Source organism: Emydura macquarii, unplaced genomic scaffold (genome assembly GCF_026122565.2).
Source record: "Emydura macquarii macquarii isolate MOO-44397 ecotype Brisbane River unplaced genomic scaffold, CSIRO-AGI_Emac_v2 contig_2429, whole genome shotgun sequence".
NCBI classification, from domain to species: Eukaryota; Metazoa; Chordata; order Testudines; family Chelidae; genus Emydura; species Emydura macquarii.
In genome coordinates, this window is record NW_027132566.1 from 349628 (window position 1) to 420379 (window position 70752).

The 70752-nt window shown below is 50.9% G+C and overlaps 1 long non-coding RNA gene across 1 annotated transcript; it reads right to left on the reverse strand.

Annotated features, from left to right (window-relative positions):
• Positions 1–18912: 18912 nt before the first annotated feature.
• On the reverse strand, positions 18913–27307 carry LOC137162556 (uncharacterized). Its single transcript, XR_010922395.1, has 2 exons — positions 26745–27307; positions 18913–21000 (listed from the first exon to the last, which is right to left on the reverse strand). It is a non-coding gene; the product is annotated as an uncharacterized lncRNA (long non-coding RNA).
• Positions 27308–70752: the final 43445 nt, after the last annotated feature.

Consider the following 70752-nt stretch of genomic DNA (forward strand, 5'->3'; position numbering starts at 1 on the left):
AAATCAATCATGGTATAAGTGTTAGAGACTTCCTTATCTGTTACTATGGTGATAAGATGACATAAATGTTAATGAGTAAAAGGGAAATAATGAGTTAGCCTATGAAAAATGGGGCATCCCAACAGTAGTGAGGTGTGAATGTTCAAATAAGGAAAAGGAGTTAAAACTTCATAGATATGTATGAACCTCAGTGGGTGTCAACATAACACATTATAAAAGCTGTATCCCAGCCTGCATGCCTTGTGGGGGGAGACACTGTGATGACAACCACTGGTGGTGCTGAATATGATGAGGATGATGAGAAACACTTCAGGGTTTTCCACAATGCACACCGTGACTAATGAAAATACTGTGTGTGTTGTGTTGGTCTCACTGTTTCTCCTTTACCATACTGGAGTGTGTGGATTGTTGTTTGGTTTGCTACTAAAAGTAATCATAGTAGAAAGGGCACTATAGTCTGTTGTGCACCATGGGGTTCCCCCTTCTATTGACAACCTCTCTGTGGTAGTCAGTACTGGGCCTGAACTCTCACAGATTAAAAGTAGCTGTGAACATTCATCTTGAGGTGGGTAAATAGTTAAAGTAACCCACTATAGATAAGGCTACAGGGTCTTATGTAAAATGAGTTAGCAGCTCGAAACTGGGAGTTGCCACACCTAATTTCTATTTCTGGCTCTGCCATTGACTCTCTTTGTGACCTTGGACACCTCTGTTGGCTTCTCTGTGATGTCAGTAAATCTGTTTTAATACTTATTATGAGGCTTATTTGGTAATGCCTGAGAGCCCTTAACTTCTTAAACCTAAATTTATTTTAAGTGCAATTATCTTTTTATATGATATTTGTGTGTGTGTGTGTGTATAGCAATTAACTTCTAGCTTTACGGGCAACCAGTTATTGGAGCATAAGAATCTCACATTCAAGCAAATGCTATGTGAATGCTTCATAATGCTATGAAGGTTAATTTTGTTTGAAACGTTATAACTATAAATAAGTTCTTATGAAATATTAAGCTCAGGAGAAACAGGTAAATTACGAGAAACCAGAAAGCGCATGTGCTTCTACAATCTGAAAAATGGGAAAATACATTAAAACAAAAAACAACTATCAGGTTTATTTGTTTTTTCAGTGGGAGATACAATTACCTTAAAGAAAAAGAAAAGCTCAGTCCTCACATACAATACAAGATTTATTCACTGTGGTTGGGATTTTCCACTTATGTCGTTTTTACACTGTCAATTTTAACAGAGGAATGCAATAGCTCTAATATCATTTTAAAAAATAACTGTTAAGTTTTTTAAAAATATATTTTAAGTAATATACTTAGTATTTACACAATATATGCTATGAAGTGTGGTAAGAGTTTTACTGGTGCTCATTTGGGATCATCTTCACTCGCCTCGCTATTGCAATGTCATCATTAATTGTAATTAATGCAACTCTCAAACTCATGATAATAAAACTTTTACATCAATTAAATATTCTCTTTCTCTATCCAGAAAAGTGCTGAGCACCTCCATCTTCAACAAATTGCAAAATAATGCCTAAAATAATGATTCCTCAGTCATTAAATTACATTTTATTTACATTCCCCAGTTACAGCCTTATGTTAATTCTCCATTTCCCTTGTTACAGTTCCATTTCTGCTCTGAAAATCATATATCATATTATGCAACATCCAATGTTACCGTATACTATTTTTCATAGAATATTTACTTCTCAATTAGATTTATATTTTCCCAACTTCTACACCCATATGAAATGGTGTGTATCTGGAGTGAATCTGTTGTAACTCCACTGACTAAGAGCAGGATTTGGCCCATAATCATTAAACATTGCAGAAATATGTAGGTAACAAAAATAGCATGTCACCATTTGCCATTTTGGATATCACTCCAGTGGTTCTTGGGTAAGGCACTGAGGACTGTTCATTTTTTTGGTCCGTACTGTTAGCTGATAACTGAGTTACAGGATGTTGTTTTGTCTTGACTCTCTGGAGACATGTATAACCTTCCATGGTAGCAATTCATTTAGGATGGGTTGGATTAATAGATGAAACCATGGGCTAGATCCTTCAGTGGTATAAATCAGTGTAAATCCATTTAAATCTCTCTACTTTCAACCCTCACTGGCATTATTTTTTACCTACTAATGAGAGGAATTATAATTTATACAGTGAATGGAAGAATTATTGTAATATGGGTGCTTTATACACAGATATACAGACAAGATCCTCACTTTGAAGAGCTAATAGTCTAAAAGGGATAAAATCTATCCCTGCTGAGAGAGCCAACATAGAGTCTATGCACCACTTGTCTCATTTTATCCGTACAAATAAAATTTAGGTGCGACATAGGCCTTATGCTAGCCCTATTCAGAGGAGCAAATGTCACCTATGATGCCCAACATAATTGTTCTCCACCCCCTTTTTTCAGAGGTACTCCAAAGCCTGAGAACACATGCAGCTCACAATACAAAACCATAGAAGATTTAGTTGTTGAATTATGTAGCATGGACACTTATTCTTCTATGCAAAAAAACCAGCTTCACTTATTTAAAGAGAACATCCCAAAGGCTCACAGATTATGTTAGTAAGAAGTGGCTACTGATCAATCATATTTATGTGTGGTGAAGTGGGAGTAGTAGTTTCTTATGTAGGGTCTCACATCTTTCTCTTCCATGCAGTATGGTGTTGTTTCAGGGACAAGAAATCAAAAAGCCACCTGCTGCAGGCAGCTTTGTATAGAAGTAGGTTTAATTTTTCTTGAAAATCTTGATATGCGCTATTTTGAAAAGTTGAATGCTGTTAAGGATTCAGATCTATTCATTTGTTTCACAGGAATGCTGGCAAAAATCTAAGCCCAACTGATCCCTCTCAAAGCAATTTCTACACTGGGTTTCAGAGAAGGCCAGCCACACCTAAATGCATGGCAAGAAAACACTCTGATTCTACCTATTAAAGGTTCATTTGGCTTGAGAACATGTTTGTGTTTTGCAGATGATTACAAGTGGTAAGGAGGCTGAGTGCTTGCATAAAATATGTACAGTGTGAGCTTGATGAGCTACTGGATAAGCATAACAAAATGAAAGCAATCCAGGTTTCTGCTTACATTTTATCACAGGCCTTTAGATCAGCTAACATGTGAAGCAAGACAAACCAAACTACCTTGCACTGGTAATACTTAACTGCTTTATAGTGACACACTGCAACCCTAAAAGAAGTCTTATGCCAAAAGGCTAGGAACTCCCTGGTATTTAGCAATGAGTTTCAGCTGGCCTGATCAGCTCATTGTACTGCAACTCATTATTGTTATAATCTGTAACTAAAGACGTCATGTAACATGTCACTGGAAACTAATCACCATGACCATGAACATTCTTACTTGATGTATGTATGGTAAACCCACAATGGATTACACAAATGTGCTTAATTATCACTAAAATGTGTTTAAACCAGACATATCAGGGGGAGTTGATAAACAGGTTTTTTCCAGACAAAGAAACATTGTTCCACCTGCTTAAATGTGTCTCCCAGGTAAATTGAGCAAGATGTGCCCAAGGACAAAGAAAAGCACATCTGCATGCCAGGCAAACAAACCAACAGCAGAGCAAGGGGAGGAAAGGTGATCACTTACTTCAACAGGGACTGGAGACTGCATCTGCAGAAAGTTTTTCTACCTCTTGAAGTTGAGACAATGAACATTGAGAATATACATTTCTAAGGTAGACTAGACTATAAAGAGATGGGTAGAAAACCCCTAAATTATCATTTACCTGAGAAGACAAGGAAAACCAGTGCCTTGGATTTTGTGGGGATCCTGACTAAGAGCTGCTCAGCCATTGCTGAAAAAGGAAGACTGGTGAGGAAACTCCTTGAACAAGGACTGTAGCTTGTTAAATTAAGTTTTAGCTATTAGAAAGCATATTTTTACTTTTGTTTGTTTGTAATGCTTTCTATCTTTACCTTTTACTTAAATTCACTTAAAACCTGTCTCTTTTTGATTAAATAAATTTGTTTCAACTGTTATCTAGCCCAAACTAGTGCTTTGATTGAACTGAATTGATTATTAACTCCTGTCAACATAACAAGCTGTTTCTTGAAAAAAATGAATGTGGGCTGTGCCTTGCAGAGAGACATCTCTGAAGAACTTTGGGGCTGGAATTCACTGATTGTTACTTGCTAGGCCAGGTTTCAGCTTGGAGAGCCCTGAGGAGTTTGCTGGCAAGGGCAGAGAAACTGGTGTGTCAGGGAGTTGTCACACAGCTTAGTTGCAGCAAAGTGGTGATATCCCCAGCAGCTTGCCACACACAGGATTCAATACGTACTCATCTTCTGATATGAAGGATAACCTGAAGCCTATCAGATCACTTTAATAGTCTGGTTATCAGTTAAAATAATTAGGAATCAGTTCTTCTCAGTGCACAGGAGCATCTCAATGAAACCAATCCAGCAGGACTTTTTCATTTCATTTAACTTAATCAGAATCTTACCGGCCAAATGACTTTCATGTTTGTTTCACATACCTTCTGCTGGGTCATAACTTGGGAGGACTCTACATTTCTAAAACTAAAAGCATAAAGTGGTTCTGTTTCCTACACTGATTGCATCATTGTCCACTAGCTGGGCATTTTTTTTCTGCCTTCCATATTGCTTTCCACGTTATATATGCTGCATTATATGATGCTTGCATTCTTGATCAGTCTGTCTCCATCCTGCTTTCTGGGTTCCTTTATCTTCAACATTTGTAATTGTGCTGTACTCGTGGCAGTCATTGTTTAGACCTTTTCTCTGGACAGTTCAACTGCACTTCTATTTGGAGGCGTTGCTCCAGGGTTAGATCTGTTTCTCTGTGCTCTCTCCTCTAAGTCAGAATCACAAGTGATCCTGTTTCTAATTAGAGAATCTTTTATGTTGCCAGAGTTATATGTAGATGCTAGAGTTCTCAGCTCTGTAATGCAAGTATCTATTCCCTTCCCTCTTCCGCTTCTTGGTTTCAAGTTTAAAAAAAAAAACCTCAAAAACCCCCCAGTATTTCTCTACAGTCTCATTCTGGCTGAAATCACTACTCAAACACTTATCAGCTGTTCCAGTCATTATTGCTGGCAACAGGCCTCACTCACTTTTTGTCATTTCCCTCTCCCCCCAATAAAATAGTAAAAAAAGCTTTACCTTCCTTCCCCCATCCCCTTTGTTCCCCATGACTAGCTTTGTATACAGACTCAGTTCATCCTTTGATGCTTGCACAGGATGTTTTTTTTTGGAAATCCTGCTTTCCCAGTGGTCTGAGTCCCTCCATACTGCCTGTCTGCTTTGTTTCTAGGTGCTATTTTTTTTCCTGTTAATCACTTTCTTCCTTGCTGTGGTTCTCACTAGATTTACTGCTGTCACCATGTTTCAAATACCATGTTATTACCCAGCACATGAGAGGACTACATGTTTCTAAAATTTATACCAGCTCTTTATTATGAGAACTATTTACAGAGCCCTTGCGACAACAGCTAGAATTCCAGCTGTATGCAAACAGGTTGTCTTCCTGGTGCCCTCTCTAAACTTTTCCTTTCCGCAACCTGTGCTCCTTCCTCCAAGTTCCATACAGGTTGCTATAATGCTGAAGGTTGAAGACATTTTTCAGCCACTTGGTAGAGCAAGGGGCTGGGGTCTGGACTCCTGGGTTCTATTTCCAGTCCTAGGAGAAAGTGTGTAGGATGAGGAGTGAAAAGTACCAGACCATTATGGAATAAATTAATCTTTGTGCAGAGAGCCATTAGCAGGTCTATGCCCCACTTAAGCCCTCAAAACACAGCACATGTGGTGTAAATGTCTTGTGCTGGCTTAATGAACAGGGCTGAATTTCACCCTATGGGGCTAATGGGATCGACACAGGCTGCTGTAAAGGTCAAATGGAATTAATCATGCCAATATCAAAATCATTCTTGATTTGTGCATTTTCCAATATTCTGGGTTGGATTCTTTAGTCAGTCACACTGAATTTTGCACCATTTGTTTGACACAAAATGAATTTAAGCCTATCTGGTTTTCATTCCCCTCTAAGAGTTAGGAGGGGCATGCTGAACAGTTTGTTTATATGCACAGGGATATCCCTTGAAACCTCTGGGGAGATCTCGATTAAACTTTCATGAGGGTACTCTGCAATCCTCTGCCAAAGGTTTCTAGGTAAAGCTGCTGTGGTAGGACACTTTCCCATGCCACTCACTTATAATTTCAACAGGCACCATTGCAGTACACAGGCTAATAGCATATGGACCCATGTGGCTTTGGGACACAGCAGCAGCTATGCTGTCTCTGCCTTTTTTACCCTCAGGAGTGAGATATCAGCTAAAATCAGCACCGCTTGTGGAAAACAGTGCCAGTATTCAGTGTCATTGACCTATACTACTAGAATCATGCAACCGAGCAATTCCCTCACTTACGAAAGGGATAGCTGGTAAGAGAATATAACATAATTGCTACTATATTAATCCATGGTACAACCACATTTTGAATAGTGTGTGCAGTTCTGGTCACCCAATCTCCAAAAAGATACATTAGAATTGGAAAAGATATAGAGAAAGGTAACAAAAATGAGTAGAGGTATGGAACAGTTTCCATATGAGAATAAAAAGATTGGGACTTTTCATCTTGGAAAAGAGACAACTAAGGGGGAATGTGATAGAAGTATATTAAATCATGAATGGTGTGGATAAATTGAGTAAGGAAATGTTATTTACCCACCCCAGGGACAAAGCTGGTGAAAAGGGTAGTGAGAGTGAGGGACAGCATTCAAGACCAGCCTAATGGCTAATGTAAGCTGTGCATCCCCTCTGTGTGGGGAGCAATCCTAGCAGGGATTGGGTCTGTTGGGAGTACAAGAAATACTGTGCTTCCTGGGCTGTGTGGTTCTCCATGCCTCCCTTCTCAAGGCTGTGGGGTTAAAGTCACTGTCTTCATTGATTATGCTGAATTTTAGGCCCGGGTGAAAAGAAGGCACAAATCCGTTAAGTGACATCAGCCTGGACACCCTCCCCTGCCTCCAATACTAATGCACTTTCTACCATTATTCATAACTCCACAGACGTCACCATGTGTTCTATGGTCTCCTTTCATCCAGTGAATTACCCAGTAGCCAGTTACATTATAGCTTCTAGCAGCTACTTCATCCTAGATGAACTTTATTTAAATTGGTTCTCAATATGGACTGTGTTAGAGATTTAAAGGGCTGGCACCTACTACACTGCCTCTCCCAGAGAAATTCTGCCAGGTGTCATCCTGCAAATAAATGAGCACTGTGAATTGCACAAGGTAAAATGTTCAAAGTTGTGGCCATCTGCTAGCCTGGTGCGGAAATGTAATAGATAGTCATACAAAGAATTAGAAGTTTGAAGGCTGTAGAATTTGCAAGTGCATATTAGCAACTTGGAAAAATTCAGCGTAAGGGCACTGAACCTATTAGCTTTCTACTTCTCTTCTGCAAAAGAAGATAAGAGTAGTGCCCATGTACTTCTGCTCAGAGCTCTATACAATAATACCACACCTCCACCTATATACCTATCTTTGCTTTTTACAGGTATAATTTAGGTCTGGACTTACCCAAGGAATGATGCTCTTGTGGTTAAGACATCAGAGTCAAGAGACCTGGGTTGACTCCCACCTCCTGTCACAGACTTCCTGTGGGATGCTGGGCAAGTCACTTAGGCTCTGATTGTTTAAGACTTTGTTTAAATCTAAGTGAATTAACTTTTCCCACTGAACTCAATGGGACTGCACATTAGCTGAAAGTTAGGCCCATGGTTAAGCACCATGCTGAATCAGGGTCTCGATCTTTGTGTACCTCAATTCCTTATATGTGAAATGGGGATGATAATATCTTCTTACTACAATCTTTTGTATTGTCTGTTTAGATTGTAACTCTTTGTTCATTCTGTGTATGCACAGATTGTTTCACAATGGGGCTTCAGTCTCTGAGGCACTGAGATGTTACTGTAATGCAAATAATTAATAATAAGCACCAATAAATAGTTAAAAATGTGTAGTTTTCAGAGCTGTAACAAGAGAATCAAAACAAAAAACACTCAACAAAATATCTGTTAAAGTCTATTATTTTATTTTTCATACTTAGAGACTTAGTTACATAAAATGACTTATATAAGGAACTGATTATCAGTTTCCAAGAAACATATCACAGTGAGATCAAGTCAACAAAGAAGCAAAATACAGACAGGCACACAGCGTGGAACAGATTCTGATGGTAGTTGCACTGGTGTAAATGTTCAATAACTGCACTGACAGCGTTAGTGCACTGAACTGAGATAAAAATCAGATCTTGCATGTTTTATTGTTTTATTTTGTAAGCCAGGTCTGAGTGTCTCAGTGGCACTCTCCCTGCTCAGCAGCTGAAAGGGGGGCACTTTATTTGCATGGGCTTTGTATCTGCATGAGTACAATGAAGTATTTAGCATAACTTACCTAGGTGCTGAGCATAATAGGAAATGGTTAATAGGGCTGGTTTTGGGCTACAAACCACTTTTGTGTTAACTACTGGGGGAATTAAATGTTGTCCTTCAATTGTATGAACAGATGTCAGCAAAACTGTGCTTAGTGTGTTATGATAGGATCTGCACCCTAAACTAAACAGAGCTCCACAAGGGTGACAGACAGATGTTTCAGCCTGGAAACAGAGTTCATGAACTCAATGAGCCAGAGTACAGGGTGGGAGAGGTGGAGCAGTCTCCTATTGGGATTGCACTGGCCTTGGCAAAGGGCTGCCCCCAGGCATGGAGTGACTCTCTCTTCCTGTTGTTGAAAGGTAGAATTAATGACTCATCTTGGAGTCTTGTTTCTTGAAAGCAAGGACATTGCCTGTATGTCAGCAGAAGGTTTACCCATGAGCTGAAATCACTAAGAGCTGAAATCACTAAGAGCTGAACCAGTATAGGATCTGGGAAACCTTACCTGACAATTAACAGAGCTGAGCGAGCACCAGGCAACTCTGGTGGGGTTGGTGGCAGCCTGCTGTGGTCGACAGAGAGCCTGGCACAGTCGGTGCCCACCTGGTGCAGTCAGAGGCTGGCACAGTCGGTGCACACCCGGTGCAGTCAGCAGGAGCCAGGTGCGGTCGGTGCCAGCGGTCGGTGGGAAACAGGCCTGGTCGCTGCCAGCGGTCGGGGACTCAGCGAGGCCTGAAGACGGTAGGAGACAGCCGCAGAGGGGACCTGGTCAAGCCTGTGTCGGACAGGAGCGGCATAGGGGGTGGAGCCACACCCAAGAGGTGGACATTGCAACTACGACGGTCAATACAGGGGGAAGGAGGAAGGGAGAGGCGAAGGACATGCCCTGTACTCTGGGATGGGTTTGGCTCATTGAGTTCATGAACTGTTTGCACTGTTTTCCCAAACTGGTGCTGTGGTACCTCTCTTTTGCTATTAAAAGGTTTCTTTCTACACTCAGACTCTGTGCTTGCGAGAGGGGAAGTATTGCCCTTTGGGGGGGCGTCCAGGGAATATTGTGTAATTTTCCAGGTGACTGGGTGGGGCTCGAGCCAGTTTGGTGTTGTATCATTGACAGGGACCCCTAGATATAGAACCCGGACCTTGCTGCTGCCGACTCGGTCTGGCAGAAGGGTTACATTTTATTTAGTGTTTTATTGTTTTTAAACACTTTTTTTTTTTTATAAGATGATTTCTGTGCCATGTCTTAAAGATAAATAGAAATCCACCATTACAATACTATACATTTGTCTCTGTAGCCACTACTTGCTCGCTAGCTTTTTTCTCCTATTTTGACTGCAAGGTCCAATTTACGTCTCATGTGGCTGTGCAAACATTTGACAGAGCTGCTAATCTGAGTACATGTGAAATAAGCCATGCTTGGAAGATCAACCTGAATAAGTATGTTTCACTTGTTTAATTATAACAGTTAATTCAAAGTTCCAGAGGGGTAGCCGTGTTAGTCTGTATACAGCAAAAATGATGAGAGTTCTGTGGCACTCTCTTTTGAATTCAAAATGTATTAATTTTTCAGATGTCTCTTCTCCCACCTTTCTACCTCCCTGAATTTCTCCTTTCAGTGTGGTATTTGCATCAAGAGCTCCAGGGTAAAGGAGAGAAACAGCTGTAGGAAACCATTAGGATTTTCAGGAAATGTCAGACATTGAACCTGGGTATGTCCACCTCGACCAGCAATTCAAGGTCAGTATCATTCTTGAATGGGGAAAGAATATCCTTGAAGAAGTGACTTACCTCTTCTAGTGTAAGAGGATCTTAAATCTCATCTGAAGCATGATGTGTCTGCTTTAAAGTACAGTCTTGTGAGCTGTTTCATAGCATTGCAGAAGAGACTTTTCATCACAATGCACCTTGCTACCTGTTTGTTATTATTTACATATTTATTGTAACTTCAGCAAAATGTGTTCTCTTGTGAGTCTGTGCATCTCAGTATATGATGTATGATGACATACACACACACCTCACTTCCTGCACATATTTTGTGGTCACCAGTTTTTTTTTATTCCTCTCATCTAAGGGAAGGATCCCCGGGGCCACATTGAAAGCTTTGTTTTTGTTTGATAAAGCTACTGTGAGAATTGTCATCTAAGGTATCAAAAAGGATTTGGTGGTTCCTCTGGGATACATACAAGAGTTGGTGCCAATTCTACCTTCACTCACAGCTGTGCAACCCTCTGAAATTAATGGGATTTTACTGGTGTAACTAAGTTCAGAATTTGGGCCCTGCATTTTTTCCTTATAGGACTTCCTCTTTTTTCAGCTAAAGTCACTGTACGTATGTATACCTGCTTTTACACAAGGCTGTATCCATGTAAACAAATAATGAATGGTGCCCGTGGCACCACGGTAGTTAAGATTGCAGCACAGAAAAGGGGATTTCATAGCAATAGGTGATCTGAAATATACAGGGCAAAGTTCTGCTCACTGTCACACAGGTACAAGTCCTACTAAAAATGCAAAGGGTACTGCTGGTGTGTAATTAAAAGCAGAATCTGGTTCTGTACGCAATTCTGTACCTAGGTATTAAATCTTAGACACAAGATGTCAGTAGCAGATTGTAGCAGTTGTAAACTAATTTCCTTGCTTTTGTTCATTAGAATCTTAACTTTAATATAAACTTTTTTCCTTTTTGTTTTAAATATATGCTTCTTACTGTTTGATCTACTGTTGTTTTCTTAGTTTTTATGCTCTGTGCAGATATAGTTATATAGAGATATAAACATACATAGAAGGAATACAATGAAGGGCAAAAGCACTGAAAGCATGGGATACAGAAAGAAAAGTATGGCCATATTATCACAACAAACAAACCAATATGTGCTGAACCCTTGGTTCCATAGTCCTGGGCACAGTATTTCCACTGCAGGTGGGGTTTAAACCAGAAACAACTCTGAAATGAGTCACTTTTGGAAAACAGATACATAATGAAATTGCATGAACTCTAACTACACCTGCAACAATATTCTTAAATATTTTTAAAATGTTAAATTTACCAGACTGAATGGTACAAACAAGCAAAAGGGAGCTTCATGCAATTGGTTTATAACAAGCTTATTTAACAAATACTTACTTACTTTTGACCAGATTATACAGTAACCTTGATACTGATCAAGAAAATAGTAAAGCATCTTGCATGTATGAACTACTTTATTCTGACATCTTTTGTTTCTGTTATATGCAAAAGAGCAGAAAGTAATTATAGCCAACACCATGACAGAACACTATAGGTTTTTATACTTTAGCCATAACTCTCTTCCTGCAGTACTTACCCCCCTGTGATGTCAAAGATGTTGCTTCCAACAGAGCTGGATGCTGTTATATCCCCTAGACCTTTTCATGCCACAATAACACTGGTAATTAGGTCAAAGACAGAGGTACCCACAGCAAAGATAATCAATACCATGATTTCTTTACTAATGCCAATGGTCTCACCAACCTAAAAGGTAGTGGGAAAAGCTAATCAGCCAACAGAGAACCAGATTTTTATGGCAGATTTTTTAAAGGGATTTTTGGCGCCTAAAGATTCAGATAGACACCTAACTACCATTTTAAAATCTGTCCCTTTATCTGGTATTTAACAAGCTTAACTAGGTCAAGAGTTTAAAACAGGCTGAAATCACTATTTATCATTGTGGGCCACATATGCAGCTCTCTATGAGTTATGTGGGATGCATCCACGCAATATCTCTGCCAGCTGTGACTGCCCAGTCAGACATGTCCCTCAACACCTGCTCCCAGTCAGCAGGGGTGATCCCACTCACTAAGCCATAGGGAATCCTAACTCAGAAGCCACCCACAGGACAAATTTCCATCCCGCACCAGTGCAACAAATACAGGACTTACAGGGCAGCCTCCCGCTCTGGCTGTGAGCTCTGGGTCCAGACATGGCCAGCAGGCGATAGACAGCCTGGAGCATGCTCATCCCTCCCCTAAAGATGACACATAGGTGTAGCTAGTGGGGGGGGGGGGGGAGACATGGCCCTCCTCCCCCCATTTCTCTGGACGCCTCTGGTGCGGACACCCAGAAGTGAGGAGGCAGAGATCCCCCTGTGGTGGCACTTAGTTATCCCCTTCTTCCCTTTCCCATCCCTTTTCCTCTCCCCAATGTCCCTTGCCCTATCCCACTACTACATTTCCTTCCCTTTCCCTTCCCTATCCCATCCCACTTCTTTCCTCACTGCCTCCCACTCCCCCATCCTCCCCCTCCCACAGGCACTCACCATTGTATAGAAACAGGACCAGCACATGTAGTAGAGGATGACAACAGGCACTAGAATGCAGGAGGCAGCGTCCCAGAGCTGTCAGCCTCGGCCAGGGAGAGAGGAAGAGTGAGCCGGTGCAGCATGGGAAGGACAGAGTTAGAAAAAAACTGCATGTGTAAATGTTTGAGAAGGAATCTCTTGTGACTGGTCCCCAAATACCTGTGCATGTTTGTATTTTAGATGCAGAGATGCGAGACAGGAAAATTTTTCCTTCATTCTCTCTACTGCCAAATTTTAAGGACCATGTTAAGACAGAAACAAATATTGGTAAGTTAAATGAACAGAACTCTTCAGTGTGGCTTAATCCATATGAATTTGAGAATTCTAGTATGTCAGCATACAGTGCTAACAGCTCAGCTCACCCTTATTACACTGAACACTTAGTTGTGTGTGCAAAGAGTGAATAGCAATGAATTTCTTCCATCATATGCAGTCTCCTCATACAAGAGCTCTTGGATCAAAGTCAGGGCTTGCATCTTTAATATAACAGAATCTGTCAGAAAAGTCCCACGTGGAAGTGTCCTCTTCTGGTGAACGTGCTGTTCAATCATTTAATAGGACTATTCCAGAGGGGTAGCCGTGTTAGTCTGTATACAGCAAAAACAATGAGAGTTCTGTGGCACTTTAAAGACTGTCGTGGAAAAAAATCACACAGCCTCTCATTTAGGGTCAGATCAAGCAGAGCTTTATTCTGACAGACACACAGAGAGCTATGGCCATAGGGGAGCCCTGGACAGCACAGGGTTTCTGTGCTGCTGTCAGGAGTCTCTGAACAGGTTTGAATGCCTATGGCTTATATAGGATAGCTCTTCACATACTGATCGCATAGTGGAAATTTCCATTACAAAACAAGTCTTACGGCTACTTCCTTATCTATTACAAAAGTCTAATGGCTACCCCCTTATCTGTTACAAGCATAGCTAGGAGCGATTACAAGAGCAGATAGTTTTGAAAACAGCTTAAAGCACAATAAACAGTTTTTCAGTGGGTTTTTTCCATCTATAGTCATGCTAACTTACATTTCCATCATCCATTTCAGTGTAAGGCCTACCAGGCCTTGATTTTGTGCTTCCACAAGACTAACAAATTTAATTTTTGTAGGCATAAGCTTTCATTTCTAACTCACTGACCTGAAAGTCACTCTACTTCTACAAAAAAACTCCAAAAACAGACTTCAAAGAGAAACTGCTGAGTTAGAAATGATCTGCAAACTTGACACATTCAAACTGGGTTTAAACAGAGATTTGGAATGGCTCTCTCATTACAAGAGGTAAATTGCTTTGCTCACCCATTCTCATCTCCTACTCAATGACTATCATTAGCCCTCAAGTACCCAGCTTTCATCCACCTCCCCCATTGTTCTTTATGCACTTGTATATCTATGTTTCCTATTTACTGTATCATTCTACCTCTGCATCTGACGAAGTGAGCTGAGTCTCACGAAAGCTTATGCCTACAAAAATTAAATTTGTTAGTCTTTAAAATGCCACAGAACTCTCATTGTTTTAATAGGACTAATAATCTTCTAATTCCAGAAGTAATTTACCAAAATCTTCCACCTCCGTTAGCTCCAAATGAATACACTCAATGTTTTGCTCAGATCAAAAAAATAACGATCCACAGCTAATGTAAAATTGCCAGAAGTGTTGCAGACTAATCCTTCAAGTTTTAAAAGACAAGTATAGGTATCGCTTCAAACTCTGCATCAGAAGGTGCATATACAAATGAAGAAAGGTTTAAAGAAATATTTCAAGGGAATGAAAATACTGTTCATGAACTGGATTCTGCATCTAGATCAACAGTTAATGACTTTCAGACTGTATCTGGTAGCATATGTAATATAGGACCTCAGCACACAGGACCAAGTGCTAGCTCTCCTGATGCAAATGATAGTGTATCTCAACCTATTTTTCAGTAGACAGCTGCATGACAGATACATACAGGATGCAATACCATCAGAGACTCAAGCTGCATTTTGCAGATAGGAGTGGTTTCCACAAAAAAAAGCATCTACACCACTGGAATGGAACTGGGCACTGTATACCATGGTACTCTTGATTCTAGTCATCCTACATCTGAACAGAGATATAAACCTAGTATAGAAGGCATACACTGCAATAGGTATATTGAGTCAAATCCATTATTTTCTTATGCATTTCACATAGTGTGCTTATGGGCAGGAAGCATGGACTTCTCAATGTCTGGTGACACTTAGGTAACCAGAGCTCAAAAGCTTGTGTCTCTCATCAGCAGAATGGTCCAATAAAAGATATTACCTCACCCACCTTGTCTAATATCCCGGGACTGACACAGCTACAACACTGAATACTTAAGTATCCTGTCAGCCATACTACTTTTCAGAGAGATAATAGTTCTACTTCGAGTGATTACTCATATCCATTCCAATATGGGTGAGTGCGCGCCCTGTGCACTGGTTCCCGGAACTTTTTTCCCCTTAGCAAGCCACGTAGGGTCGGCTTAGGCGCCCCCTGGAGTGCCGCGCTCATGCCGCGGTACATAGGGCGCTGCCGACCCCGCGGGCCCTCAGTTCCTTCTTTCCACCTGTAACAGATCCTGGAATGTCTGCTTCTTGCTCTATGCAAGTAGCATCCCCTTTGTAGACCGCTGTAGTTAGTTAAGTGACTGTTCATTAGAGTTAAGTAGTATAGTTGTTGAACGTTTAGTGTTAGATAGATAAGTAGGTAGCCTCAGGGCTTAAGATTGGGCCATGCCTGGCTCAATCAGCTTTAAACCCTGCGCCATTGGCGGCAAGGTTTTTTCCGTGAGTGACCCTCACAATCGCTGCCTCCACTACCTCGGAGAGCAGCATAGAAAGGACAGATGTAAAATCTGTAAGGCCTTCAAACCGCGCACCCAAAAGGAGAGGGACGCACATTTGAGGGCCATACTCATGGAGTCTGCGCTTCGGCCGGACTCGCAACCGACGCATTCCCCTGCGGCACCGAGTGCCTCCTTGGTGCGGAGTGCTCCACTGGCACCGATGACGACCCACTCGGTGCCGAAAAAGAAGCAGGTCACAACACGCAAAGACTCCCCCGCACCACCCACCCGTCCTGGGGGGAGTCAGGAGATGCACCATTTGCCGTGGAGATTACTCCGGCACCTGCATCTCCCCGCAGGGAACCTCCCCCGACTCCTGCGTTCGTTGCGATACGCGCCCTCATGGGCATGCCTATGCCTCTGTCCCCCCTTGGCCGAGGGACCCGCGTCCTGGGTTAAACCCGCACTGGGTGGCCCCGGTGGGTGGCAGAGACAGGAGTTGAAGTCTCCCCCCAGACGGTCACGGAGGGTGGAGAGTGTGGGCTCCCCTCCAAACCCCGACACAGAGTTGTCGAGCTCCTCGACGCCGCGGCACCGAGGGTGGTCGAGAGGTTCACGCAAGAGGTGACGATGATACAGTTCCGCCTCATGTGGGGGTCGCAGTTCCAGCTCCAGTACCCCAGCACAGAGTCCAGCTCGGCACCGGTGCGGCTCCCCAGCATGCAGCCCGGTGCGGATCCCAGTTCCCGAATCCCAACACGCTTGGCACTGGTCTGGATCCCCGGCACCGGCGGGGAGTCCACCTCCAGAACAGGCAGGACGGCACCAGTCCTGATCCCCGGACTGTAGTCCAGCGAGGATCCCGGTGCCGAAGGACTCGGCCCCGACGGCGACAACGGCACCGCACCGCCACTCACTGTCTGGGGAGTCGGAGATGGCACCGAAGCAGCACCGCTGGCACCACTCCCAGTCCCCACGGGGTAAGTGCCGCTGCAAGACTTCGGTGCAGAGGCGGCGCTCATCTTCCAGCTCCTCACCCCCCACCGGCACCACAGGCGTCAGCACCGACGATCTTCCTTGTCATCACCTCAGGGTCGTCAACCAGGGCGGGCAAAGGCCATCGACGCAAGCACCGGTCCAGTGGCTCGCCATCGTGCAGCAGGCGAGAGAGGACGCAGGCTTCGGCAGGGCCGTGCTGATGAGAGTCAGCTCACCGCTGACTCCTACCCACCTCCAGGGTATGGCTATTTAATCACCTATATTGGAATGGATATGAGCAATCACTCGAAGTAGAAAACAGGGTTACTTATCAGTAACTGTTGTTCTTCAAGATGTGTTGCTCATATCCATTCCACATCCACCCTCTGTGCCCTCTGTCGGAGTCGGCAGAAAGAAGGGACTAAGGACCCGCGGGGTCAGTAGCGCCCTATGTACCGTGACATGAGCGCGGCACTCCAGGGGGCGCCTAAACCGACCCTACGGGGCTTGCTAAGGGGAAAAAAGTTTTGGGAGCCAATGCACGGGGCACGCACTCACCTATATTGGAATGGATATGAGCAACACATCTCGAAGAACAACAGTTACTGGTAAGTAACCCTGTTTTTAAATGATTCTGCAAATATGGATGAGCAGGGGGAAAAGGTGTTAAAGGTTTTAGCCATATGTTCATGGATTTGTCATTTTCCTTTCCTTAACATGTTTACCTCCACTACAATACAAATTTATTCAGCATGTCTGTTACAAATGGTTCCTATAAAGTGTGTGCTTTTAATTAATAGCTAGAAAAATCAGTCAGCATGCAAAATTAACTAAATCAATGTTGTTTATTTTACTCAAGAAAAAACACTGATGGCTTTGTGCCCACAGATTGAAAGAAGGTGTAAATTAACATGTAATCCTTTAAACTAGCCCATGTGATATGCTGGTATGTACAGCACCCTACATAACATGGTACATATAATCAGAACAGTGTCTGCTTTATGGAACCATTTTTTCTAACGGGTAACAATAGGTGTTACTTACTTCTTCATCTGACTTCTGTGGAAATCTAACTTAATTTCCTTTAAGTGTCTTTTTAATGCAAGTTTACCTAGAAAATTTGATTTTTAGTATACAAAATGATGCCTTAATGAGTAATTTTTACAAATTACTCTAGTCTACATGAACTGCAAATAAAATTTACAAGGGAATTCGGATTGTGAGGTTACCCTAAAACTCCAGCTCGATCTTTGTATACATTTTTTTTTAATCTAACGGTTAAGTTTTCTCCTTAACCTAAATTCTAGTCAGTGTTGCACAAGCAAAGCTATGATGCTTTGTCTTATTACTAAAATTCAGTTATGTAAGCTACAAACTAATATAGTAATCTGACAAAATGGGCTGTAGAAACAAAATTTTAAGTTCCAGAGGGGTAGTCGTGTTAGCCTGTATACAGCAAAAACAACAAGAGTCCTGTAGCACCTTAAAGACTAACAAAGTCCTGCGGGCATAAGCTTTCGTGGGCTACAACCCAATTTGTCAGATGCATGAAATGGAAACCACAGACAGGAGGTATATATATACATCCAAGGGTAAGAAACATAACAATGGAGAGGGCAAGTGCTAACAAAGTCAATTTGGTTAGGGTAGATGAGGCCTATTCACACCCGTTGATTAGAAGGTGGGAATGTGTGAAAAGTGACAATTACTTCTTGTAATGAGATCATTACAAGTCCCTATTCAGACCCAGTCTGACTGTATCGTGTTTAAAATATATTTTGACTTTATAATCTATGAGTCTAAAACCTTTCTTTTCAGGTCAGATTAATTTTGCAGCTGTATGCAAACTCTCAACCCTATTGCGTAGTAAACTCCATGTCTCTTTTCACCTCCTCTCTTGAAAATACATCACTGTGGCTCAGGTCAACTTGAGAAAATTTATGGGATCACTCAATCTGACTTACTGTTACAGAATTTTTTGTTCCCAGCTAACAGTCTCCCACTCAAACACTTCTAGACACTATTTTCAATGAATGGGTAAATAATCTACATCCCCTTTGAATAGGCTTTTAATTGAATCTGTGCCCTTTAGAGCAGCTCAAAATTCAGCTTCACTGCAATCTGTTAATGCTTTGAACCATTTGGTGGTCACTGAAATAACTAATGTAACATGTAATGAACACTACCAAATCAGGACTACGTAAAATGAGAAAGCTCATGGCTCTCTTAAGTGCTTAATTTTAAAATGAAATTGGTGGTGCTGATTACAGTTAAGTGTAAATGGCTGTTAGTTCTGAATTTGATGCTACATATGCATATTATGCTTGCACTATGGTCACAGGCTGAAATGTTTATGTACATTATGTGAATGACAGTGCTTCAACCAAATGGTGAAAATCAGGTGTATTTTAATAGTTACCCAACATATACAACGGAAGCTTTGGTTACTTTGACAATGTCTTAACATGAACTCAACCTAAAATTTGTCATTTTCAATATAACTGAAACATGATATATGCAGCAGACCAAATATCTCAAATCAGTCCTTTTACACTTTCAGTCACCCAATAGCATTTCAAACAATGAATGAATTCGGGAATTGGTATTATTATGTCTAAAGTAAATGCATTCATATCCAACCTGCTGAATATAAGTGGAATTGAACCTTCTGAAAAGACTTACATTCTGTATAGGGGATAAAACTGGGTGGGGAGAAGGAACTCGGTTTAAAAATACTTGGAGGTATGAAAGCATGGAGGATTCCTAATGTTAACCTTTTGTTTTGTTAAAAATAACTTAAAAATTAAACTTTTCTAATCCATACCAGATAGGCCTTACTTAATGTACACAACCACTTAGTTAAAAGAACATCTTTTAACAACTTAACAGTATTAGAACTTGTCAACCATGTACAATTTGTAAAGCTTTTCCAGAAATCTTATATTTGAAAATGTGGTATTTTAATTTATAAACAGCACAGCAACAACGGTGAATGGTGATACTGTTTAAGAGCAAACTTACAATATACTTAAATGTGCATAGCAACCTTCAGACATCTATACAAAAGAACAACATGAATGCTTATTACTAACACAAACAAGTGAATTTGGTTTCCAGAAAGCTAGTGAGCATAATTTGTAACCTTATTCAAGAGTAGCTGATTCATCTGGAGTTCTGAAATGCAACAGTCCTCATTGAAGTCACTTTGGTCTTGCCTTCCTTTGCTTGAAGCAGTCTTTCCAGGCAAAACATTTTGTATATGACCGGTTTACCACGTTGAATGTGCACTATTATATAATTTGATTAACTCAAACACCTTCAGTTTTTATATGTACTCTACAGGTCCTATATTTGTTAACTAATGTGTGATTGGACTTATTAATTTAGCTAGAGTGCCCATTTATATTTTTATAAATATCCTCTTCTAGTTATAGTTTTTATAACAATGTAGACATTTTGTAATATTTAAATGCATTTAACAGGTATTGTAATTTATATGAAAATAATTCTACAGGTGGTTTAGAACTGATAAAACAAAAATGCTGGAACAACTATCAACTAACTATTTTCAAATTAGATTTTGATCCAAGAACAGAGAAAGGAGAAAATTAGTGGTGCTGGAGTAGTTCTCAGCTATCTAACTTGAACAGTGATGCTCACCTTCAAAAACATATCAGCAAGAAATACCTTGAAAAAAAACGCTTGAATTACTTAACATTGCAGAGCATAAATAACAAAGTTCCCCAATCTGTCTTATGATCTTTCTTTATCCAACTGAATGATGTTTGAACCATCAGTTCTGCTCTTGGTGCAAAAGTGAAGTTTGCCTACTGCTAGTTGCATTCAGGATCTTGCAAAGTACAGTACCAAGCAACCTCCATTCTGCACACTAAGATTTTTACCACCTTGTTTTTGCTGAGAAACAAAATCCTGAACTCAGCTGTTGGCCAAATATTTTTTTTTTAAATCGTGACTTTAATGGTCAGATGTTTAAATATTTTTTTTAACAGGGTTCCAGAGTAAAGTTGTCATAACCAATAAACTAATCTCAGTAGAAACCAAGCAATATCTTCATATAAGACTATTTAAACCCATCTTTTCTACAGAATGTGCTATCCAACCAGTCTAAAGTTCCATCCATTTTTTCAATTGAACTTTATTCAAACACTAGACATTATGTAAAACAGACAAATGTAAAGGAACATAATCCATATTACTACCATAAAAACAGAACTACTATCCTCAAACTTGAATTAATTTAACTTAAGGCACAATTTATATTACTCCAGCAATGAACAGCCTATAGATGAACTAGACCCCCTCAAATCTGATCAATTCATGGATGTACTATGTGTATTACTGGGTCTCTGCTGCTTAACGGTTTTGAGAATTTCATTTCCAGTTGTTCTGCTGCATGCATAGTCTTCCTCTTCCAAAGTATGCGGTCATAAGGTTCATCATCATGAATAGGAAGTGCCACTATGAAAAACGGAAAAGACAGGTTTTGATACTGTCTCTCACAGTATTCTTATCAGCAAGTTAAAGAAGTATGGGTTGGATGAATGGACTATAAAATGGATAGAGAACTGGCTAGAGCAGAGGGCTCAACGAGTAGTGATCAATGGCTCCGTGTCTAGCTGGCAACCGGTCACAAGCGGAGTTCCCCAGGGGTCGGTCCTGGGGCCGGTTTTGTTCAACATCTTTATTAATGATCTGGAGGATGGGGTAGATTGCACCCTCAGCAAGTTTGCGGACGACACTAAGCTGGGGGGAGTGGTAGATACCCTGCAAGGTAGAGATAGGATACAGAGTGACCTAAACAAACTGGAGGATTGGGCCAAAAGAAATCTAATGAGGTTCAACAAAGATAAGCTCAGAGTCCTCCACTTAGGAAGGAAGAATCCCATGCACAGCTATAGACTGGGGACTGACGAGCTGGGCAGCAGCTCTGCAGAAAAGGACCTGGGGGTAACAGTGGATAAGAAGCTGGATATGAGTTAGCAGTGTGCCCTGGTTGTCAAGAAGGCTAATGGCATATTGGGCTGCATTAGGAGGGGCATTGCCAGCAGGTCACGGGAAGTGATTATTCCCCTCTATTCGGCATTGGTGAGGCCGCAATTAGAATATTGTGTCCAGTTTTGGGCCCCCCACTACAAAAAGGATGTGGACAAGTTGGAGAGAGTCCAGCGGAGGGCAACAAAAATGATTAGGGGGCTGGAGCACAGGACTTATGAGGAGAGGCTGAGGGAACTGGGCTTGTTTAGTCTGCAAAAGAGAAGAATGAGGGGGGATTTGATAGCAGCCTTTAACTACCTGAAAGGGGGTTCCAGGGAGGATGGGGCTCGGCTGTTCTCGGTGGTGGCAGATGACAGAACAAGGAGCAACGGTCTCAAATTGCAGTGGGGGAGGTCTAGGTTGGACATTAGGAAAAAGTTTTTTACTAGGAGGGTGGTGAAGCACTGGAATGGGTTACCTAGGGAGGTGGTGGAATCTCCATCCTTAGAGGTTTTTAAGCTGAGGCTTGACAAAGCCCTGGTTGGGATGATATAGCTGAGGTTAGTCCTGCTTTGAGCAGGGGGTTGGGCTAGATGATCTCCTGAGGTCCCTTCCAACTCTAATATTCTATGATTCTAGGTTACACTTTCAGTGGTATAAAGGTCAGCAGGAAGGGAAGAATGAGAAAATAGGCATGGTCTGATTTTTTCTTTTTAGTGTAGATCAACCTAACTACATTACTTAAGGCTGTGAAAAGTTTTGTACTCTGAGTGCCATTGGTAAGTCAACCTAATCCCCCTGTGATGGGGCTAGGGTTGGAAGAATTCTTCCCAACCTCGCTTACTGTCTGTGAGAGGTGGCTTAACTATGTAGAAGGGATTTTTCCATCAATGTAGGAAGCATCTTCTATAGCAGTGTTTCTCAACCTTTTAAGTAACAAGTACCCCCTAACTTCTGAAAATTTTAATAAGTACCCCAACACTCAATTTTCCACAGGATTTTATATTTACAGACTAATGTGACCCATATGTTGGAAGAAGGGCTGAATATATAAGGCCATGATAGGACAGATGTCCGATCTAGTGTGGGTAGGGTTACCACCTTTACATCAGGGGTGCACAACTCAAGTATGTACCTGGGCTAGAGGTGATGTTGGCCAAAGCTAGGAGGCTTTAAGCAGCATGCCAATGCTGGGGACTATAAAGCGCCACGCCAAATTCTTTGCCATAGATTTGAGAGGAGGGAGGGGTGAGAGAGAGACAGGGAAGGACGACGAGATAGAAAGACAGACAGGAAAAGAGGTTAATTGTTGAAATCTGGGACTGTCATAGTTGTCAATTTCACTGCTCAGCTAGAACAGTGAAATTGACAAGTTTTCTGGGCATTGGGCTTTGAGCCAGGTAGAGGGGGCTGCCACCTGGTCAAGTTGTAGGTTGCTGCCACCTGGCTGCCCGCTCAGGAGGTGGGCGACTGCCACTCAATCCGAGCTGGGACAGAGGAGGCTTCCACACCAGCTGTGACCCGGGGATGTGGACAAGCGGCTGCTGCCCATCTTCAAGCCAGGGCGCTGGAGGCTGTCCCTCAGCTCAGAGCGCGGGTGGCTTTCAGCCAGCTGGGAGCCCAGCTCACAAGATGCAGGAGGCTGCCACCAGGCTCCCACCTGGGAGCTGGGACCCAGCAGGAAGCGGAGGGCTGCTGCCCGCCTCCCAGCTGGGAGCTGTGACCGGGTGGGAAGTGGGCTGCTGCCGCCCATCTCCCCTTCACTCTGTTTCTCCCCAGGTACTCCCTGCCTGTGTCTCGCATACCCGCAGGGGTACACGTACCGCAGGTTGAGAAACTATATTCTATAGTATGACATTGCAGTGGTACAGCTGCAGTGCCATGTTGCTGTACCCCAGATAGCATCTAACTTATAAGTGTTTTTTCATCAGTATACAGAAAGGAACATCAGATTTAATTATGTTTATATCAGGGCAGTGCTGTTTGAGATATAAAACTAAATAAAAAAGTTTCTAATGTGTCTACTTAGAAAAAAGGCTTATTGTTAATACCAATACCTGTTAGCAGGCAGATCAGGATCTGTCAATAGCAACACTATTTGACAATTTAAACATCACTGATAACATAGCAAATTTTAAATATCAAGCAACCAAAGTGCTAAGTTTGTTTTTCATAGATTTTTTTCCCCTTCTTATCTCTGCTTGAAAGTTCAAGTTTCAGGGTTTTCCTTTAATAGTGTTTTGATTTCTTCCACATAGGAAGCTAAAAGAAATAGAACTATAAGAGGGGGGCAAAGTAAATGGGAAAACTGCCTGGACAGAACTTTCTTTAAATTCAAAAGTTTTTAGATCTAATTTTGGTATACAGATTGTTTGTCAGAACTTTGGTTTATTCACCATATTTTTAAATTATCCATCCTCCAGTCAGTGCTCTAGTTCCAGATTTCCACTTTGAGACATTCTACTGGGCTTAGTCACTTTGAATCTTACATGTGCCAAAGCTCTGCTAAACACAACAGTTCTCCCTGAAAAAAGAGAGAGTGCTTTTAAATCATTGTGATTTTCTTGTACTGTAGGACTGCCAGGGCAGATTAGACTCTTGGAATAAATTTTAATAGGACTGCTCTAACTGTACTACTTCCAACAGCTCCCTGAAGACCATTACACCAAGCACACTTCAGCCATACCTCATTCTGTCCTGCCACATTCTAGAAAAGTGGGAGGAACGCAGGGTAGCACAGAGCTAGGTATACGCCAATCAGATCAGAGGTACAGAGTTTGGTCCTGTGTGCGCAAACATTTTTTTTTGCAAAGGGGCAAGTGTTTTTCTGTGCTTGCAAGTTTAGATGCCCTTTAAAAAACGCCCTGCAAGATATATAAAATATTGCAATTCTCATTAATAGAGAAGCAAGATGTGACAGGACTTTCCTTTAGAGCAGAGTTTCTCAACTGGGGTTCCGCGGGAACACTGTTAGGGTTCTGCGAACAGCTGTTCTCCGTGCCACCAAGAGCAGCTGTTCTCTGTGCCGCGGAAAAAGGGAAGATGTCCCGGATTTTTCGGCGGAGGGTATCGAGTGTAAGTGTAATTTAATTGAGAAACGCTGACCTAGTTGTTTGTATATAATTTGCTTATTTCGACATTTTTTTTGGCCCCATATGTAAAAATACTGTTAAGAGTTTGGGGGGTTCCGCCATTATTTATCGAGTTCAAAAGGGTTCCGTGGCCAAATTTAATTGAGAAACACTGCTTTAGAGCTTTCCTTTTGTCAGCAATACTCAGCTTGAGTGCCCAGTGTTAAATAAGGCTTATTAGTCACTTCCCACCCACAGAGATGAAGAGACAGAACTGACACTTCTATTCTGGCTTTGTAACTTCTAATGCAAGACACTAGCCATGATCAGAGGCTCTGTACTCATTTTGGATCTCTGGGATTTATGAAATTGTACATGCTTCTTAAAATTTAAAACCAGAAATGGTATTCTAGCAAGACACAACCCATCAGGAAAACAACATTAGCAATGGAGAGCATTGCTCAGTGTGGATTTATTATAGGTCCATTACTGATAACTTCCCATTAGATAAAATCTACAGTGACCCTTTTAGGAGTACTCCCTGCATTGACAAAGACATAATTGTAAGTAGATGCTTCATCTTGTTGCAGGTGTGAACACACGTGTATATACACACACCCCAGAATTAAGACAAACTTAATCCAGATCCCTTAGGCCTATGCACATTTTTCACCACTGAATTCCTACCTCATTTAGTGCACAGGATGGAGGCTCACTTAATGAGCAACTATTTAATATTATGGTTCTATTGTTTAGTGTTCAGACTCATGCCTTATTTCCTGCACCTTAATCAAACCCTGCTCTAAAAACAGCATTATTAATTACCTTATGGGCTTTTCTTTGGAACTCATTGCTATAGCATCTGAGTGTTTCACACACATTACTTTGTTCATTTTCATAACACCCATGAGATGAGGAGGTATCATCCCCATTTTACAGATGGGAAATGGAAGCACAAAGAGATTAAGGTAAAAAATATCCACTCGTTTTCAGTACCCAGTTTGACATGCCTAGAACCTGATTTTTCAGGGTACACAGCGTTACATAGCCTAGCTCCCACTGACTTCAGTTCTGAGTGCTCAACACTTTTTCTAAGTCAGCCTGCAGGGATCTTAAATTAGGCACTTTGCCTAGTATCACAGGAACTCTTGGCAGAAGTAGGGATACAAATCAGTTCTCCAGGACAACATTCAAGTGCCTTAACTATGAGACCTTCCTACAATCTCTCCTATCTCATTCACTATATGCCTTCCAACTTCGACAACAACTGATGCAAGGGTTCTCCAGCCTCCTTCAGTACAAAGCCCTGATTCATCCCCAACATAGGTCCAGTCTCTGCACTGAATGAAGCAGGGGTCCAGAAGAAAAAGCATAGTATGTAATCAAAGACTAATACATCGCATATGCACAAAGCAGAGATCAGGATGAATTAAGATTGCACAGGCCTTCTAGCATTTCTTAACTTTTGAGTGCTTGATTTTGCAATCTCAATAATGCTCTTTTAATATAGGGTTTGCATTATTTCCTAGGTTTTATTTAAAATAGAGAAAAAACAAACAAAAAACCCCATGAATTCCACCAGGTGGCTGCACATTAACACTCACATGGGCCATCAGCAGGGCTAGAACATTTAGATCCACTGCACAGACCTCTGCCACTTGAGCTAGCAGAGTCACTGCTAGCAACTGTAGGCAGTCATCCTCTACGTTCACAAGCACCAGCCGTTGCCACTTTCACGGACACTGACAGCAGAGATATGGTGAGACTTGTGAGTCTCGAGCTGCACTGCACGCTTTGGAGGGGAGTGTGCTCTAGTAAGCACAGACCTTTCTGTCTCTTCCCCCCTTCCCAAACAGAATTTGTTTTTAACCCGGGCAAAGCGAGACACTGTCCCCCGGCCTCCTGCCCAGCAACGGCTGAACCGCCCTGACCCCACTTCCCATGTCAAGTCGGCCTGAGGCACGGAGCTCTTGAGCCCCAACGAGCAGCATCACACGCTACTGACAACGGCGCTGGGCAACCGCCCAGCTAGGCGGAGGCGGGGCCGGGGCCGGGGCCGGGCCCTGTTCCCCGCACCTACGTGAAGCCCTAAAACCACATCGCGGCTGGGGCAGCCCGGAGGAGTGAGGCTGGGGGGAGGGGCGGGGTCTGACTCACCCGCGGGCTCAGGGCAGCAGATAGACGAGCACGAGCAGTGCCAGGTCGAAGAGGACGAAGAGCCACACGTCGAGCCAGTAGGACTGTCCGGAGAGTGACACGGGGCGGCTGCAGTCGCCATTTGCTACGGCCCGCTCCGGCTCCGGGCCCCGCTGCTCCCGCCTCACCGCCTCCATCGCTCGACTCTCGACGTCAGGGACTGGACAGAGCAGCCCACACACCGGACCAGATCGCCCCCCGTAGCGAAGAGATGGAGTGTGGCCCTACTGCATACGCGCAACCGTCTGCTTCCTTGAAGGCGCGGCTCTTTGCACCAATGAGAGCAGCGCGCACCAGCTGGTGGGCCGGGATCGCCCCACCTCCACCCGGTCATGTGACAGCTACAGGGCTCTGCGCGTCCTGTGTTGTATCTGCTCAGTCAGGTTTCGGTTAGGAGCTACAGTCCCACAGCCGCTGAGTCCCTCCCTTGCAGGGGTGGGAGGGGCCGCTGCGCTGTGAGACGGCCAGGCTGGCAGGCAGGTGCAGCGGGCCTTGTCGCTTTGCCTTGAGCAGCCGCGTGTGTGGCTGCCTGTGCTTTGATCAGAGGCCGCTCCGGTGCGCTTGGGTTCGCCCCTGCCAAAACCCGGTGGCGGCGGCAGCGATGTACGCAAAAGGAAGAATGATGCAAATCTTGTAAGTCCGGAACCCCTATTGTCCTTCTTTCACGTGCTACACAAGCTTCCGAAATCAGATAGCTAAGTCATAAACCCACATGCTTCGGTTAGAAACTTGTCCTATGAGCCTCTTATTCCACAGTGGCTGGTTATGATGATTTTGCATGTTCCTCTGGGGCAATTGGTCCTGGCCACTTACTGCCTGACAGGAGAGAGGACTGGATGGATCACAGCTGTGATCGGATTCGTCAATTTCTATGTTTCTATCATTAATATTTTTAAAATAAATTACTGCCTGAAAGACATTCCTTCCACCAGCCCATCCATCCCAGCATCCAAAGATAGCAGCAATGATGCCCTGATGGAAGGTGGCTTTCAGGACAATGGTCTCTGGACCCCAGCCCATGCTTACACTAAAATGGAAACTGTATTAACTCAATATTTTAAACATAGTGTAGTTTTGATCTATTCTGGCCCAGGAAACTTATCAGCACCTTTCTGGGAAGAGCCATGTTTATAAACAGTTGTGGCTAAGAGTTTTCCTCTAGCCTCCATAGGACTTTAGAGAAACAAACTTTCATAATATTTCAACTGTTCTCAAGCAAATGTTTATGTAAACAGGTTCATGAAACTGGAGATGATTTACAAATGTCCTCATGTAGTTTAAACTCTGTGGGTCTTCTACTCCATAAAGAAACCATTATATAGCTACACTCCTCGAATAAAGCTACTGCTAAAACTATTTAATGGTTGTAATCCAACCTGTTCTACTATATGGGAATGAATTCAGGTTCAGTTTAAAAGTAGACACAAACCCTGGAGTAAACTGTCACTTTGCCACCACAGTCCACTCAGCTGGAGCTCATTAAGGCCCTGACACTGCAGTTCCTTACCCCTCCTCTCCTTGTTTTTCTTTAGAGACCCATGTGTTTCACTTTTTGCAGCGTACCATCACAGTCAGTTTTGATCTTATAGTTGGATTTGAACCAGGGATGAATTTTGTTTAGTTCTACATATATTCAGTGTCTAGTCTTGCACCTCTTTATTCATGTGATTAGTCCTATGTAAATTATCATTGCTATCTTCATGATGTATGCTAGCACCAAAAATATATTGTCTGATGGGTCTGTCCACCAGCTTGGGGACAAAACAGTTAGCCAAGCTCAACTTTGTGTTAGCCTTCTACACAGAGGCTCTTTTCTTCCTCTGCCTCACAAATGCAAGAAATATGAAAAAATAACAGTCTTGACCTGGACTGATACCACAGGGTCCTTCACACCTGAGCTACTCAAGTTTCACAATTCTCCTTCAACCTCAGGACAGACTAGTTTTCTGTTACTTCTCAGAGATATTTCCATTTCCTCTCTCTCAGGGGGAGGTGGGTGGGACTGGGTCCTCACTTAGATCTTCCAGCTGAGAATCAGAGCTAATCACTTTCTGCTGCTTCACTGGATCAACTGATTTCCAACACCTGCCTTCTTGACTTGTCCTTAGACCAGAGCTGGCTTGCTGCTCCCTGGTGCCTTAGGCTCTTAAAGGGGCAGACTGCCCTGCTACATATATATAGTGCAGGGGTGGCCAACCCCTGGCTTGTGAGCCACATGCGGCTCTTTGCTCATACAAATGCAGCTCACGAGCTGCATGCGACTCTTTGCTCTGCGCATGATATGGGGCGCCAAAGTGAAATTGACAAGCTGCCACCGAAATTGATGGATCAGCGTGAATTTTTGGGGAGGGTAAGAGAAATGTCTCTTTGCGGTATCTATAGTTTGTTTTTTTTGGCTACCCCTGATATAGTGGGTTGATGAAAGAAATTGATATATAATTTCTTTTAACATACATATGTATATCAGTATGTGAAAAGAAATTTAGCTAATCCTTAATGTAGAATTGTATGTCCTATTCTTTATGGCACATTCAACTTGAAAACTTGAATCAGACTACTGTACTATTTTAAAAAATGTTTCATGATAGCATCTACCAGTAGATGGTGCTCTTAGACTCTTTGGAAAATAATAGCTCTGGTAGATGAAGTTACAGAAACTGCCTAAAAAAATCACCTAATGAAATTTTTTAAAATTCCCAGGAGTAAGAAAGACCAGGAGAATTAAGAAAGAAATAGCCAGAATAGTTACTGTGTAATATCTGTTCCAAAAGCATTTAAATCACATAGGTTATTTAAATATACTTACTCAGGAAAGGATTCATGCAGGATCCTTGCAATTTGACCCTAGAAACTAGAAGCTGCAAGCAGTACAATACACAGCAGAGTTCTAGCTAGCCACTTGCTGCCAGCACAGTATCCATTCACCAGAACCCTAAGGCAATGATGTGAATCAAGGGAAGTGGGGCAGGGTTGGAATGATTAGGAGGCAAGCAAACTCAAGTGTGAGTAGCACACACGGGTGGCTACTATGGAGTGGTAAAGGTTTGTGGATCCAGGGCCAGTTTGATCTGAATTCACCTTTTACCTCTTTTTAGAGAGATGGATGAAGCAAATTCAATATTTTTACCAATGATCTAGGAAAAAATTATAAAATCATTACTGCTAAAGTTTGCACAGGACACAGATTGGTGAGGTGGTAAATAATATTGAAGACAGGTCACTAACACAGAGAAATCTTGATCTTTTGATAAACTTGGAACAACCCAGATAAGTGTGGTTTAATACACATGCAAGGTCATACAGTTAGGAGGAACAAAGCGTGTAGGTCATATTTATGAGATGGGTGATTTAGTCCTGCAAAGCAGTAACTGTCTTAGGGATCCTTGTAGATAACCAATTGAACATGAACTGTTGGTGTAATGCTGTGTCTAGAAAGACTAATGCAATCTTTAAATGTGTAAACAGGGGAATACAAGCAGAATTAGGGAATTCTTTTACTTACATTTACATTTGCATGAGCATTTGTATATCGCATTGGTTAGACCATTACTAGTATACTGTGTCCAGTTCAGGTGTCAACATTTTTAAGAAAGATGTAGAAAAATTGGAGAGGATTTAGAGAAGAGCTACAAGAATGCTTTGAGGTCTGAAAGCCTTGCCTAAAAATGAGAGTGCTTTCAATAAAGTCTTATTAAAAAAGAAAAAGTTAAGAGGGGGTATAAACACCTACACAAGGAGAAGATCAATATCTGCCATTAAGGGGCTTTTAATATACCAAGCATAAACATAACAAGATCCAATGGATGGAAGCTGAAATGAAAACAAAAATCAAATTGGAAGTAAGATGCAACTTTTTAACAATGAGGGGACTTAACCGTTGGAGCTGCTTATCAGAGACTATGGTAAATTCATCACCACTTGGAACCTTTACATTGATTTTGGATGTCTTTCTGAAAGAAATGCTTTAGCTGAACCACAAGTTACTGGGCTTGGTAGTGTTTGCTTACATAGTGGGGAAGAATAATTTCTCCACTGCAGGAATTACTAGGTTAAATATTGTTGCCTGTGTAATACAGTTTGCCAGACTAGATGATCATAGAGTTCTCTTCTGGCCTTAGAATCTATAAACATCATAAATAGTTGCCCTCTTTATCCGTATTCATGTTGTTTGACCACTTAGCCAGCCATCCCACACCTGTTGCTGCAGAAGTGCTGACAGACCTGCGCTAGAAGAGTTAAGCAATACAGATAGCTTTGCAGCCTGGCCAGTACAAGCCCCAATCCCAGGCAATCCCCTGGGCAATCACCGGGCAATCCACTTCCTCCAAGTCCTACTGGAGGAGATGACATGTTCCAGCTCTCCCCTCCACTGGCATCAGGTTGAAGCAAAGGTTGTCTTCAGTCAGTTCTAATTCCTTAGGGCTCTTGGAGGGTGAGGAAGACGTTTTCTAGTTTGTTTCACAGGGCTCCTTGGATATCTGATTCCTTGACAGCTCAGAGGAAGAAAATGTTGACTGGTGCCAGGACACAACCTTCTCCTATAAACTTCTCTAGGGATCAATTGGTGGACATGTGTCCCCTATCCTGATGCTTTAGGGAGCCAGTCTGGTATGGCTGCTCTCCCTCAGACAGTAGGTTTCAACATTTCCTGAATGGGGACAACCATCCTTTCATTCAGTTCTTCTGCAGCAGGACACAGAGCTAACCTCTAGTTCTTGCAGTGGGGACCATTGCACCTTATTTGCAACCTCACCCCTCTCTTCCAGAAGTAGTCAATCTGAGGTAAACAAAGGGAGTCCTATCTTCCATGGACATGGAGAATGATTGATCTCTTTTAACAGCCATTAACATATTTGAAGACTGTTATCAGGTCCCCCCTCAGTCTTCTTTTCTTAACACTAAACAAAATATGCCCAGTTTTTTTAACCTTTCCTTGTAGGTCAGAATTTTTAAACCTTTTATCATTTTTGTAGCTGTCCTCTGGCCTCTCTCCAGGTTGTACACATCTTTCTTTTAACTGGATGCACTACTCCAGCAGAGGCCTCACGGTGGTGTAGCATGCTCCTGGTGGAGTTCGGTGTCACAGTACGTGGCAGTACTCCTCGCGGACGGTGTAGCTTGCCCCCGGTGCTGTTGGGTGCCTCAGTGAGTGGCAGCGGTCCTCGTGGATAGTGTAGCTTGCGCCCGGCGAGGTTGGCTGTCACAGTAAGGGGCAGCGGTCTTCACGGATGGTGTCGCTTGCCCCAGGCGGCGGTGGGTGTCACAGTAAGTGGCAGCATTCCTCGCGGATGGTGTAGCTTGCCCCCAGCATTGTTCGATGTCACAGTACGTGGCAGCGCTCCTCGCGGACGGTGTAGCTTGCCCCCTGCGGAGTTCAGTGTCACAGTAATTGGCAGCTCTCCTCGTGGACGGTGTAGCTTGCCCCCGGTGGTGTTCGGTGTCACAGTAACTGGCAGCGGTCTTCACGGATGGTGTCGCTTGCCCCAGGCAGCGGTGGGTGTCACAGTAAGTGGCAGCGGTTCTCCTGAATGGTGTAGCTTGTCCCTGGTGATTTTCGGTGTCACAGTAAGTTGCAGGGGTCATCGTGGACGTTGTAGCTTGCCCCCGATGGCGTTAGGTGTCACAGTAAGTGGCAGCACTCCTCGCAGATGGTGTAGTTTGCCCTCGGCGGTGTTGGATGTTATAGTAAGTGGTCGCACTCCTTGTGAACGGTCTAGCTTGTTCCTGGCGGGGTTGGTGTCACAGTACGTTGCAACGGTTCTCTTGGACTGTGTAGCTTGCCCATGGTGGTGTTCTGTGTCAGAGTAAGTGGCAGCGGTCCTCGAGGATGGTGTAGCTGCTCTCCGGTGGGTTTCGGTGTCAGAATAATTGACAGAGGTCATCGCGGATGGTTTAGTATGCCTCCAGGGGCTTTGGGTGTCAGAGTAAGTGGCAGCGATCCACAAAGACAGTGTAACTTGCAACCGGCGGTGCTTGGTGTCAGAGTGAGTGGCAGCGATCTTCGAGGATGGTGTAGCTTGCACCCAGGGGTGCTTGGTTTCACAGTAAGAGGCAGCGATCCTCGCTGATGGAATTGTTTGCTCCTGGCAGTGTTCGGTGTCACAGTGAGTGGAAGCGGTTCTCGCGGACGGTGTAGCTTGCCCCCAGCTGTGTTCAATGTCAAAGAAGTGGCAGCTGTCTTTCCGGATGGTGTAGCTTGCCCCCAGGAGTTTTCGGTGTCACAGTACGTGGCAGCAGCGCTCGCAGACGGTGTAGCTTGCCTCCGGCGGTGTTGCATGTCACAGTAAGTGGTAGCGGTGTACCGTGCCCCGAGTGGCGTTTGCTGTCACAGGCATTGGCATCGGTCCACGCGCATGGTATAGCTTGCCTCCGGCGGTGTTTGGTGTCACCGTAAGTGGCAGCGGTCCTCACAGATGGTGTTGCTTGCCCTGGAGGTGTTGGGTGCTGCAGCGGTCCTCGCAGACTGTGTAGCTTGCCCCCGGCGGCGTTGGGTGTCACTGTAAGAGGCAGCAGTTCTCGTAGACGTTGTAGCTTGCCCCCGGTGTTGTTGGATGTCACAGTAAGTGGCAGAGGTCCTCTCGGACAGTGTAGGTTGCCCCCGGCGGTGTTGGGTGTCACGGTAAGTTGCAGCGGTCCTCGCGGACAGTGTAGCTTGCCCCTTGCAGTGTTTATTCGGTATCACAGTAAGTGGGAGTGGTCTTCGCGGATGATATAGCTTGCCCTCGGCGGTGTCTGGTGTCAGAGTAAGTGGCAGTCGTCCTTGTAGACTAGGCAGCATGCTCCTGGCGGAGTTGGGTGTCAGAGGAAGTGGCAGTGGTCCTCACGGAAAGCGTAGCTTGCCCTTGGTGGGGTTGGGTGTCACGGTAAGAGGCAGCGGACCTCGCGGATGGTGTAGGTTTCCCCCGGCTGTGTTCAGTGTCACAGTAAGTGCAGCAGTCCTCGCGGACCATGTAGATTGTCCCCGGTTGTCTTGTGTGTCACAGTAAGTGACAGCGGTTCACGTGGACGGTGTGGCTTGCCCCTGGCTGTGTTGAGTGTCACAGTAAGTTTGAGCGGTCCTTGCGGATGCTGTAGCTTGCCCCCAGAGCTGTTCGGTGACACAGTGAGTGGCAGTGGTCCTCGCAGATGCTTTAGCTAGACCCCTGCTGTGTTTAGTGTCAAAGTCAGTGGCAGCGGTCGTTGCATACAGTGTAGTCTGGCCCCGGCGGTTATGGTTTTAATAATAAATGGCTGCGGTCTTCGTGGATGGTGTAGCTTCCCCCGGCAGTGTTTGGTGTCACAGTAAGTGGCAGCGTTCCTCGCGGACGGTGTGACTTTCCCCCGACGGTGTTCAGTGTCACAGTAAGTGGCATTGGTTCCTGCGGACGGTGTAGCTTGCCCCTGGAGGTGTTTGTTTGGTGTCACAGTAAGTTGCAGCGGTCCTCGTGGATGGTGTAGCTTCCCTGCGGCGGTGTTGGGTATCACAGAAAATTGTAGCGGTCGTCGTGGACCATGTGGCTTGCTCTTAGCGGTGTTCAGTGTTACAGTAAGTGGCAGTAATCCTCAGGGATGGTGAAGATTGCCTCCAGCAATGTTGGTGTCACAGAAACTGGCAGCGGTCCTCATGTATGGTGTAACTTGTCCCTAGTGGTTTGTGGTGTCATAGTAAATGGCAACTGTCTTCGCGGAGGTGTATCTTGCTGCCGGCTGTGTTCGTTGTCTCAGTAATTGGCAGTGGTCATCGCGGACGTTGTAGCTTTTCCCGCTGGTTTTTCCTAACACAGTAAGTGGCAGCGGTCCTCGCGTACAGCGCAGCTTGCCCCTGGCAGTGTCGGTTGTCACAGTAAGTGGCAGCGGTCCTCGAGGAAGGTGTAGCTTACCCCCGGCTATGTTGGGTTTCACAGTAATTGACTGTGGTTCTCGCAGACGGTGTAGCTTGCCCCCGGCAGTACTTGGTGTCACAGTCAGTATCAGCGGTCCTCGTGGACGGTGTGGCTTGCTCCTGTCGGTCTTCGATGTCACAGTAAGTGGCAGCGGTCCTCTCGGATTGTGTAGTTTGTCTCTGGCGGTGTTTGTTCGGTATCACAGTAATTGGCAGCGATCCTCGCGGAGAGTGTAGCTTGCCCCCGGCAGCGTTCGGTGTCACAGTAAGTAGTAGCGGTGCTTGGGGATGGTGTAACTTGTCCCCAGCGGTTTTCGGTGTCACAGTGAGTGGCAGCGGTCGTCGCAGATGGTGTTGCTTGCCCCTGGCTGTGTTGGGTGTCACAGTAAGTATGAGCGGTGCTTGCGGGTGGTGTAACTTGCCCCAGGCAATGTTCGGTGTCACTGTGAGTGGCAGTGGTCCTCGCAGACACTGTAGCTTGCTCCCGACATTGTTTGGTGTCACAGTAAGAGGCACCGGTCCTTACGGATCATGTAGTTCGCCCCCGGCGGTGTTGGGTGTCACAGTAAGTGGCAGTTGTCTTCACGGACGGTGTAGCTTTTCCCCAGCAGTATTGGGTGTCACTGTAAATGGCAGCCATCCTCGCAGATGGTATAGCTTGTCTGCAGACGTGTTGTGTGCCACAGTAAGTGGCAGCAGTCCTTGTGGACGGTGTTGCTTGCCCCCAGTGGTGTTTTGTGTCTGTAAGTGGCAGCGGTCCTGGTGGACGGTGTAACTTGACCCCCAGCAGTGTTGGTTCTCACAGTAGATGGGAGCAGTCCTCGTGGAAGATGTAGCTTGCCCCCGATGGTGCTGGGTTTCACTGTAAGTGGCAGCGGTGCATCTGGATGGTGTAGCATTCCCCTGGGCATGTTTGGTGTCACAGTAAGTGGCAGCAGTCCTCGCGCACGGTGTAGCTTGCCCTGGTGGTGTTCAGCGTCACAGTAAGTGGCAGCGGTCCTGGTGGATGGTGTAGTTTGTCCGTGGCTGTGTTTGGTGTCACAGTATGTGGCAGCGGTCCTCGTGGGCTGTGTAGCTTGCCCCCGTTGGTGTTCAGTGTCACAGTAAGTGACAGCGGTCCTTGCGGAGCGTTTATCTTGCCCTCGGGGATGTTCAGTGAAACAGTAAGTGGCAGCCATCCTGGAGGACCGTGTTGCTTTCCTTCTACAGTGTTCGGTGTCACAGTAAGTGGCAGCCATTCTCGCAGACGGCGTAGCTTGCTCCCAGCAGTTTTGGGTGTCACAGTAAGTGGCAGAGGTCCTCCCGGATGGTGTAGCTTGCCCCCGACGTTGTTGCATTTCACAGTAATTGGCAGCAGTCCTCGCGGACGGTGTAGCTTACCTCCGGCGGTGTTTGGTGTCAGAGCAAGTGGCAGGGGTCCTCACGGGGCTTTTAGCTTACCCTCAGGGGTGTTCAGTGTCACAATAAGTGGCAGCCATTTTCACAGACGGCGTAGCTTGCCCCCAGCGGTTTTGGGTGTCACAGTAAAAGTCAGCGGTCCTTGCGGACGGTGTAGCTTGCCCCCGGCCGTGTTTCGTGTCACAGTAAGTGGCATCTGTCCTCACGAATGGTGTAGCTTTCCCCCGGCAATCTTGGGTGTTACAGTAGGGGCAGAGGTCCTCACCGATGGTGTGGTTTGCCCTCGGCAGTCTTGGGTGTCACAGTAAATGGCTGCGGTTCTCGAGGACAGTGTAGCTTCCCCCGCCGGTGTTTGTTCAGTGTCACAGTAAGTGACAGCATTTTTTTGCAGATTCTGTAGCTTGCCCCCGGCGGTGTTCGGTGTCACAGTAAGTGGCAGTGTTTTTTTCGGACGATTTAGTTTGCCCCCGGTGGTGCTCGTTGTCACAATTAATTGCAGTGGTCCTCGCAGACAGTGTAGCTTACCTCCGACTGTTTTCAGTGTCAGTGTAATTGGCAGCGGTCCTCTCGGATGCAGTAGCTTGCCCTCCGGCGGTGTTCGGTGTCACAGTAAGTGGCAGCGTTCCTCACGGACAGTGTAGCTTTCTCCCGGCTATCTACGGTGTCACAGTTAGTGGCAGCGGTTCTCAAAGACAGTGTAGCTTTTACCCGGCAGTGTTTAGTATCACAGCTAGTGGCAGTGGTCCTCTCGGATTCTGTTGCCTGTCCTCGGCGTTGTTGGGTGTCACAGTAAGTGGCAGCGGTCGTCGCGGATGGTGTAGCTTGACCCGGCCGAGTTGGGTGTCACAGTAAGTGGCTGCAGTTTTCGCAGACAGTGTGGCTTGTCCCCGGCGGTCTTGGGTGTTACAGTAAGGGGCAGCGGTCCTCGCAGACGGTGTGGCTTTCCCCCAGGGGTGTTCGGTGTCACAGTTAGTGGCAGCAGTCCTCACGGATGGTGTAGCTTTCCCCCGGAGGTGTTCGGTGTCACAGTAAGTGGAGAAGTCCTCTCAGACGGTGTAGATTGCCCCCGGTCGTGTTGTGTGTCACAGTAAGTATGAGCGGTCCTCGCGGATGGTGTAGCTTTTCCCCGGTGGTGTTGTATGTCACAGGAAGTGGCAGCGGTCCTCACGGATTGTGTAGTTTGCACCCGGTGGTGTTTGTTCGGTGTCATAGTAAGTGGCAGTGGTCCTCGTGGATGGTGCAGCTTTCCCCTGGCGTTTTGGGTGATACCGTAAGCGGTAGCCGTCCTCAAGGATGGTGTAGCTTTCCCCCGGCGGTGTTTGGTGTCAAAGTCAATGGCAACGGTTCTTGTGTACAGTGTAATCTGGCCCCAGTGGTGATGGATATCATAGTAAATGGCTGCGGTCCTCGTGGATGGTGTAGCTTGCCCCTGGCGGTTTTTGGTGTCACAGTAAATGGCAGTGATCCTCGCGGATGGGGTAGCTTGGCCCCATCCGTGTTGGGTGTCACAGTAAGTGGCAGCTATCCTTGTGGACAGTGTAGCTTGCCCCTGGCGGTATTTGGTGTCGATGTCATAGTAAGTGGCAGCCTTCCTCCCGAACGGTGTAGCTTGACACTGGCAGTGTTCGGTGTCACAGTAAGTGACAGCAGTCCTCGCAGGCGGTGTAGCATGACTCCGGAGGTGTTGGGTGTCACTGTCAGTGGGAGCTGTCCTGGTGGACGGTGTAGCATGTCACCAACCGTGTTGGGTTTCACAGTAAGTGGCAGAGGTGATTGCGGATTTTGTAGTTTTCCCCCTGTGGTGTTTGGTGTCACAGTAAGTGGCAGCGGTCCTCGTGGATGGTGTAGCTTGCCCACGGGGGTGTTCGGTGTCACAGTAAGGGGCAGCGGTGTTTGCGGACGGTGTTGCTTGCAATCGGTGGTGGTGGGTGTCTCAGTAGGTTGCAGCCATCTTCGCGGATGATGTAGTTTCCCCCTGGTGGCTTTGGGTGTCACAGTAAATGGCAGAGATCCTCGTGGATGGTGTAGCTTGCCCCTGGCGGTCTTTGGTGTCACAGTAAGTGGCAGCGGTCCTCACCGGTTGTGCAGCTTGGCCCCAGCTGTGTTCCTTGTCACAGTAAGTGAAAGCGGTCCTCGCGGACGGTGTAGCTTGCCCACGGGTGTTGGGTTTCACAGTAGGTGGCAGCTGTCTTCGTGGATGGTGTAGCTTGCCCCTGGCGGCTTTTGGTGTCATAGTAAATGGCAGTGGTCCTTGCAGATGGTGTAGCTTGCCCTTGGGGGTGTTTGGTGTCACAGTAAGTGGCAGCTGTCCTCGAGGACCATGTAGCTTTCCTCCGATGGTGCTCGGTGTCACAGTAAGTGGCAGTGGTACTCACGGGGTGTTTACCTTGCCCTCGAGGGTGTTTGGTGTCATAGTCGGTTACAGTGGTCCTCAAGGACTGTGTAGCTTGCACCCGGCGGTGTTGGGTGTCACAATAAGTTGCAGCTGTCCTCGTGGAAGGTGTAGTTTCCGCCGGCGTTGTTGGGTGTCACAGTAAGTGGCAGTGGTCATCACGGATGGTGTAGCTTGCCACCGGTGGTGTTTGTTCGGTGTCACAGTAAGTGACAGCTGTCGTCCCTGATGGAATAGCTTCCCCCGGCCATGTTCGTTGTCACAGTAAGTGGCAGCGGCCATCGCGGATGATGTAGCTTGGCCCCATGTGTGTTTGGTGTCACAGTAAGTGGCAGCGGTCCTCATGCACAGTGTAGCTTGCCCCCAGTGGTGTTCGGTGTCAAATTAAGCGGCAGCTGTCTTCGCAGATGGTGTAGCTTGCCCCTGGCGGCTTTGGGTGTCACAGTACGTGGCAGCGGTCCTCGCAGACCATGTAGCTTCCCTCGGTGCTGTTCGGTGTCACAGTTAGTGCAAGTCGTCCTCGCAGACGGTGAATGTTGCCCCCGGCAGTTTTAGCTGTCACAGCCAGTGGCAGCGGTCCTCGCGGGGCGTTTAGCTTGCCCTTGGGGGTGTTTGGTGACACAGTATGTGGCAGTGGTCCTCTTGGATGGTGTAGCTTGGCCCCATCCGTGTTGGGTGTCATAGTATGTGGCAGTGGTCCTCACGGATGGTGTAGCTTGGCCCCGTCCATGGTGGGTGTCACAGTAAGTGGGAGCCATCAGCGCAGACAGTGTAGCTTGCACCTGGCGGTATTTGGTGTCATAGTAGGTGGTAGCAGTCCTCGCGGAAGGTGTAGATTTTCCCGGTGGTGTTGGTGTCACTGTGAGTGGCAGCGGTCCTCGCATACAGTGTAGTCTACCCCCTGCGGTGGTGCATTTCATAGTAATTGGCTGCGGTCCTCATGGATGGTGTAGCTTGCCCCCGGCGTTGTTGGGTGTCACAGTAAGAGGCAGCGGACCTCGCGGACGTTGTAGCTTCCCCACGGCGGTGTTCGGTGTCACAGTTAGTGGCAGCAGTCCTCGTGGATGGTGTAGTTTGTCCCCGGTCATCTTGTGTGTCACAGTAAGTGACAGCTGTTCACGCAGACAGTGTGGCTTGCCCCCGGCTGTGTTGGGTGTCACAGTAAATTTGAGCGGTCCTTGCGGATGGTGTAACTTGCCCTCAGAGGTGTTCGGTGTCACAGTGAGTGGCAGCGGTCCTCGCGTATGCTGTAGCTAGACCCCTGCTGTGTTTGGTGTCAAAGTCAGTGGCAGCGGTCCTTGTGTTCAGTGTAGTCTGGCCCCGGCGGTGATGGATTTCATAATAAATGGCTGCGGTCCTCGTGGATGGTGTAGCTTGCCCCCGGCGGTGTTCATTGTCACAGTAAGTGGCAGCGTTCCTCGCGGACGGTGTGGCTTTCCCCCGTCATTGTTGGGTGTCACAGTAAGTATGAGTGGTCCTTGCAGATGGTGTGGCTTGCCCTCGGCATTGTTGGGTGTCACAGTAAGAAGCAGCGGTCCTCGATGAAGGTGTAGCTTTCCCCTGGCAGTGTTGTGTGTCACAGGAAATGACAGTGGTCCTCACGGATTGTGTAGTTTGCCTTCGATGGTGTTTGTTCTGTGTCACAGTAAGTGGCAGCGGTCCTCGCGAACGGCGTGGCTTGCCCCCAACCATGTTGGTGTCACAGTAAGTTGCAGAGGTCCTCGTAGATGGTGTCTCTTGACCCCGGCATTCTTGGGTGTCACAGTAAGTATCAGCGGTCCTCACGGAGTGTGTGGCTTGCCCCGTTGGTGTTGTGTGTCACAGTAAGTGGCAGCAGTCCTCGAGGATTGTGTAGTTTTCCTCCGGCGTTGTTCGGTGTCACAGAAGAGGCCGCGGTCCTCGCAGACTGTGTAGCTTCCCCACGGGGGTGTTCAATGTCACAGTAAGAGGCAGCCGTCTTCACCGACGGTGCAGCTTGGCCCCAGCCGTGTTTGGTGTCAGAGTAAGTGGCAGCGGTCCTCGCTGACTGTATAGCTTACCCCCGGAGGTGTTGGGTGCCATAGTAAGTGGCAGTGGTCCTTGCGGAAGGTTTACCTTTCCCCCGGCGGTGTTCGGTGCCACAATAAGTGGCAGCGGTCCTGGCTGATGGTGTAGCTTGCTCCCGGCGGTGTTGGGTGTCACAGTAAGTGGCAGTGGTCCTCGCGAATGCTTTAGGTTGCCCCCGACGGTGTTCGGTGTCACAGTAAGTGGCAGCGGTCCTCCCGGATGGTGTAGCTTTTCCGTGATGGTGTTCGGTGTCACAGTAAGTGGCAACGTTTCTCGCGGAAGGTGTACCTTGCCCTTGGCGGTGTTGGGTGTCACTGTAAATGGCAGTCATCCTCACAGATGGCATAGCTTGTCCGCAGACATGTTGGGTGCCACAGTAAGTGGCAGTGGTCCTCACGGATGGTGTTGCTTGCTTCTGGTGGTGTTCAGTGTCAGTAAGTGGCAGCGGTCCTGGCGGACTGTGTAGCTTGCCCCCGACGGTGTTGGGTTTCACAGTTAGTGGCAGCACTCCTCAGGGATGGTGTCCCTTACCGCAGCGGTGTTTCGTGTCACCTTAAGTGGCAGCGCTGGTCGCTGATGGTGTAGCTTGGCCCCATCCATGTTCGGTGTCAGAATAAGTGGCAGCCATTCTCGCAGGTGGTGTAGCATCCACCACTTGCTCCTGGTGGTGTTCGGCGTGACAGTAAGTGGCAGCAGTCCTTGCGGGGTTTTTAACTTACCCTCAGGGGTGTTGGGTGTCACAGTAAGTGGCAGCTGCCCTTGTGGATGGTGTAGTTTGCCCCCAGCGGCGTTGGGTGTCACATTAAGTTGCAGCTGTCGTCTCAGATGATGTTGCTTGCCCCCGACGGTGTTTTTGGTGTCATAGTAAGTGGCAGCCATCCTCGCGGACTGTGTAGCTTGTCCCTGGAGGTGTTTGGTGCCACAGTAAGCTCCAGTGGTCCTCGTGGATGGTGTAGCTTGGCCCCAGCGGTGTTCGGTGTCACAGTAAGTGGCAGCCGTCCTCGCAGATTATGTAGCTTTCCCACTGGGGTGTTCGGTGTCACAGTAAATGTCAACTGTCCTTGTGGATGGTGGAGCTCGCAACTGGTGGTTTTGGGTGTCATGGTAAATGGCAGCAGTCCTCACCGAAGGTGTATCTTGCCCCCAGTGGTGTTCGGTGTCACTGTAAGTGGCAGTGGTCCTCCCGGAATGTGTAGCTTTTCCCTGGCAGCTTTGAATGACACAGTCAACGGCAGCAGTCCACGCGGATGGTGTAGCTTGCCCCCAGCAGTGTTGGGTGCCACAGTTACTGGCAGCTGTCCTTGTGGACGGTGTAGCTTGGCCCCAGCCGTGTTCGATGTCACAGTAAGTGGTAGCGGTCCTCGCGAAAGATGTAGCTTGCCCCCCGTGGTGTTCGGTGTCACAGAAAGTGGCAGCGGACTTAACGGACGGTGTAACTTGCCCCTGACACTGTTAGGTGTCACAGTCAGTGGCAGCAGTCCTCGCGGGGGATTTAGCTTGCCCTCGGGGTTGTTTGGTGACAAAGTGAGAGGCAGCTGTCCTCTCAAATGGTGTAGTTTGGCCCAATCCTTGTTGGGTGTCACAGTAAGTCTCAGAGATCCTCGCGGACGGTGTTGGGTTACACAGTCAGTGGAAGCGGTCATCGCGGATGGTGTTGCTTCCCACCGGTGGTGTTGGGTATCACAGTATGTGGCAGCGGTCCTCGCATATGGTGTAGCTTACCCCAGGTGGGGTTGTGTGTCATAGAAAGAAGCAGCAGTCCTCATGGATGGTGTAGCTTCCCCCGGCAGTGTTTGTTCGGTGTCACAGTAAGTGGCAGCGGTTCTTGTGGATGGTGTACCTTGCCCCTGGCAGGGTTGGGTGTCACAGTAAATGGCAGCGGTCCTCGCGGACGCTGTAGGTCGCCCCCGATGATGTTCGCTGTCACAGTCAGTGGCAGCGGTCCTCAAGGATGGTGTAGCTTTCCCCCGGCGGCGTTGGGTGTCTCAGTAAGTGGCAGCGGTTCTTGCAGGTGGTTTAGCTTTCCCCCGGCATTGTTGGGTGTTACATTATGTTGCAGCGGTCGTCTTGGACGTTGTTGCTTTCTCCTGGGGGTGTTGGGTGTCACAGGAAGTAGCAGCGGTCATCGCAGATGGTGTAGCTTGCCACCGCTGGTGTTGGGTGTCTCAGTAATTGGCAGCGGTTCTTGCGGACGGTGTAGCTTGTCCCCGGCGGTGTTTGATGTCGGTGTAAGAGTAAGCTGCAGTGTTCCTCCCGGACAGTGTACCTTGACGGTGGCAGTGTTCAGTGTCACAGGAAGTGGCAGCGGTCCTCATGCATAGTGTAGCTTGCCCCCGCAGGTATTCGTTTTCAGAGTAAGTGACAGCGATCCGCGTAGATGGTGTAGCTTTCCCCGCCGGTGTTTCTTCAGTGTCACAGTAAGTGGCAGCAGTCCTCTCGGATGGAGTGCTTCCCCCGGCCGTGTTTGTGCGGTGTCACAGTAAGTGACAGCTGTCGTCCATGATGGAATAGCTTGCCCCCAGCCATGTTCGTTGTCACAGTAAGTGGAAGCGGTCCTCGCGGACAGTGTAGCTTGCCCCTGGCAGCTTTGGGTGTCACAGTAAATGGCAGCAGTCCTTGTGGATGGTGTAGCTTGACTCCGGAGGTCTTGGGTGCCACAGTAAGTGTCAGCGGTCCTCGCGCACAGTGTAGCTTGCCCCCGACAGTATTCGGTGTCACAGTCAGTGGCAGCAGTCCTCGTGGATGGTTTGCCTTGCCCCTGGCGGTGTTTGGTGTCACAGTAAGTGGGAGCAGTCCTGATGGACGGTGTAACTTGCCACCAACGGTGTTGGGTTTCACAGTAAGTGGCAGCGTTCGTCCTGAACAGTGTAGCTGGACCGCATCGGTGTTCAGTGTCACAGGAAGTAGCAGCGGTCCTCATGCGTGATGTAGCTTCCCCCGCAGGTATTCGTTTTCAGAGTAAGTGACAGCGATCCGCATGGACGGTGTAGCTTTCCCCGCCGGTGTTTCTTCAGTGTCACAGTAAGTGGCAGCACTCCTCTCGGATGGTGTGCTTCCCCCGGCCGTGTTTGTGCGGTGTCACAGTAAGTGACAGCTGCCATCCCTGACGGAATAGCTTGCCCCCGGCCATGTTCGTTGTCACAGTAAGTGACAGTACTCCTCTCAGATGTTGTAGCTTGCCCCGGCTGTGTTTGGTGTCACAGTAAGTGCAGCGGTCGTCGCGGAGGTATAGCTTCCCCCTGCGGTATTCGGTGTCACAGTTAGTTGCAGTGGTCCTCGTGGACGGTGTAGCTTACCCCGGTGGTGTTCGGGGTCACACGAAGTGACAGAGGTCCTCATGGATGGTGTAGCTTGCCCATGGCGATGTTTGTTCGGTGTCACAGTAAGTGGCAGTGGTCTTTTTGGATGATGTAGCTTGCCGCCGGTGGTCTTCGGTATCACAGGAAGTGGCAGCGGTTCTCGTGGACTGTGTAGCTTTCCCCCAGCCGTCTTCGGTGTCACAGTAAGTGGCAGGCGTCCTCGCGGACAGTGTGACTTGCCCCTGGCGGTTTGTGGTGTCACAGTAAATGACAGCTTTCTGTGGAAGAACCCAAACTCAGGGGTCCTTACTTACGCGTCCGTTGCCCAGCGGATAGTCCAATTAACTAGACAGCAGATCAGCAAAGTCAAAGATCATTCATTACGTAAAGAAGGAGGTCCCTAAATGCTAGGGGCGACCTTTAACATTCAATTCTAAAAGCTTTTATAGCTTTACACAAACAAGTCTTTTTATGTCACAGTTTCCATGGGAATACATACTAAAAAAAACCTGCTTATCTAGGAATTTTTGGCCCAGTATTTTTCAACTTTCCCTATTTAAGTTGCAAGGTCTTTCTCTTCATTCCACTCCTGCCGACGCGTAGGCCCCATAACTATTTTATTACGTCTGAACATTCTAAGATTAAATAGCTGCTGGAAAGACATTTTCCATCTCAGGCTTTTGCAGCCATTTCTATAAATCAATTCTAAGAAGAAACAGCGACCCCATCTTCTTTTCCCTCCACAGTTCTTCACAGATGGTGTAGCTTGCCCCCGGTGGTGTTTGGGGTCACACTAAGTGGCAGCGGTCCTTGTGGATGGTGTACCTTGCTCCTGGCAGTTTTCTGTGTCACAGTAAGTGGCAAAGGTCCTCACGGACGTTTTAGCATGTCCCTGGCGGAGTTCGGTGTCACAGTAAATCGCAGAGGTCCTTGCGCAAAAAGTTGCTTGCCCCTGGCGGTGTTGGGTGTCACAGTAACTGGCAGCGGTCCTCGCGGACCTTGCAGCTTCCCACCGGCGGTGTTGGGTGTCATAGTAAGTGGCAGCTGTCCTCCCGGACTGTGTGGCTTGCCGCCGGCAGTCTTCGGTGTCACAGTAAGTGGCAGTGGTCCTCACTGACAGTGTAGCTTCCCCCCCCCGGTATTTGGTGTCACAGAAAGTTTCAGCGGGCCTCGCGGACAGTGTAGCTTGCCCCCGACGGTGTTGGGTGTCACAGTGATTTGCAGTGGACCTCGCGAACAGTGTAGCTTTGCTCCGGTGGTGTTCGTTGACACAGTAAGTGGCAGCGTTCGTCGGGGACGGTGTAGCTTACCCCTGGCGGTGTTGGGTGTCACAGTAAGTGGCAGCTGTCCTCACGGATGGTGTAGCTTCCCCTCGGCTGGGTTCGGCATCACAGTAAGTGGCAGTGGACCTCGTGGACGGTGTAGCTTGACTCTGGTGGTGTTGGGTGTTACAGTAAATGGAAACGATTCTTGCATATGGTGTAACTTGTCCCCACCGGTGGTCGGTGTCATAGTAAATGGCAACTGTCTTCGCTAATGGTGTGTCTTGCCCCCGGCATTGTTCGGTGTCACAGTAAGTTGCAGCGGTCCTCACGGTCAGTGTAGCTTGCCCCCAGCTATCTGCGATGTCACAGTTAGTGGCAGCGGTTCTCAAAGACAGTGTAGCTTTTACCCGGCGCTGTTTAGTATCACAGCTAGTGGCAGTGGTCCTCTCGGATTCTGTTGCCTGCCCCCGGCGGTGTTGGGTGTCACAGTAAGGGGCAGCGGTCTTCGCGTACAGTGAAGCTGTCCCCCGGCCATGTTTGGTGTCACAGTTAGTGGCAGCGGTCCTCGTGGATGGTGTAGCTTGCTGCCTGTGGTGTTCGGTGTCACAGTAAGTGGCAGTGGTTCTCGCGGACAATGTAGCTTGCCCCTGGCAGTGTTTGTTGTCACAGTAAGTGGCAGCAGTCTTTGCATATGGTGTAGCCAGCCACCGGCAGTGTTGGGTGTCACAGTAAGTGGCAGCGGTCATCGCAAATGGTGTGTCTTGCCCCCGGTGGTGTTCGGTGTCACAGTAAGAGGCAGAGGTCTTCTTGGATGTTGTAGCTGCCCCCGGCCGTGTTCGGTGTCACTGTAAGTGGCAGTGGTCCTTGCGGATGGTGTACCTTGCCCCTGGCAGTGTTCAGTGTACCAGTAAATGGCAGTGGTCTTCGCGGACGGTGTAGCTTGCCCCCGGCACTATTCAGTGTATCAGTAATTGGCACCGGTCCTCGCGGATGGTGTAGCTTCCTCCCGGCGATGTTCGGTGTCACAGTAAATGGCAGCGATCCTTGCGGATGTTGTACGTAGCCTCAGCGGTGTTGGGTGTCACAGAAAGTGGCAGTGATCCTTGCAGACGGTGTAGCTCTCCCCCAGCCATGTTGGGTGTCAGAGTAAGTTGCAGCTGTCTTCATGGATGGTGTAGCCAGCCCCCGGCAGTGTTGGGTGTCACGGTAAGTGGTCGCAAATGGTGTGGCTTGCCCCCGGCGGTGTTGGTTGTCTCAGTAAGTGGCAGCGATCCTTGCGCACAGTGTAGCTTGCCCCCAGCCGTCTTCAGTGTCACAGTAAGTGGCAGTGGTCCTCGCGGACTGTGTATCTTGCCCCCAGCAGTGTCAGTTGTTACAGCAAGTGGCAACGGTCCTCGAGGAAGGTGTAGCTTACCCCTGGTGCAGTTCCGTGTCACAGTAAGTGGCAGCGGTCCCCACGGACAGTGTGGCTTGCCCCCCGCCATGTTGGGTCTCACAGTAAGTGGCAGAGGTCCTCACGGATGGTGTAGCTTGCCCCCAGTGGTGTTGGGTTTCACAGTAATTGCCTGTGGTCCTCGAGGAAGGTGTAGCTTACCCCTGGTGCAGTTCCGTGTCACAGTCAGTATCAGCGGTCCTTGTGGATGGTGTCGCTTGCTCCCGTCGGTCTTCGGTGTCACAGTAAGTGGCTACGGTCCTCGTGGGTTGTGTAGCTTGCCCCCGGCAGTGTTGTGTGTCACAGGAAGTGGCAGCGGTCCTCTCGGATTGTGTAGTTTGCCTCTGGCAGGGTTTGTTCGGTATCACAGTAAGTGGTAGCAGTCCTCGTGGAAGGTATAGCTTGCCCCTGGTGGAGTTCGGTGTCACAGTAAATGGCAGAGGTCCTCTTGGATGGTGTGGCTGCCCCCGGCCGTGTTCGATCTCACAGTAAGTGACAGCGATCCTCATGGACGGTGTAGCTTTCCCTGCCGGTGTTTCTTCGGTGTCACAGTAAGTGGCAGTGGTCGTCGCTGATGGAATATAATTATAGAATATTAGAGTTGGAAGAGACCTCAAGAGGTCATCTAGTCCAACCCCCTGCTCAAAGCAGGACTAACTCCAGCTAAATCATCCCAGCCAGGGCTTTGTCAAGCCACAGCTTAAAAACCTCTAAAGATGGAGATTCCACCACCTCCGTAGGTAACCCATTCCAGTGCTTCACCACCCTCCTAGTAAAAACTTTTTCTTAATGTGCAACCTAGACCTCCCCCACTGCAACTTGAGACCGTTGCTCATTGTTCTGTCATCTGCCACTACTGAGAACAACCTAGCTCTATCCTCCCTGGAACCCCCTTTTAGGTAGTTAAAGGCTGCTATCAAATCCCCCCTCATTCTTCTCTTCTGCAGGCTAAACAAGCCTAGTTCCCTCAGCCTCCCCTCAAAAGTCTTGTACTCCAGTCCCCTAATCATTTTTGTTGCTCTCCGCTGGACTCCCTCCAACTTCTCCACATCCTTTTTGTAATGGGGGGCCCAAAACTGGACACAATACTCCAAATGCGGCCTCACCAATGCCAAATAGAGGGGAATAATCACTTCCCGGGACCTGCTGGCAATGCTCCTACTAATGCAGCCCAATATGCTATTAGCCTTCTTGGCAACCAGGGCACACTGCTGACTCATATCCAGCTTCTTATCCACTGTTACCCACAGGTCCTTTTCTGCAGAACTGCAGCCTAGCTTGTCGGTCCCCAATCTGTAGCTTGCCCCCGGCCATGTTCGTTGTCACGGTAAGTGGCAACACTCCTTGCAGATGTTGTAGCTTACTCTCAGCGGTGTTTGGTGTCACAGTAAGTGGCAGCTGTCCTTGCGGACGGTGCAGCTTGCAACCGGTGGTGGTGGGTGTTACAGTAGGTGGCAGCCGTCTTTGCGGATGGTGTAGCTTGCCCCAGGCGATGTTTGTTGTCGATGTCACAGTAAGTGGCAGCCTCCCTCCCGGATGGTGTAGCTTGACACTGGCGGTGTTCGGTGTCACAGTGAGTAGCAGCGGTCGTTGCAGACGGTATAGCTTGACTCCGGAGGTGTTGGGTGTCACAGTCAGTGGCAGTGGTCCTCAAAGACAGTGTAGCTTGCCCCCGGCGATGTTCGGTGTCACAGTATTTGGCAGCTGTCTTCATGGATTGTCTATCTTTCCCCCGGCATTGTTGGGTGTCACATTAAGTTGCAGCGGTCGTCTCAGACGGTGTTGCTTGCCCCCGGGGGTGTTTGATGTCGGTGTCACAGTAAGTGGCAGCGTTCCTCCCGGACAGTGTACCTTGACCGCGGTGGTGTTCGCTGCCACTTCCTGTGACACTGGTCCTCATGCATGGTGTAGCTTGCCCCCGCAGGTATTTGTTTTCAGAGTAAGTGACAGCGATCCTCATGGACGGTGTAGCTTTCCCCGCTGGTGTTTCCCCGCTGGTGTCACAGTAAGTGGCAGAACTCCTCGAGGATGGAGTGCTTCCCCCTGGCCATGTGTGTTTGGTGTCACAGTAAGTGGCAGCTGTCGTTGTTGACGGAATAGCTTGCCCCCAGCCATGTTCGTTGTCACAGTAAATGGCAGCAATCCTCACGGATGGTGTAGCTTGCTCCTGGCGGTGTTGGGTGTGACAGTAAGTGGCAGCGTTCCTCCCGGACATTCTAGCTTTCCCCCGGCGGTGTTGGGTGTCATAGTAAGTGGCAGTGGTCCTGGCAGATGATGTAACTTGCCCCCCGGCGGTGTTGGTTCTCATAGTAGGTGGCAGTGGTCTTCGCGGACGGTGTAGCTTGCCCACAGGGGTGTTCGGTGTCACAGTAAGTGGCAGCCGTCGTCGCAGATGGTGTAGTTTGCCCACAGGTGTGTTCGGTGTCACAGTAAGTGGCACCGGTCCTCGCGGATGGTGTAGCTTGCTTCTGGCGGTGTTGGGTGTCACAGTAGGCGGCAGCCATCTTCGCAGATGGTGCAGCTTGCCCCTGGTGGTTTTGGGTGTCATAGTAAATTGCAGCAGTCCTTGCTGAAGGTGTAGCTTGCCCCCAGCGGTGTTTTTTGTAACAGTAAGCGTCAGCGGTCCTGGTGGATGGTGTAGCTTGCCCCCGATGGTGTTTGGTGTCATAGTAAGTAGCAGCCGTCCTCATGGATTGTGTAGCTTGCCCCTGGAGGTGTTGGGTGTCACGGTATTTGGCAGCTGTCCTCTTGGATGGTGTAGCTTATCCTCTGTGGTGTTTGGTGTCACAGTAAGTGGCAGCAGTTCTCGCAGACTGTGTAGCTTGCCCCGGAGGTGTTGGGTTTCACAGTAAGCGTCAGTGGTCCTCGCGGACAGCTTACCTTGCCCCTGGCGGTGTTCAGTGTCACAGTAAGTGGGAGCTGTCCTGGTGGATGGTGGAGCATGCCGCCAACCGTGTTGGGTTTCACAGTAAGTGGCAGCGGTGCTTGCAGATTTTGTAGTTTTCCCCCAGCGGTGTTGGGTGTCACAGTATTTGGCAGTGGTCCTCGCGGACGGTGTTGCTTGCAATCGGTGGTGTTGGATGTCTCAGTAGGTTGCAGCCGTCTTCACGGACGATGTAGTTTCCCCCTGGTGGCTTTGGGTGTCACAGTAAATGGCAGAGATCCTCACGGATGGTGTAGCTTGCCCCTGGCATTTTTGGTGTCTCAGTAAATGGCAGCGGTCCTCGCGGATGGTGTAGTTGGCAACCGGCGATGTTCGGTGTCACAGTCAGTGGAAGCTGTTGTTGCTGAGGGAATAGCTTGCCCCCGGACATGTTCGTTGTCACAGTAAGTTGCTGCGGTCGTCGCGGATGATGTAGCTTAGACCCATCCGTGTTCGGTGTCACAGTAAGTGGCAGCTGTCCTCGGGGACGGTATAGATTGCCCCCGGCATTATTGGGTGTCACAGTAAGTGGCTGCGGTTTTTGCGTACGGTGTGGCTTGCCCCCGGCAGTCTTGGGTGTCACAGTAAGGGACAGCAGTCCTCGAGGATCGTGTAGGTTTCCCCCTGGCAGCGGTCCTCACGGATGGTGTAGCTTGCCCCGGCGGTGTTGGGTATCACATTAATTTTCAGCGGTCGTCTTGGACGGTGTTGCTTGCCCCTGGGGGGTGTTGGGTTACACAGTAAATGGCAGCGGTCCTCGTGGATGGTGTAGCTTGCCCACGGCGGTGTTCGGTGTCACAGTTAGTGGCTGCAGTCGTCGTGGATGGTGTAGCTTGACTCCGGCGGTGTTTGGTGTAAGAGAAAGTGGCAGCAGTCCTCGTAGACAGTGTAATTTGCCCCCGGTCATGTTGTGTGCCACAACAAGTGGTTGCGATCCTCGCGGATGGTGTACCTTGACCCGGCCATATTGGGTGTTACAGTAAGTGGCAGCCGTCCTCGCAGACGCTGTAGAATGCCCCCGACAGTGTTCGATGTCACAGTAAGTGGCAGCGGTCCTCCTGGATGGTGTAGCTTTGCCGCGGCAGTGTTTGGTGTCACAGTAAGTGGCAGCGGTCCTTGCGAGGCGTTTAGCTTGCCCCCGGCGGTGTTCGGTGTCACAGTAAGTGGCAGCGGTCCTCGTGGACAGTGTAGCTTGGGCCCAGCCGTGTTCGTTATCACAGAAAGTGTCAGCCGTCTTCGCGGATGGTGTAGCTTACCCCTGGTGGTTTTGGGTGTCACAGTAAGTGGCAGTGATCCTCGCAGATGGGGTAGCTTGCCCCTGGCGGTGTTTGGTGTCACTGTAAGTGGCAGCAGTCGTTGCGGATGATGTAGCTTGGCCCCATCCATGTTGAGTGTCACAGTAAGTGGCAGCTGTCCTTGCAGACAGTGTAGCTTGCCCCCGGCCGTGTTTGGTGTTGATATCACAGTAAGTGGTAGCCTCCCTCCCAGACGGTGTAGCTTGATCCTGACAGGACCCTGCGGCCTCCGGGAGGGCAGTCCATCCTCCAGGAGGCCACTCCGTTCTCCCGGAGCACCCTCTGGCTTCCAGGAGTCCCCTGCGGACTCCAGGAGGCCCCTCTGACCTCCAGAAGGCCCCTCCATCCCCCGTCGGGCCCCTGCTGCCACCGGGAGGGCCCTCCCTCCTCCAGTAGGCTGCTCCGCTCTCTCAGAGCACCCCCTGGCCTCCAGGAGGTCCCTATGGACTGCAGGATATCCCTGCAGCGTCCAGGAGGACATCGGGCCTCCAGGAGGCCCCTGAGGGCTCCGGGAGTACCCTGCGGCCTTCGGGATGGCCCTTCATCCTCCGGGAGGTCTCTGCGTTCTCTCAGAGCACCCCCTGGCCTCCGTTCTCCATGACGCCGCTCTGTTCTCCCGGAGCGCCCACTGGGAGGTCCCTTTGGCGCCCGGGAGACGCCTGTAGCGTCCGGGAGGGCAATCCGTTCTCCCGGAGCACCCCCTAGCCTCCGGGAGGTCCCTGCAGGCTCTGGAAGGCCGCTGCAGTGTCCAGAAGGCCCCTTGGGCTTCCGGGAGGCCTCTGCGGGGTCCAGGAGTCCCCTGCAGCCCCCAGCAGACCCTTGCTGCCTCTGGGCGGGCCCTCAGTCCTCCAGGAGGCCACTCCATTTTCCCAGAGCGCCCCCTGGACTCTGGGAGGTCCCTGCGGACTCCAGGAGGCCCCTCCAGCCTCCAGAAGGTCCCTCTGGCCCCTGTCAGGCCCCTGCTGCCACCGGGAGGGCCCTCCCTCCTCCAGGAGGCCGCTCCACTCTCTCAGAGCACCCCCTGGCCTCCAGGAGGTCCCTGCGGGCTCCAGGATGTCCCTGTAGCATCTAGGAGGCCCCTCCGGCATCTGGGGGGCCCCTGCAGCCCCCAGCAAGCCCCTGCGGCCTGCAGAGGGCCCTCCATCCTCCAGGATGCCGCTCCACTGTCCAGGAGCGCCCCCTGGCCTCCGGGAGGACCCTGCAGGCTCCGGCAGTCCCCTGCTGCCTCCGGGAGGCCGCTCCGTCCTCCGGGTGGCCTCTCCGTTATCCCAGTGTGCCCCATCGACTCAGGGAGTTCCCTGCAGGCCTTGGGAGGACCCTGCGGCATCCAGGACGCCCCTCTGGCTTCCGGAAAACCGCTGCAGGCTCCGGGAGTCCCCTGCAGCCCCCAGTAGGGCACTGCAGCATCCGGGAGGGCTCTACGTCCTCCGTGAGGCTGCTCCATTTTCCTGGAGCGCCCCATTGCCTCTGGGTGGTCCCTGCGGACTCCAGGAGGTCTCTCCGGGCTTCAGTAGGCCCCTGTGGCCTCCGGGAGGGCCCTCCATCCTCCAGGGTGTTGCTCCGATATCCTGCAGTGCCTCCTGGCCTCCGGGAGGTCCCTGCTGCCTCCGGGAGGGCCCTCCGGTCTCTGGGAGGCAGCCTTGTTGTCCTGGAGTGCCCTCTCGCCTTCAGGAGGTTCCTCCAGCCTCCAGAAGGCCCCTATGGACCCTGGCGTGCCCCTGCTGCCCCCAGAAGGGCGCCCGGGCCTCTGGGAGGCTATTCCAATCTCCCGGAGTGCCCTCTGGCCTCTGGGCGGACCCTGTGGGTTCCAGAAGACCCCTGTGGCCCCGGTAGTCCACTTCGGCCTCTGGGAGGGCCCTTCGTCCTTCAGGAGGCTGCTCCACTCTCCTGGAGAGCCCCATGGCCTCCGGGAGGCCCCTGTGGGCTCTGAGATACCCTGTGGCCCCCGGCAAGCTGCTGCGGCCTCCGGGAGGGCCCTCCATCCTCCACGGGCCTCTCCGTTCTCCCAGAGCGCCCCCTGGCCTCTGGGACTTCCCTGCGAGCTCTGGAAGGCCCCTGTGGCATACAGGAGTCCCCTCTAGCTTCCAGGAGTCCCCTGCGGCATCCAGCAGGGCCCTGCTGCCTCCGGGAGGCCCTTCCTTTCTCTGTGAGGCCACTCCGTTCTCCCAGAGAGCCCTCAGGTCCCTTTGGCACCCGGGAGACCCCTGCAGCCTCGGGGAGGCGCCTGTCGTCTCCCAGAGTGCCAACTGGCTTCCGAGAGGTCCCTGGGGGCTCTGGAAGGCCCCTGCGGTGTCCAGGAGGCCTCTGTGGGAACTGTGAATCCCCTGCGGCCCCCAGGGGCCCCCTGGTGCCTCCGGGAGGGATCTCCATCCCCCGGGAGGCTGCTCCGTCCTTCCGGAGCGCTCCCTGGCCTCTGGGAGGTCCCTGAGGGCTCTGAGAGTCCCCTCCAGACTTCGGTAGGCCCCTGTAGCCTCCGGAAGGCCCCTACGGCCCCTGGCATGCCCCTGCTGCCTCCAGGAGGGTGCCCAGGTCTCTGGGAGGCAACTCCAATCTCCCGGAGTGCCCTCTGGCCTCCAAGCGGACCCTGCAGGCTCCGGGAGTACCCTGTGGCCCCCGGCAAGCCGCTGCCGCCTCCAGGAGGGCCCTCCTTTCCCCAGGAGGCCGCTCCGTTCTCTTGGAGTGGCCTCTGGCCTCTGTAAGATCTCTGCCGGCTCCGTGAGTTCCCTGTGGCCCCCAGCAGGGCCCTTCTGCCTCCGGGGGGGCCCTGCCAGCACTGAGAGGACCCTGCGGCATCCAGGACATTTCTCCGGCTTCTGGGAGTCCCTTGAGGCCCCCAGCAGGCCCCTGCTGCCTCCGGGAGGGTAGACCCCTGTGGCCTCCGGAAAGCCCCTGTGACCCCTGGCAGGCCCCTTCATCCTCCGGGAGGGCCCTCCGTCCTCCAGGAGGCGGCTCCACTCTCCCGGAGCACCCCCTGGGCTCCGGAAGGTCCCTGCCGGCTCCAGGATGTCCCTGTGGCGTCCAGGAGGCCCTCCAGCGTCCGTGAGGCCCCTGTGTTCTCCGGGAGTACCCTGCGGTGTCCGGCAAGCCTCTGCAGCCTCCGGGAGGGCCCTCGGCTCTCCGGGAGTCCTTTCCGTTCTCTGAGTGCTCCCTGGCTTCCGCGCCTGGGAGATTCCTGCTGCCTACGGGAGGGCCCTCCGTCATCCAGGAGGCTGCTCTGTTCTCCCGGAGCACCCACTGGCCTCTTGGAGGTCCCTGTGGGCTCTGAGAGGACCCTGCAGCGTCCGGAATGCCCCTCCGGCCTCCAGGAGGCGCCTCTGGCCTCCAGGAGGCCCCCCTGCCTTTGAGAGGCCCCAGCAGGGCCCTCCGTCCTCCGGGAGTCCTCTCTGTTCTCCCAGAGCTGCTGCATCTGGGAGGGCCCTGTGGGCACCGGGATGCCCCTCCTGCCTTCGGTAGGCCCCTGTGGGCTGCAGAAAGCCTCTGAGGCCCCCGGGAGGGCCCTCCGTCTTCCAGGAGGCCGATCCGCTACCCCGGATCGCCCCCTGGCCTCCGGGAGGTCCCTGTGGGCTCTGAGAGGACCCTGCGGCCCCCGGCAGGACCCTGTGGCCCCTGGCATGCCCCTACATCCTCTGGGAGGACCCTCCATTCTTCAGGAGGCTGCTCCCCTCTCCCGGAACACCCCCTGATCTCCGGGAGTCCTCTCCATTCTCCCAAAGCACCTCCTGCCTTCCAGGAGGTCCCTGCAAGCTCTGTAAGGACCCTTCGGCATCCAGGAGGCCTGTTTGGCCTCCGGGAGGCCCCTGCGGGCTCTGTAGGGCCCCTGCGGCATCCAGGAGGCACTCTGACCTCCGGGAGGTCCCTGCGGGCTCTGGCAGGACCCTCCGGCGTCCGGGATGCCCCTCCGGCGTCCGGGATGCCCCTCCGGCGTCCGGGAGGCTCCTGCGGGGTATGGAAGAGCCCTGCGGCGTCCAGGAGACCTCTCCGGTTTCTGGGAAGCTAATGCAGGCTCTGGAATACGCTGCGGCCCCCAGGAGGGCCCTCCACCTTCCAGGAGGACGCTCCTCTCTCCTGGAGTGCCCCCTGGCCTCCGGGAGGTCCCTGCAGGATCCAGGATGTCCCTGCGGTGTCCAGGAGCCCCTCCGGACTCCGGGAGGCCCCTGCGGGGTCCAAGAGTCTCCTGAGGCCCCCGGCAAACCCCTGCGGCCTCCGGGAGAGCCCTCTGTCCTCCGCGAGGCCTCTCTGTTCAGCCAGAGTTCCCCTGCTGCGTACGGGACATCGCTCCGGCCTCCAGGCCCTTCATCCTTCGGGAGTCCTCTGCGTTCTCTCGGAGTGCCACCTGGGCTCTGGGAGGTCCCTGTGGCCTACAGAAAGCTCCTGCAACCCCCAACAGGCCCCTGCATCCTCCGGGAGTGCCCTCCAGCCCTCGGTAGGCCCCTGCGGCCTCCAGGAGGGCCCTCCGTCCTCCAGGAGGCTCTGCTCCTCTCCTGAAGCTCCCCTTGGCCTCCGGGAGGTCCTTACGGGTTCCAGGAGGCCCCTCCAGCCTTCAGGAGGCCGCTGAGGCCTCGGGGATTCCCCTGTGGCCTTCAGTAGGACCATGTGTCTTCCGGAAAGGCCCTGCGGCCCCCGGCAGGCCCCTGCTGCCTTCGGGAGGGCGCTTGGCCCTCTGGGAGGGCACTGCACTCTCCCGGAGCGGCCTCTGTCCTCTGGGAAGTCCCTGCAGGCTCTGAGAGGACCCTGCGGCGTCTAGGACTCCCCTCCGGCTTCCGGGAGCCCCTGCTGTCTCCTGGAGAGCCTTCTGTCGTCTGGGAGAGCGTGCCATTCTCCCGGAGTGCCTTCTGGCCTCCGGGAGGTCCCTTTGGCGCCTGGGAAACCCCTGTCGCCTCCGGGAGGGCCATCCGTTCTCCCGGAGCGCCCCCTGGCCTGCAGCAGATCCCTGTGGGCTCTGAGAGGACCCTGCGGCGTCTGGGAGTGTTATGCGGGCTGGCTTGAGTGGGGGGGCATTTAGTATATTGTGTGACATTAGCATGGCAGAATCATAATAATCCATGTGAGATATGCTATGTCAGGTACTGTTCGGAAGGTTATAATATGCTAAGTAAGATAATAATATTTATGTTCATATGTAATATGTAAAATGGAAATTATAGATGTATTTGAGATATCTGTGTTTCAAATTGTGCTGCCTGGGCAACACCCCGATAGGATGGCTGCAGAACAATGGCCTGCATAATGGCCCATTAAGGCATTTCCAGATGGAAGGGGCCCAGAGGGAGAAGCCAGCATCACCAATGAGTCACCAGAACCTGCTTATGTGACTCTGGACTCCATTTTAGCTCCTGTAAGTTTCACAGGCCACATGGCCAAAAGACAGAGGATATATAAGATCAAACCACAGAATCCATTTTGTCTATGATCCTGTCCAGCTGCAGACACACACCCATCTCTGGATCTATTCATCTTGCAACTGAACCAAAGGACTTAGACCATCCAGGTACTGGATGTATACCAGAGGGGGGAACTATACAAGCCTGCAACTCCACATTTCTTCCAGAAACCTGATATATATGGACTTTTAATCATTTGTATATCTGTGATTTACTTTAACCCTTTAACATTTCTCTCATGGTTTATTTCTTTTTTTTACAATAAACCTTTAGTTTAGATACTAAAGGATTGGCTGCCAGTGTGGTATTTTAGGTAAGACCCAAACTTATACTGATCTGGTGCTGTGGCTGACCCCTTGGGGTCAGAGGGAACCTTTTTGGCAAAGAGCAGAGAGTTTAAGTAACTGGTCTCTTTGCTGGACCTGTTGCTGATTTGGGAGCCTGAAGCTGAAATGCAATAAAGGGGGCTGTATATGTTTGGGTACTGGCTTCTGAGCGGATTCAGAAGTGCAGTTTCTGGCTGGTTGGGAAGCCGGGCTTCAGTGTCACCCACCAGCATGGGGAGAATCTGCTCTCCTTTTGCAGCCTGCCCTGACCTTGGCATTATCAGTTGGCTACCCTGGGCACGGACGGTTCACAGGGAGTACCGTGTGGCCCCTGGCAAGCCTCTGCGGCCTCCAGGAGGGCCCTCCATCTTCCAGGAGGCCTCTCCATTCTCCCAGAGCACGCCCTGGCCTCCGGGAGGTCCCTGCAGACTCTCAAAGGCCCCTGCGACATCCAGGAGGCCCATGTTGTATCGGGGAGGCCCCTGTGGGATCCGGGGAGTACCCTGCAGACCTCGGCAAGCCTCTGCAGCCTTCAGGAGGGCCCTCCATCCTCCGGGGAGGTCTCTCCATTCTCCCAGAGCGCCCCTTGGCCTCTGGAAGACCCCTGCAGCCTCTGGAAGACCCCTGCAGCGTCCAGGAGGCCCCTCTGTTGCCTCTGGGAGGGCGCTTGGGCCTCTAGGAGGCCACTACAATCTCCCAGAGTGCCCTCTGTCCTCCGGGAGGTCCCTGCGGTCTCCCAGAGTCCCTTGAGGCCCGCAGCAGAACTCTGCTGCCTCCAGGAGGGCCCTCCGTGAGGCTGCTCCATTTTCCCAGAGCGTCCCCTGGCCTCTGGGACTTCCCTGCGGGCTCTGGAAGGGCCCTACGGCATCCTGGAGGCCCCTCTGGCTTCCGGGAGGCACCTGCTGCCTCCGGGAGGGCCCTCCATTCTCTGTGAGGCCGCTCCGTTCTCCCAGAGCTTCCCCTCGCTTCCAGGAGGCCCCTGAGGGCTCCGGGAGTCCCCTGTGGCCTTTAGGAAGGTGCTTGTGCCTCTGGGAGGCCACTGCAATCACCCGGAGCGGCCTCCGGGAGGTCCCTGCGGGCTCTGGCAGGACTCTGCGGCATCCGGAACGCCCCTCCAGGCTCCGGGAGACCCCTGCAGGCTCCAGGATGCCCCTGCGGTGTCCAGGAGGCCCCTCCAGCTTCCGGGAGGCTTGTGCTGCCTTAGGGCGGGCACGCTGGCCTCCTGAAGGCCGCTCTGCTTCCCTGGAGTGCCCCCGGTCTCCGGGAGGTCCCTTTGGTGCCCAGGAGATCCCTGCAGCCTCCGGGAGGGCCATCCGTTCTCCCGGAGTTCCCCCTGGCCTCCGGGACATCCCTGCCGGGTCTGAGAGGACCCTGCGGCGTCCAGAACGCCCCTCCAGGCTCTGGGATTCCCCTGCGGCCCCCAGCAGGCCCCTGCGGCCTCCGGGAGAGCCCCATGTCCTCCAGGAGGCCGCTCCGCTCTCCTGGAGCACCTCCTAGCTTCTGGAAGGTCCATGAGGGCTCCGCGAGGCCCCTCCGGCTTTCGGTAGGACCCTGTGCCCTCCGGAAAGCCTCTGTGCCCCCCGGCAGGCCCCTGCTGCCTCCGGGTGGGCGCTCAGGCCTCTGGGAGGGCACTCCAATCTCATGGAGTGCTCTCAGGGCTCCGGGAGGTCCTTGCAGGCTCTGCAACCCCTGTTGCGTACAGGAGGCCTCTCTGGCTTCCGGGAGGCCCCAGCTGCCTACGGGAGGGCCCTCCGTTCTCCGGTAGGGCCATCCGTTTTCCTGGAGTGCCCCCTGGTCTCTGGGACTCGCCTCCGGAAGGCCCCTGCCGTATACGGGAGTCCCCTGCGGCTCCCGGCAGGGCCCTTCTTCCTCCAGGATGGCGCTGCAGGCACCAGGATGCCCCTCCCCTCTCCCGGAGTGCCCACTGGCCTCACGGAGGTCCCTACGGGCTCCAGGATGTCCCTGCGGCCTCCAGGAGGCCCCTGCGGGCTCCGGGAGGCCCCTCAGGAATTCAGTAGGCCCTTGTGGCGTCTGGAAACCCCTGCGGCCCCTGGCAGGCTCTTGCGTCCTCCGAGAGGGTCCTCCGTCCTCCAGTAGGCTACTCCGTTCTCCCAGAGTACCCTCTAGCCTCCAGGAGGTCCCTGCAGACTCTGGAAGGCCCCTGCAGCGTCCAGGAGGCCTCTCTGGCTTCCGGGAGGCCCCTGCTGCCTCCGAGAGGGCCCTCCATCCTCCGGTAGGGCCATCCTTTCTTCCGGACCGCCCTATGGCCTCTGGGAGGTCCCTTTGGTGCCTGGTGTGGAAGAACTTAAACTTAGGGTTTTTATTTACAAGTTTTTTTTGTTTAGCGGATAGTTTTGAATTAGCTAAACAGATTTACAGATTTACAGATTTAGCAAAGTTATAGTTTATTTTTTACGTAACGAAGATGGTTTTTTTAAATGTAAGGAACGACTCTTGCTTTTAAAAAACTGACCATATTTATAGGGTGGTATAAACAAGTTTTTACACTTACAGTTTTTATGGTTATACATACTAAAAAGTATTATTTAGGAATTTTTTAACTGAATATTTGCAACTTTTTTTATTTAAGTTACAAGGTTTTTGGTTTTTTTTGCATTCCATCTCTACTAGTGTTTAGACTTTTTAACTATTTTATTATTTTAAAACATTTTAAGATTAATTAACTGCTAAAAGAACATTTTTTATCTTAGGCTTTTTACAGCTATTTTTAAAATCAGTTTTCAGCAAAAACAGAGACCCCATCTTGTTTTCCCTTTACAGTTCTCCCCTTTGATTTTAATAGTTTTACTACTAGAATTACAATTATGATATATATATATATATATATATTTTGTTAATATACTAATATTGTATTGACTTTTGCATTATTTGTTTTTTAGGGGGCTTAAATTTTTTTTGCTGGAAAAATGAACAGTAACATTAACATTAATATTATTATAAATACTATTATAGTTGCAAACATTTTTTTTAAGCTACAATAAGTTTGGTAACTAAGAAGTCAGAGCATTTCAGATGGATGACTATGAAATATCAATGCCAGACGGTGGCATTGGAGGGTTAGTGAATTTATGAAAAAATTTGCTGACATTTTAAATTTTGTGTACATTTATTTTGATTTGACTTGATTTATTTTTATAAAAACAACAGGTTTGATTTAATATTACACAAACTTTTTTTTGTTGAGCTAACAATTCGTTTAGGGTTAATTTATTTTGGATATTTATTTGTGCTAACGATTTAATTTTAGCTTGTAATTTTAAAATAGCATTTTTAGTTACGTTGGTAAATATTTTAAATTTTGCTGAAAATTTTTTTAGTGCATATTTTAAACTACCAACTCCTTGCCAGGGCAAAAACATTTTTTATTTTTTTTAGAATGCTGAAGAGTGTTTAGTTAATGGGTTATAATGGTGAGCATCCAGGGTGGGCCTAAAACTTTTTTTAGGTCGGTGATTATACATAACTTTATGTAAAGGAACTGGATGCACACCTTTAGGCCAGAGATATATTAAGGTACTTTTTTTTTTTTTTACTTTGGTGGTAAAGTTTTTTTTTTTTTTTTCCCAATTTCCACATGTTTACTATACACTTTTTTTGATTGGAGTAACTTTTTTGCAACTATTGGAATGGGCTTGGTATAGCACATGTAACATGATGTTAGCTTATTTAAACTAGGTATTATTTATATATTGATTAATAGTAGTAGCTTTTTGAATTTTTTTTTTAAACTGATTATTTTTATATAAATTTATACTTTTTAACTTTTTTATTATTTGTGGATCTTGTTACACTTAATTTTTTGGGTGGCATTTAGCGTACAATTATAAACTTTTTTTTTGGTTTAATTTAGTGGCATTGGATTTTTGTTTTTGTATTAAAGTTTTACTGATTTTTTCCCCCCTTTCATTGTAGGTAGATAGACAATGTATTTATATTTTGAATATTTTTTTATATTTTTTATTTTACAGGTAACATTTAATTAGGGTTTGTTTAAGTTTATTACTGGTACAGATTGTGTTTGTTGCACACATATTGTTGCTGCTGATTTTTTTTTTAAGAGAGAATTAAGTTTTTAGGATCAATTTTTATTTTTAATTGGTGGGTTTTTTTTATTACTGTTTTTATGGGATTAGTTTAGGCCAAACTTTTTTAATCATTAACTGGCACAGGAATAGGTATTAGGGATATTTTTTTTTTTTGATGATGGGTTGCTATAAAAGAGTACACTTAACATTTTTTTTATTTTTTAAGATGCAGTTAAATTTTTTATTAACGTATAAAATGAATTGGTTTTAAAATTTGCATTGTTTGTTTAAATTAATTAAAAACATTATTAAAAATAACATTTATTTTTTACACTAATTTTAAAACAATTTATTCTTTTAATATAACAAACACACTAGAAAATAATTAATTAAATAATTACAATATTATTAAAATAATATAGTTTATTAATCTTTTCTTTCCTGCTGCACTCTTGACTCCATTAACTGTTTACTTCAGATCAACCACAAGGGGATTGCCCCGTGGTTCTTCCCCTTCCACGTCTGCTTCTGGGACTTCGGTCCAGCGAAGCTCCCTCGTTGCACTTAGAAATCTTCTCCTTTTAAGAATTAGCATCAGGTGATTGTACTTTTTTTAGATGGGTGCAGTGGTACTAGGCTTCTTTTCCCTGTAGCTTTGCAGCAGTGTACGTTGTTAACAGCACTTGGTAAGGATCATCCCACCTTGGTTTTAAGCAATTTTTGCGTGAAAACCTTTTTAGCAATATTTAATTTTTTGGCTGGATGTCATGCATGGCTACATTTAAATGAATTTTTTGAGCATTTTTAGAAAACTTAAAAATAGCAGTAAGTGTTTTTTGTAATTTTATAACGTATGCAACTAATTTTTTATTTTTACTTATGAGACTGGCGTGTGCAGGTATCAGGCTTTCCCCCAGTTGAAATGGTCTCTTAGAAAGAACTTTATAGGGAGATAAATTTGTTTTTTTAATTGGCATAGTTTTTAGATGCATTAAAGCTAATGGTAATGCATTTACTTAACGTAATTTGGTATTATTTATAATTTTAGATAGTTGATTCTTCAATTTTGCATTAGATCCAACTATACCTGATGACTGAGGTCTATATGGAGTATGTAGTTTTTGAATTATACCCAAAGCTTTCATTAAAGACTGCATAACTTGATTAGCAAAATTACTTTTTTTATTAGATTTTACTACTAAAGGGCAGCCAAATCTTGGAATTACATTTTTTACTAATGCCTTAACAAGAGCTGCTGTGTTAGCTTTTCTAGTTGGAAAAGCTTCAATTCATTTTGAAAACACATATACTATTACTAGCACATGTTTAAAACTTTTACAAGCAGGTAAGTCCATATAATCTATCTGCAAACGCTGGAATGGGCTATAGACTTATTTTGGTGCCCCCAGTTGTTGTGGCTGGTGACGTCCCACGTTATACTTTTGACAAATAACACAATTTTGAGATATTTGTTTAGCTACTTGATGAATACCTGGAGCACACTAAAATTGCAAAACCTGGTCAGCTATTCCCCCTTTGCACGCATGGCCACCTTGATGAACATAGCGGGCATGTTTAAACAAAAGATTTTTCGGAGCCATTGGGCGACCATTAGGTGACCACCATATATTGTCAGAAAAAATTGCCCTAATTGTTTTCCAATTGTCCAACTCTGAAGATGGAACTGAGTCATAAATTTCCGAAGGGGAGACAGAAAATTGAGCTGGCCAGGAAGCACAGACTGCCTGTACATCCGGAGGAGGAAAGGCATTCCTGGCTGCAGCCCTTGCAGCTCTATCTGCAAATGCACTTCCACGGGAGACTTCATCCAAAACAGAAGTATGAGCTTTACAAAAAATAATAGCAATACAAAATAACATAATAAAGACAAGTAAATTATTCACAGCCTAAGCATGTGCTATGGGCTGTCCTGAAAAAAATAAAAAAAAATCTTTGCTTCCAAATTTATCATGAAGCATAACAAACTCCAAACTCCTTCCGTCCTCCAGGAGACCGCTCCATTCTCCCGGAGCACCCTCTGGCCTCGGGGAGGTCCCTTTGGCGCCAGGGAGACCCCTTCAGCGTCCAGGAAGGCCATCTGTTCTCCCGGAGCACCCCCTGGCCTCCAGGAGGTCCCTGCAGGCTCTGAGAGGACCCTGCGGTCTCCGGGATGACCCTCCGGCCTCTGGCAGGCCCCTGTATCCTCCAGGAGGGCCTCCCGTCCCTGCGGCGTCCAGGAGGCCCCTTTGGAACACGGGAGGCCACTGCTGCCCCCTGGCTTCCGGGAGGTCCCTGCGGGCTCTGAGAGGCCCCTGCGGTGTCCAGGACGCCCCTGCTGCCTCTGGCAGGCTCCTGTATCCTCCAGGAGGGCCTCCCGTCCTCCAGGAGGCCACTCAGCTCTCCTGGAACACCCCCTGGTTTCCAGAAGGTCCATGCGAGCTCCGGAGGCCCCTCTGGCCTTCGGTAGGACCCTGTGTCCTCCGGAAAGGCCTTGCGCCCCCACCAGGCCCCTGCTGCCTCCAGGAGTGTCCTCTGGCCTATGGGAGGCCACTCCAATCTTCCAGAGCGCCCGCCGGCCTCCAGGAAGCCCCTGCAGGCTCCAGAAGTCCCTTGCAGCCCTTGGCAGCCCCTGCTGCCTCCACGAGGGCCCTGCGGGCACTGGGATACCCCTCCGGCCTTCGATAGGCTCCTGTGGCTTACGGAAATCCCTTGCGGCCCCCAGCAGGCCCCTGCTGCCTCCGGGAGGGCTCTCCATCCTCCAGGAGTCCGCTCCGATGTCCCGCATCACCTTGTGGCCTCCGGGAGGACCCTGCGGGATCCAGGATGTCCCTTCGGCATCCAGCATGCTCCCCCATCCTCCGGGAGGCCCCTGCCAGTCCCAGCAGGGCCCTCCGTCCTCCGGGAGTCCCCTCCATTCTCCCTGAGCGCCCCCTGGCCTCCTGGAGGTCCCTGCAGGCTCTGAGAGAACCCTGCGGCGTACGGGACGTGCCTCCGGGAGCCTCCTGCAGGCTCCAGGAGGCCCCTGCGGCCCCGGCAGGCTCCTGCAGCCTTGGGGAGGCCCCTCCGTCCTCCAGGAGCCCACTGCTTTTTCCGGGAGCACCCTCTGGCCTCCGGGTGGTCCCTTTGGCACCCAGGAGACCCCTGCGGCCTTCGGAAGGGCCTTTCTTCCTCCAGGAGGACTCTCTGTTCTCCCAGAGCACCCCCTGGCCTCCGCGAGGTCCCTGCGGCGTCCAGGAAGCCCCTCCGGCTTCTGGGAGGCCCCTGCCGGCTCTGGGATGTTCCTCCCAGCTTCGGTAGGCCCCTGTGGCCTCCGGGAGGGACCTGCAGCCCCCAGCAGACTCCTGCATCCTCCGGGAGGGGCCTCCGTACACCAGGAGGCCGCTCTGATGTCCTAGATCACTCCGTGGCCTCCGGGAGGTCCCTGCGGGCTCTGGCGGGCCCCTGCGGCGTCCAGGAGGTCCCTTTGGAACCCGACAGACCCCTGTATCCTCTGGGAGGGCCTCCCATCCTCCAGGAGGCCGCTCAACTCTCCTGGAACACCCCCTCATTTCCGGAAGGTCCATGCGAGCTCCGGAGGCCCCTCTGGCCTTCGGTAGGACCCTGTGTCCTCCGGAAAGGCCTTGCGCCCCCACCAGGCCCCTGCTGCCTCCAGGAGTGTCCTCGGGCCTATGGGAGGCCACTCCAATCTTCCAGAGCGCCCGCCGGCTTCCAGGAGGCCCCTGCGGGCTCCAGGAGTCCCCTGCAGCCCTTGGCAGCCCCTGCGAGCCCCAGGAGTACCCTGAGGACTCTGGATGGCACCTGCGGTGTCCACGAGGCCCCTCCGGCTTTCGGGACGCCCCTGCGGGCTCCAGGAGTCCCCTGCAGCCCTTGGCAGCCCCTGCTGCCTCCGGGAGGGCCCTACGGGCACTGGGATGTCCCTCCGGCCTTCGGTAGGCTCCTGTGGCCTATAGAAAGCCCCTGTGGCCTCCAGCAGGCCCCTACGTCCCTCCGGGAGGGCCCTCGGTCCTCCAGGAGGCTTCTCCACTCTCCCAGAGTGTCCCCTGGACTCCAGGATGCCCCTGCGGCGTCCAGGAAGCTCCTCCGGGAGACCCCTGATGGCTTCAGGAGGCCCCTCCAGCCTCCGGGACGCCTCTGCGGGCTCCGGGAGTATCCTGCAGCCCCTGGCAGGCCCCTGCGTCCTCCGGGAGGGCGTTCCACTCACCCGAAGCGCCCCCTGGACTCCAGGATGCCCCTGCGGGCTCCAGGAAGCCCCTGCGGCGTCCAGGAAGCTCCTCCGGCCTCCGGGAGGCCCCTGATGGCTCCGGGAGTCCCCTGCAGCCTTCGGTAGGACCATGTGGCCTCCGGAAAGGCCCTGCAGCCCCCAGCAGGCCCCTGCAGCCTTCGGGAAGGCGCTTGGGCCTCTGGGAGGCCACTGCAATCACCCGGAGTGGCCTCTGGCCCTCATCAGGCCCCTGCGTCCTCTGGGAGTCCTCTCCGTTCTCCCAGAGCGCCCCCTGGTCTTTGGGAGGTCCCTATGGGCTCTGGGAAGGCCTTGTGGCGTCCAGGAGGCCGCTCCCCTCTCCCTTCTTCCGGAGTGCCCCCTGGCCTCTGGGATGTCCCTGCGGGCTCTGGGAGTCTTCTGCAGCCCCCAGCAGGTCCCTGCGTCCTCCGGAGGGACCCACCGTCCACCAGGAGGCTACTTCACTCTTTCTGAGTGCCCCCTGGCCTCCTGGAGATCACTGCTGATTCCAGGATGTCCCTCCGGCTTCCCGGAGGCCCCTCCAGCCTCCGGGAGGCCCCTGCTGGTCCTGGGAGTACCTTGCAGCCCCTGGCAGGGCTCTCCCTTCTCCGGGTGTCTTCTGTATTCTCCCAGAGCACACTCTGGCCTCTGGGAAGTCCCTACTGCCTCCGGGAAGGCACCCTGTCCTCCTGCATGCCGCTCCGCTCTCCTGGAGCACCCCCTGGCCTCCGGGAGGTCCCTTTGGTGCCCGAGAGACCCCTGCAGCCTCCGGGAGGGCCATCCATTCTCCTGGAGCATCCTCTGACCCCCAGGAGATCCTTGCGGTCTTCATCATGTCCCTGCAGTATCCAGGTGGCCCCTCCGGCCTCCGGTAGGCCGCTGCGGGACTACCCTGCGGTGCCCAGCAAGCCCCGTCAGCCTCTGGGCAGGCCCTCCGACTTCCGGGAGTCCTCTCCGTTCCCCCAAAGTGCCCCCTGCCCTCCAGGAGGTCCCTGCGGGCTCTGGAAGGCCCCTTTGGTGTCCAGGAGGCCCCTCCAGTCTCCGGGTGGTCGCTGAGGGCTTTGGCAGGACCCTGCGGTGTCCGGGAGGCCCCTCTGGGAGGCCCCTGTGGGCACCGGGAGTCCCCTGTAGCCCTCTGCAGTCCCCTGCTGCCTCTGTGAAGGTCCTGCGGGCACCAGGATGCTCCTCCAACCTTCAGTAGGCCCCTGTGGTCTCCGGAAAGCCCCTGTGGCCCCTGGCAGACCCCTGCTGCCTCTGGGAGGGCCCTCCATCCTCTAGGAGGCCGCTCCGATGTCCTGGATGACCCCGTGGCCTCTGGGAGGTCCCTGCGGGATCCAGGATGTCCCCGCGGCGTCCAGGAGGCCCCTCTGGCTTCCGGGAGGCCCCTGCTGCTTCCAGGAGAGCCCTCCGTCCTCCGGGGAACCGCTCTATTCTGCTGCCTCTGGGAGGGTGCTCGGGCCTCTAGGCGACCACTCCAATCTCATGGAGCACCCTCTGGCAGGTCCCTGCGGGCTCTGGAAGGCCCCTGCGCTGTCCAGGAGACCTTTCCGGCTTCTGGGAAGCCCATGCAGGCTCCGGAAGATCCTGCGGCCCCCGGCAGGCCCTTGCTGCCTCCGGGAGGGCCCTCCATCCTCCAGGAGGATGCTCCGCTCTCCTGGAGCGCCCCCTGGTCTCCGGGAGGTCCCTGCGGGATCCAGGATATCCCTTCAGCGTCCAGGAGGCCTCCCCGTCCTCCAGGAGGCCCCTGCGGGTCCCAGCAGGGCCCTCCGTCCTCCGGGAGTCCCCTCCGTTCTCCCAGAGTGCCCCCTGGCCTCCAGGAGGTCCCTGTGGGGTCCAGGATGTCCCTGCAGCGTCCAGGGGTCCCTCCGGCCTCCGGGTGGCCCTTGGGCTCTAACTCTCCTGCGGCCCCCGGCAAACCCCTGCGGCCTCCGGGAGGGCCTTCCATCCTCTGGGAGACCTCTCTGTTCTCCCAGAGCGCCCCTTGGCCTCCAGGAGGTCCCTGCAGGCTCTGAGAGAACCCTGCGGCTCTGGCAGGCTCCTGCAGCCTTGGGGAGGACCCTCCATCCTCCAGGAGGCCACTGCTTTTTCCGGGAGCGCCCTCTGTTCTCCTGGAGCACCCTCTGCCCTCCAGGTGGTCCCTTTGGCACCCAGGAGACCCCTGCAGCATCCAGGATGTCCCTCCCGCCTCCAGGAGGCCTCTGAAGCATCCGGGAGTACCCTGTGGCCCCCGCCAAGCCCCTGCGGCCTTCAGAAGGCCTTTCGTCCTCCGGGAGGACTCTCTGTTCTCTCAGAGCACCCCCTGGCCTCCGGGAAGTCCCTGTGGCATCCAGGACGCCCCTCCAGCTTCTGGGAGGCCCCTGCCGGCTCCGAGGGGTTCCTCTGGTCTTCAGTAGGCCCCTGTGGCCTCCGGGAGGGACCTCCGTTCTCCGTGAGGCTGGTCCGTTCTCCCGGAGCACCCGCTGGCCTCTGACAGGTCCCTTTGGCGCCCGGGAGACCCCTGCAGCTTCTGGGAGTGCCATCCATTCTCCCGGAGCACTCTCTGGGCTCCGAAATGTCCCTGAGGCATCCAGAACGCCCATTCGGGCTCCAGGAGTCTCCTGTGGCCCCCGGGAGGGCCCTCCATCCCCCAGGAGGACGCTCTGCTCTTCCAGAGTGCCACCTGGCCTCCTGGAGGCCCCTGCGGGCTCCGGAAGGCCACTGCTGCATCCAGGAGACCCCTCCGGCTTCCGGGGGGCTCCTGCGGTCTTCGGTACAACCCTTCTTCCCTCAGCAGGCCCCTGTTGCCCCCGGCAGGCCCGTGCTGCCTCCGGGAGGGCGATTGGGCCTCTGAGAGGCCACTCCAATCTCCCAGAGCACCCTCTGGCCACCGCCAGGGCCCTGCTGGCTCTGAGAGGATCCTGCAGCGTCCGGGACGCCCCGCCGGCCTCCAGGAGGCCCCTGCGGGCTCCGGGAGTACTCTGTGGTCCCCGGCAAGCCCCTGCAGCTTCCAGGAGGGCCCTTCGTCCTTTGGGAGGCCACTCGGTTCTCCCAAAGCGCCCCTTGTCCTCCGGGAGGTGCCTGCGGGCTCTGGAAGGCTCCTACAGCATCCAGGAGGCCTCTCTGGTTTCCGGGATGACCGTGCTGCCTCCAGGAGGGCCCTCTGTCCTCTGGTAGGGCCCTCCGGGAGGGTCTCCCATCCTCCAGGACACTGCTCAGCTCTCCTGGAACGTCCCCTAGTTTCCGTAAGGTCCATGCGAGCTCCGGAGGCCCCTCTGGCCAGCCCGCATGACAGCCACTCCAATCTCCCGGAGTGCCATCTGGCCACCGGAGCACCCTCTGGCCTCCAGGAGGTCCTTGCAGGCTCCAGGAGTCCCCTACGGCCCCCAGGAGGGCCCTCCATTCTCTGTGAGGCTGCTCCAATCTCCCGGAGCGCCATCTGGCCACCGGAGCGCCATCTGGCCTCCAGGAGGTCCCTGCAGGCTCCAGGAGTCCCCTACGGCCCCCAGGAGCGCCCTCCGTTCTCTGTGATGCTGTTCCATTCCCCCGGAGCACCCCCTGGTCTCCGGGATGTCCCTGCGGGCTCCGGGAGGCCACTCCAGCCTTCGGTAGGCCCCTGTGGCCTCCAGGAGGGCGCTCAAGCCTCTGGGAGGCCATTCCTATCCCCCGGAGTGCCCTCTGGCCTCCGGGAGGTCCCTTTGGCGCCCAGAAGACCTTTGCAGCCTCCGGGAGGGCGATCCCTGTGGGCTCTGGAAGGCCCCTGTGGTGACCTGGAGACCTCTACGGCTTCCGGGAGACCCTGGGGATCTGGGAGTCCCCTCCAGCCTTCTGTAGGCCCCTGCAGCCTCCGGGAGGGTGTCCGAGCCTCTCGGAGGCCACTCCAATCTCCCAGAGTGCCCTCTTGCCACCGGAGCGCCCTCTGGCCTCCGGGAGGTCCCTGCGGGCTCCAGGAGTCCCCTACGGCCTCCAGCAGTGCACTGCTGCCTCCAGGAGGGCCCTCCTTTCTCCATGAGGCTGCTCCATTCTCCCGGAGCACCCCCTGACCTCCAGGACGTCCCTGCGGGCTCTGGTAGGCCCCTCCAGCCTTTGGTAGGCACCTGCAGCCTCCGGGAGGGTACTCAAGCCTCTGGGAGGCCATTCCAAGCTCCCGGAGCGCCTGGGAGACCTCTGCAGTCTCCGGGAGGGCGATCCGTTGTCCCAGAGTGCCCCCTTGCCCCCGGGTGGTCACTGTCAGCTATAGGATGTCCCTGTGTTTTCCACGAGGGCCCTCCAGCCTCTGGGAGACCCCTGCAGGCTTCGGGAGTACCCTGCATTCTCCAGCAAGACGCTGCGGCCTCCAGAAGGGCCCTCCGTCTTCCGGGAGGCCTCTCCATTCTCCAGGAGGCCGCTACGTTCTCCCCGAACGCACTCTCGCCTCTGGGAGGTCCCTTTTGCACTTGGCAGACCCCTGCAGCTTCCGGGAGGGCCATCAGTTCTTCCGGAGCACCCCCTGGCCTCCGGGAGGTCCCTGGGGTCTCTGGAAGCCCCCTGGGGCATCCAGGAGGCTCCTCTGGCTTCCAGAAGGCCCCTGCGGGCTCCAGGAGTCACCTGCTGCCCCTGGCAGGCACCTGCTGCCTCTGAGAGGGCGCTCGGGCCTCTGAGAGGCCACTCGAAAGTCCCGCAGTGCTCTCTCGCCTCCGGGAGGTCCCTTTGGCTCCTGGGAGACCCCTGCAGCCACCAGGAGGTCCCTCCATCCTCGGGAAGGTATCTCTGGTTTTCCAGAGCGCCCCCTGGGCTCCGAGAGGCCCCTGCGGGTTCTGAACGCACCTGCGGTGTCCAGTAGGCTCCTCCAGCTTCCGGGAGGCCCCTGCGGTCTACGGGAGTCCCCTGCAGACCCGGAAAGCCCCTGCAGCCTTCTGTTGGGCCATCAGATCTTCCGGAGCACTCCTTGGCTTCCGGGAGGTCCCTCTAGACTCTGAGAGGAACCTGTGGCGTCCGGGATGCCCCTACGGCCTCCAGGAGGCCCCTGCGGGCTCCAGGCGACTCCTGCAGCACCCGGCAGTCCCTGCAGCCTCCGGGAGGGCCCTCTGTCCTCCGGAAGGTCTCTCCGTTTTCCAAGAGTGCCCCCTGGCCTCTGAGAGGTCCCTGTGGGCTCTGAAAGCCTCTTCGGCGTCCAGTAGGCCCCTCCGGCTTCCGGGAGACCCCTGCACTCTCCAGGAGTCCCCTGCAGCATCCTGTTGGGCCATCATTTCTTCCAGGACACCCCTCTGGCATCGGGGAGGCCCCTGCCCCCTGCAGTAAAACTCTGCAGCCTCCGGAAGGGCACTCCATCCTCTGGGAGGCCTCTCCTTTCTTCCAGAGCGCTCCCTGGCCTCCGGAAGGCCCCATCGGGCTCCGGGACTCCCCTATGGCCCCCGGCAGGCCCCTGCTGCCTCCAGGGGGCCCTCCATCCTCCGAGAGTACTCTCTCTTCTCCCAGAGCACCCCCTGGCCTCTGGGAGGCCCCTGCGGGATCCGGGAGTACCCTGCGGTCCCCCGCAAGCCGCTCCTGTTTCCGGGAGGCCCCTCCGGCCTTTGGTAGGCCCCTCTGACCTCCGGGAGGGCCCTCCGTTCTCCATGAGGCCACTCCGTTCCCCCGGAGACCCCCTAGCCTACAGGACGTCCCTGTGGGCTCTGAGAGGACCCTGCAGCATCAGGGACACCCCTCCGCCCTCCGGGAGGCACCTACAGGATCCTGGAGTCCCCTGCGGCCTGAAAAAGGATCCTCCGTCCTCCAGGAGGCCGCTCCGCTATCCAGGAGCACCCCCTGGCCTCTGGGAGGTCCCTGCGGACTCTGAGAGGGCCCTCCATTCTCCGTTAGACCGCTCCGTTCTCTCAGAGCGCCCGCTGGCCTCTGGGAAGTCCCTGTGGGCTCTCAAAGGCCACTGCGGCATCCAGGAGGCCCCTCCGGTTTCCGGGAGACCCTGCTGTCTCTGGGAGGTCCATCCGTTCCCCCAGAGCGCCCGCTGGCCTCCGGGAGGTACCTGCTGACTCTGAAAGACAACTGCGGCATCCAAGATGCCTCTCCGCCTTCTGGGAAGCCCCTGTGGGCTCCGAGAGTTCCCTGCACCCCCCTTCAGGCCCCTGCTGCCT